We start from the raw sequence: 60,948 nt of genomic DNA on the forward strand, positions 1-60,948 counted from the left end.
CTAAAAGGTCTAGAAGGGCAGTATCTCACCCTTTGTATTCAGATGGCCTGTGATTGGCTGGTCAAGAGGTCACATATAGCAGAAGAAGCCAGTCACAGGCAGGAATTGAAATGGGAGCAATTACAAATGCTTTATGTCTCCAGTTTATCAAATTATAGCACCACGGGTAATAAAATATGTCATGACAAAGAATGATTAAGATTATGTTTTTTGTAATTGTTCTTTGAACAGCATAATCTTCACCCGACTCTCCTGATCGCACAGACATGACAAAATCTCAAAATCAGTGATCACTTAGAAGCGATCGGCTTCTAGGGAGTCGTAGTTAATGTTTCCCTCCAACACATTTCATCTACAGAAGCTTGGACGTTTAGCTTTTTATAAAGGAACCAGATATTTTGCAACACAGTTGTTAATCCCTTGGACTGATTTAAATAGGAGAGCTGCTTCAGCTCTGAGTCACCTAACATTTTCCATGGGAAAAAAGATCCTCACAGTTTACAAATCTATAGCACGAGGGATCTGAAATCACTAACTCAGTTTCTGTTTATTCTTTATCTCTAACATTCCTGCCACTCAAGAGGTGTCATATGTGATGTAGATATGTAAAACATTTCTTTTTTTCAAACACATTCCCATAACCCCATTCATTTCCTGTAATTTTTCAACACTGACTGTTCTGTCAGTTTCCAAGAAAGTGGCTATAAATCTCATTTTTGGTTACATTTACACTTTCGTTCATGAATGTGACTTGCCAGCATCTTTATTTATTTATTTATTTATTTTTTTCATTTTTATGTAAATAGAACCTGTCATAATTTTGGATGGAAAACAGAAGGCATACATTATCCTACGTTACACCTTGCTAGGTTGTCGGAGCCTCTGTTGTGTTTACAAATGCAGTAATTATTCATAGCACAGATTCAACAAGGTGCTCAGAGATTTTGTTCCACATTGACATGATAGCGTCACACAGCTTCTGTGGAATTGTCAGCTGTACATCCATTATGGGAATCTCTTGTTCGACGACATCCCAAAGGTGCTCTATTGGGAACTGTTGAGGGCACTCAAGTACAATGAACTCATTATCATGTTCAAGAAACCAGTTTGAGATCATCTCTGCTTTGTTACTAAGGGGCCCAAAGTATGCCAGGAAATTATCCCCCCGCAGCATTACAGCACCGGCAGCAGACTGAAGTGTTAATACAAGGCAGGATGGATCCATGTTTGATGTTCTTTACGCCAATTTCTGACCCTTCCATCTAAATTCTGCAGCAGAAACTGAGACCAGCCAACATTTTTTTTCAGTCAACTATTGTCCAATGTTGGTTAGCCAGTGCAAACCTAAGCTTCAGTTTCCTGTTCTTAGCTCACAGAAGTGCCACGCGGTGTGCTCTACTGCTGGTGTAGTCCATCTGCCTCAAGGTTTAAAGCGTTGTGCATTTCAGAGATGCTCTTCTGCATATCTTAGTTGCACCGAGTGGTTATTTGTCTTACTGTTGCCTTCCTATCAACTTGAAGCAGTCTGGCTATTCTCCTCTGACCTTTAGAATCAGTAAAGGTATTTTTCATCCAGAGAACTGCCGCTCACTTGATATTTTCTCTTTTTCAAACCATTCTCTATAAACCCCAGAGATGATTGTGTGTGAAAATACCAGTAGATCAGCAGTTTCTGAAATATTCAGAGCAGCCTATCTGGCACCAAACCTTTCTTCCCCATTCTGACACTCAGTTTGAACTTCAGCAGGTTGTCTTGACCATGTTTACATGCCTAAATGCACTCATTTGCTGTCATATGATTAGCTGTTTAGATAATTACATTAATCAGCAGTCGAAATTCTTTATCTGAATTTCAGGAGCGGGACATGGCTCACACATTTCCCTTCCGGTTTTCGTGACTACATATTGTCTTCCTGCACTTTTCACTGTTTGCTCTCATTTTCGTGTCCCACCTGCCCTTCCATTTTTCACAGTTCTCACACCTCTCATTAGTACTTGGGGATCTGATCAACCAAGGAGATTCCCTTCCTCAAACTGCAGACTGAGGCCTAAGTCTATCCTTTTTTTCTTTGCTTTTTCCAGGTGGCATTCTCTCTCAAGAGGAGAATGGCACCTGAATTGTCAAGTCTAACTGCTAGTGAACAAGGCAGAAAGTGTATTATATTTATCATATTTATTACAGTTAAAGTTATGAAGTGCTAACAGCCCAATGCTTTAGTCTGTTTAACAACTTTTTTTTAGATTTATTTTCATGCTGAACTTTTACACAACATGCTGCGGCAATTTCATCAGAGAAATATGCAGGAACACACTGAGCATTAGGTGTGATCATCCAATAATTCGAAACCACAGAGATCAGCACACATCTGTTTGTGATTAAAGGTACGGAACTGTTGTGTCTGTCCTCTGCTTCTAAGTGGGATTGTCTGTGAGCTGCACCGGAGCTTGGGTCACATTCACAAGTACACAAACAAACACGTGCATGCACTAAAGAGCTTACACACACTCTTGTCTGCTTCCTGCCCGGGGACTTGGGGTTCAGAGGTTGTCAGGGGTCTCTCGAGATTTGATCTGAGCTCTGTGTGTGTGTGTGTGTGTGTGTGTGTGTGTGTGTGTGTGTGTGTGTGTGTGTGTGTGTGTGTGTGTGTGTGTGTGTGTGTGTGTGTCAGGGCCATGCTTATCACATCTCACATTTCGCCCCTTAATCATCTCCAGTTAGCCTCCGGTAGCATTATGTCTGTGTCCCGTGGGACAATTAATAGACACACTCGCACAAAAACTGATTAGGGTGAAATGAAGTGTGAGAAGGTGCTGCTGAGGTTTGTTCATTTTAACACAAATACACAGACAGATGCCATCCAGACTGTGATATTACAAATGACTGGATAAAACACAGACCGGCAGATTTTGCAATATTTTTTGCTTTTCTTTCCATTTTCCCCCTTTTCGAATCCAATTTTTCTGTCATGAGCACAACTGATGGCTTTTCATGTTTATATTACAAGAGTGCATGAGACTTGTTGATGTTAATTTAATGCCTTGCTTTATGCTGGTGTACGAGAGTTTGTGCGAGAGGGTGCGCGTCAGAGATTCTTCATGTAAGTCAGATGTGCAATGTTTGTACAAGTTCTCTCGTTGTCCATCTGATTCACCCCTATAGGGATGTATCAGCAGAACAGCCAGGGAGGAGCCTCGATGTGGATACGGTGGGGATGACAGTTCCTCATGGGTTCTGGAGGGAGATTAGACTGGAAGGAAGCAGTCAGGGAGGATAGGGATATGTGTAATGTCTTCGCCCAGGAAGCCAGAGGTTTTCCCGCAACTGGGGCAGTCAACACATCCCTGGCTATCAGCAGCTCTGGATGGTTTATCCGGCGATATCGGCAGGTTATGTGGGTGTATCTCACTCAAGCCTGGAGTTTGTTCATGCAGACAAGAGCGGGCTGACATCCCCCCCACCCTGCCCTCCACCGAGTGCAGAGAAATACATATATATGAAAAAACACGCACAGCATTCATGAAGAAGTTTGGGCATGTTTTGCCTGATTGTGTGGCCTCTTCAGGGACTGCTCCTATCTCTCTTCCTGGGGTCTGATAGTACTCAGTCTCCCTTTGCACCACGAGCTCCAGCAATCGCCAGTGAATGCCACAAAAAGTGTGTCTGTGTGTGTGTGACTCAGTGGTCTGTGCAACTATGATCTAACCAGGCTGCTTAGACAGAAGAGATATGATGGTGAGATCATTTGCAAGAGTAGGAAAGAAAAGAGATTAAGTTAATTTTCAGAATAAAGACCAATAAGATAAAGATGCATCTGCATCTGCAGCATCTGCAAGGAGGTATGTTGATAATAAATAAAAGACACATAGTGAAAAGATTTTTTCCCCCTTTGTAACAACCCAGGAATTTGTTCACATTATTTAAAAATGCTACAAAAACTTCTACAGATACACACCTGTCGCTTCCCCCTGAGTAATGAGGAGGAAGGAGATCAAAGCACAAAAATCTGATCCAGCCAATAAGAGCGCACCACTGTTTATCATCCCTCTCCTTCATCACCCTTTGTGTTAACAACAGCCTGACTAATCAGGTGTGAATAATACCAGCGACGGCCCAGCTTTGCACTTAATTAGGTGTGTGTAATGATATTTCTGACATTACATCTCTTTTTATTCAGAGATCAGTGGGAGATTAGAGTGGCACGGCTCTATACAAAGAGTTTGTTTTGAATAAGCTGCACTTTTGGAACACACGAATGCCGATCATCACAAAATTCTTCTTGCTTTGTTTTAAACTTTGCAGTGCCAGACACATTTCATATAGATAAATAATAAATGATTAGTTTCATGCCTTTAAGTATTGGTATTATTGGACCAGTTGTGAATTGTTTTGTTTTTTTGCCTCACACAAATCTAGTAGAATTTCTTCTTTACTAATTAAAGAAAAATAAACATACTCTTAATTTGCTCTTATGAAGAACACAGGGAACATGAAATCATGAGGACATATATAATTAGTCGTAGAATGTAGAATGAGAAGATACACAAAAGGAACATCATAAAAAAACAAAGTGTGTAATTATACAAAACACCAACAGCAACATATAAGCATATCTAAAAACAAACAAACAAAAAAACCCACAGAAATACCAAAAGAGTGTCAAAGTGCTAATTAAAATCCAAGTATGTGTCTGCACATTGCTCTGTTCTACTAGTCTAAAAACACTGGAACTGAGCACTGGAGGCTGGAGCAAATACCGGCATAAGACTATTTGTTGTCACACTCAAGCACTCCTGAGTCTTCTTTCTGTTAGCAAAGATTTGCTTATGGTATTTGTTTGTTTAGACTTTCTTTCTGAACTCATACCTGCTCTGTATGAGCTCAAATTCTTTCAGTTTCATGACCTTCATAGCTGGCAAACCTGCTTTTCTGTTACACTGTTTGGTAATGAACACCCAGAATCTACAGTCCATGGTTGAATGAGTTTGTTTGTAAACTATCACTATGATATGATTGCTTTTTCTGATGATACTTTGCCTTATATCTTCAGTCATCTAAAAAAAAAATTCCCATTAATTATAATTATTAGTGGCTTATGAGGTAACGTACCACAACATCCTTTATATATAAAGGACATATATACAGTTATGTCTAAAAAAAGTTATGATAGTCTTGTGATAAACGAAACACTCCCTATGATTTAATATCTTGGTCATCAGCCTTTAGCTGTAATAATTTAAAGTGTATTTTTCTTTTTAATTTACCAGTCTCTCACATTGTTGTGGAAGAACTTTTGCCAATTCTTCCTTAGAACTTGCTTCAGTTGCTCAAAACTTGTTGGCATGAAATTATGGAACATTAACAAATGCCTGAATGCTCCAGACCAGCAAACTACCAAAGTTTTTGATTTTAAAACATTACTCACACATGCTGATCAGATATTGGCTCTTTTCCACAGCTTGTCTTTTATCCTGTTTTCCTTGCATCACTCCAACCAGCTGCTGGAGGGTTCTTCCCTTTTAAAGGGAGTTTTTCCTTCCCACTGTCACCAAGTTTTTGCTCACAGCAGGTCATTTGATTGTTGGGGTTTTCTCTGTACTATTGTAACGTCTTTACCTCACGATATAAAGCTCTGAGATGACTGGTGTTGTGATTTGGCACTATATAAATCAAATCAAATTAATCAATTGAATTTGATTAGCAGCAGCTGGCTGTTACGTGCCCTCTTTATTCCTATGGAAGCAGTCAAGGTGTACTTAGTCCTGTGAAAACTTTCTTTTTCTGACTGTACTTATCGACTTTACTTGTGTTATCCATATTCAAGCTGCACTATAGAATTAGGGATGAGTACCACTTTGTGGGGAAAAAAGGGTATTGGTGTTTGATCTAGTTCAAGAGTGTGGCTGCATCTTGACTTTATTTGTTTTGGCTAAACTGAACTCATCAGACCTGAAACAGCAGCAGTGAGTGGAGTCAGGCGTGAGGACAGACAGAGACGGAGGACAAATCTTGGTAAAAGAGATGAAGGAAGTAGGAAGGGGAACAAATGGCTTCTGTGGTGCATCAGGGTCTGGGATCTCTGCCCTGTTAGAAGATCAAACCACATAGCCTTTCACCCTAACTGCACACACACTCATCTAAACTGTACCACTATGTGAGACAGAAAACTGAACAGGACTTTTCTCCTTCTCTGTGTTTATAAACTGTAACCTCAATCACAGTGACAGAGACCAGACGTCTGAAGCCCAGCATGGTCCCATTCTGTAATATACTGCCCAGTGCACAGTCAGAGTGTGCATACATACACACACAGACAGACTGGGGTGCAAGTCATAGTCATAGGTTTCAGCAGAGGTTAGAAAGTGTAAGCTGTAGTAGAAAACATGCAAACACACTCGAACTGCAGCTGCATCATGTCTCACTTATTTCCGGCACGCTGCTCTCGGCACCCAGGCCAGCTGAAGTTAAAGATGTAACATTTTTATTAACTATGTGTAGATGTTTCCAGGGTAGAGACATCACTGCATTTCCAATTTCACTTACAGCCTGTGAAACAGTCCCTATGCAAATTTGTGATTTTCTTTGAACTCTGCAGCTTCTTACTGACATCTGTTTGTGCTTCTATCAAAAGTTTTTTTTGTTATCGACCTTCGTCTGTCCAACTTTAACCCGACTTGTTCTTTTATCCTTAACCTGCTGCACGCAACGCACCTTTCAAGACAGGAACACGATATTGTCCAAAATCACCAGATTGAATTACATTTTGCTTTAAATCCACAAGTTTGTTTCATGTACTTTTGTTTTTTAAACTCACCTATTTCAGCTATCTCAAGGCTGAAAGATTTTATTATTTTATATATAATATGTTAACAAATGATGCTGTACTCACACTGGATATGTCCATCATCATCAGTCACAAGATTCAGGTGCTATCCTTAACCTTTAAGCATCCAGCGGGTCTCACATGACCTCTGTCTAGGGACAGGACTACAGTTAGAGTTAGGGTTGGGTTTTAACCACATACTCAACTTTTCAGAAACTAGAAGATCTTTCCTTTTAAGTAAAGTCTCATACATTAATTTTTGCAGGTAAACAAATTTCCATTTGTATTTTCAGTGAGTTAAAATTTCCATTACAGTGAGACTCTAATCTTACCCCTAACAGCAAACAGGTAGCCAGTAACCTGATAGATGTTAAAGGGTAAATTAGAACTGCTTTTTTCAGATAACTGCAATCATACAACTAACACTAAACGATTTAAACAATTTAAATGTTGATATAGCATGTATGACTGTGCAAATGCCTTCTATATAGGCACAACATTATGTTCACATCAGGCCTGATTATTTCCAGACCTGTTGAATTAAGAAATCAGGTAAATAGAACCTGTCTGACAAAACAAAGGTAAAAGATCTCAAAAAGCAACACATCATGACACGATCTTAAGAAATTCAAAAACATCTGAGAAACAAAGTCATTTACAATGATCAGTCTGAAAAGGGGTCAAAGCCATTTCTAAGGCTTTTTGACCCCAGTGAACCACACTGAAAGCCATTATCTACAATTGGAGAAAACCAGAAAACCAAACACTTTCTAGGGTAACTAGTCCAAGAATGCACTGATGACTTTACAAGATGACACAACAGAACCCAGAACAAGATCTAAAGAACTGCAGAACTCACCCGACTCAGTTAAGGTCAGAGTTCATAACTCAACAATAAGAAAGAGACTGGGCAAAAATGGTATCCATGGGAGAATTTCAAGGTGAAGACCACTGACCAAAAAGAACTCAAAGACTCACATTTGCCAAAAACAAACAAACAAAAAAACAAAAACAAAAACAGAAAACAACAAAAACATCTTGATGATCCCCAAGACTATTTGGAGAAATATTCTGTGGATTGACAAGAAAAAAGTTGAACTTTTTGGAAGGTTTGAGTCCAGTCACATCTGCATAAAACTAACACAGGATTTCATAACAGGAACATCATACCAACAGTCAAACATGGTGGTGGTAGTGTCGTGATCTGGGGCTGCTTTGCAGCTGCAGGACCTGGATCACTTGCTGTAACTGATGGAACCATGAATTCTACTCTGTCAGAAAATGCTGTCTGACCATCAGTCTATGCCCTAAAGCTCAAGCACACTTGGGTTATGCAGCAGAACGATGGTTTAAAATGCCAGCAAATCATGTCTGAATGGTTAAAATAAGACAAAATTTGGAATGGCCTAGTCAATGCCAGACTTAAATCTTATTGAGATGCTTTGTTATGACTTTACAGCAATTCATGCTCAAAAACCCTCTAAATTAAAACAACTCTCAAAGAAGAGTGTGTCAAAATTCCTGCACAGTGATGCTAAAGACTCATTGCCAGTTATCCCAAATGCTTGATTGCAGTTCTTGCTGTCAAAGGGCGGCACAACCAGTTATTAGGTTTAGGGGAAAATCACTATTTCAAATAGGGCCAGGTAGGTTTGTACAGGTTTTTTTTTCTTAGTGAATGAAATCTTAATTTAAAAAAATGCACTCTGTATTCATTCAAGTTATCCTATATCCCATATTAAAATTTGTTTGATGATCTGAAACATTTAAGTGTGACAAATATGCAAAACAAAAAAACAAAAATACAAAGAAATCTGGATGGGGACAAATACTTTTTCACTGCACTGTAACACGGATAAAGTGGACAATGATTTATTTTTAACTTCACTGATTCCACGATTCTCCAAGATATCGTTCATTTTCTTCATATCCATTTCCATTTGTTTGTGAAACCATTTACCACAGATGCACACACTTGTACAGATAAGTGTACTTGCATACCAGAGACCATTACAGTCCAGCTCCCTCACACTATAAGGACAAGACTTCCAGGTCATTAACCTACACTGTGACAGAATATCAGTCTTATTCTAGAAAATCACTGTTTGCCTTCCCCCGGATGTTCCTGTCACTGAATATCAAAGGATTGCAGTCTTGTCTTGTTGAAATATAATATGATATTTCCACTCCCATAAGCATGTTCATAATTCTCTCTTATTGCTCAGTTTGTCCACAACATCCTTTTGCCCTGCTTTCTCCTCTCCCCGCTGTATCTTTGCACTCTCTCCAACCTCTCATTTAATTATTTTTCTTTGATTTTCTTTTTTTAGGAACGCTTGAACTGAGGTGCATATGCATGTGTGTGTGTGTGTGTGTGTGTGTGTGTGTGTGTGTGTGTGTGGTGTGTGTGTTTTGTGGGAGTATAGCTGTGATAAGGGACAGGGAACTGGAGTACTAAGACTTAGATGGATGATGTTTTTCTCGCCCTAAGCCTCACTCCAGAGTTACAGTTTCTCCCCTTACAGCTATATCAACCAGCTAGTTTCATTTTTGTTGTTGTTTCTCATTCAACCCCTTTGAGTCACAAAAACATGAGCATGGACTGTAAACACAACAGCGTTTTTGCTTTATTCCACGATTCCTTTTGATTTCATTTGTCAATTGTTTTGCAGCAACATACCGTCACTTAAGGTTTTTTGCCTTTTTAAGCAAACACACACAAGGTTTGCAACCTGAGTAAAGAAATCAAAAGAGAAACATGTTTTAGTGAAACTAAAGCCACACTTATTCATCTTTGCTCTGTAAAAAAAAACTGAAATGAGGTGAAAAAAATAATCTCTATTGTCATTGCTCACTGATAACTTCATGTCACTGCATAGACGCTAATCAAGCAATAATGACATCAGACTCTTTTTCAGTAACACGATAAATTCGTCTGATGCCATGAAATACTGATAACGTCAGGTTAATGCTATAGTTTGCAGTGCATTTTCCTCTAAACCATCTGTCTTGACTTTGTGCCAGACAAAATGACACTGAAATAAAACCCATTTCATCATGTTTGATTAACACTTGCAGCAGTGTTAGATAAACTGCTGCCTCAAGGGGGGGGGGGGGGGGGGGGGGGGCACAATGTCATGGCGCACGAACATATCTTTACATGCACACTGTGAATAAAACCTGTGCTTTCCAGAAGCAACTTCTATGACAAAAAGTCTAGACATCATAATATATGAACATGATGGCTTGTGTAGTCTCTCAATGAGGGTTCAGTTACACCTCTACATTTATATGGGTGGGGTAGCACAGTGGTGTGGAAGGCCCTGAGACTCTGAAACAGCTTCTTCTTCACTCACCTCCATGTGTTTATAAAACACTTTGAATTCAGTCATTAGCTATTATTAATCTCTGGCTCTCTTCCACAGTGTGTCTTGTCCTGTCTTTCTCCCCTCACCCCCATCTGGTGACAGCAGATGGCTGCACCTTCCTGTTAAAAAGGAGTTTTTCCTTCCCACTGTCACCAAGTGCTCAGCATATTGTGCAGTTATACTTTGCCCTGTAAAAACAAAGACAGGAATATCATGGATTTTCATTTCCACCTACATATTCTGGTAATTAAAAGCTTTGGACAAATTGCATATAATGCAATGAACACATGGAACATTTTAAAATTTAGTTTAAGTTTCACCTCATTAGTGTCCATTTGGACAACAGTATCTATCTATCTGATCCAATTCACGTTACAAGTCAAAACACTTGTCTTGGTCATTGCGTTCTCTTCTGTTTCTTTTCTATGATTTTCAAATGACAGATTTAGCATTTGCTGTTTTTTTTAACACACTGTTGTCTTAAACATGTAACAGAGGTGTTGCTGTGCATGTGTCTGTGAGAAGAGAGAGAGAGACAGATGATAATGACACACAGGATCAGATGTCCCCCTCGGTGGCCCTGTGAACAACATCTGGAACCCGTCCCTGCCTGGTGACATCACACAACCAGCCTAACCTTTGGCCCCAAACCGGCTAATTAGCAGCATGTCCCTCCATAAGTGCCAGGGTCTCCACTTCTTTTTTTCTCTCTCCATCTTTTTCACTGCCCCCTCTCCACCTGTTGCCTCATGTCACTGTGAGTATGAGTGAGGCTCTGAGAGGGCAAAATGCTCACTGAAAGACTCTCCTAAACACTTACAGGACCTTTTTTTTGTTATTATTATTGAGAAGAAGGGAATGCCCACTCGCCACATAGGGTTTCTCTGCTTTATAGGCCACATGTGAATTTAAGTAAGTGTACAAATTATATTTATGACAGTGTTACATCAGGGCCTGTGTTTTATCGACACACAGGACAGAGAAAAAAAGGTTTTCGTGAGCTATTTTTGTTCGACTCCCTTTCCCTCTCTCTTGCACTCTCTGTTTCTCTCTGGTGGATCCATGTATCTCAGAGGTGATCATCAATCTAACAGACTCTATTATTACTTTTCAACTAAGTGCTTTGATTTCCAGCCCACCCAGAAGATTAAACCCCCTTCTTCCTCTCTTCCCTCTCCCTCCTTTCCCCCCACTTATCTTTTTTTCTCTTTGCTCTACTTTCTTACTCATTTTCTTACATCTGTCCTGTATTTCTTCCCAAAGAGCTTTGTTCTTCCTCTATCCTTTTTAAGGCTTTTCCACTTGAAGAAGTGCAGCCCAGCCAAAATGGAAGGATTTCACTGTGTGTTTCTTATTGATAAATTAGATAATACCCGTTTGGATGCACTGTGACACCGGAAGCTACGGGGCTAAAGGTCAGCTCTCAGGAGACACACCTCTTTTCCTCGCACACTTCAGCTGTGTAGCCAACGGATCTACTCGCACAAACACGAACCCACAAACACAATCCCGCATCCCAGGAGGAAAGACCTGGAGCTTCATGCAAACTCGTCATATTTCAGTGTAATGACGAACAGTTTAAACAAAAAAAGCAAGTGAACAGGATGCATGGGATTATCAGTAATGTACCCCACCGGAGCTCCAGAGACCTCTGTTGTTTGGACTTGGGCCTGAGTGGGCCGGTGCATGGAGCATCAGTGTGGAATGATGTGGAAGGCCAAACAGGGGATTGTGGGTGCCAGGTATCTATTACATCAGAGGGGACTGAGGCGCCAGTTTGCCATTTGAGACGTGACACCACTCCAAAAACCCCACACCCACTGTCCTTGCACTTTATTCTGTTAACTGGCAAGATGTGCTGAAAGTTATGTGGACACTGTGAGTGGAACTGGCTAAACTGTGATCCTTTTGGAGTTGGATTGCAATTATTTTGCACAAATCTAATTTCCTAATTCATTATTCAATGAAATAAAAAAATAAAAAGACTACTTTTTCTTGTAATTAAGGGACAACATATCACTACACAGATTACATTTGTATTTTGCTAATGGTTAGTTCATTTCTAGTTTTTAAGAATGCACGTCTTCATTCATGTTGCAACTAATGCATTAAAAAAGTTTTTTTTTTATTAATCACTTTATTGTGAACCCTATTTCAGGTTGCATAGTTTAAGGAGTGCAGCTATGTGCTGTGATCACTGTAACTACTCAATCAAGGTAGTTGGAGGTCTCAATCAAGACAAAGGTTAACTTAAAATACAGTAGATGCACAGAAATGATTGGTGGGCCATGCGTGTAGTTGCCAATGTAATTTTTCAGTAATTATGACAAAAGGTTCAAGAAAGAAACAAAGAAATTCTATGTATAAATGCACCTGTCTCTCTTTTTTATGAGGAAATCACATGTTCCGGGTTGAACGGTGATTAAAATAAAACACATGTCCTACATCTTGGGTTCATCCAGGGTCCCTTGGGATCCTCGAAACTTTTGGGGAGCCAGCAAGAAAGATCAGCACCGCTGTCTCCTCCCAGCATGTGGTAACGCCCTCTCTGGTCACAAAGATAAAAAAGTCTGTTCCTTTCTGCACAGTTAGTTGTTCATGAACATCCAGCGCACATCCTGTTCGATCGTGTCCAGCCGAAGAATTCTGCTCCCATGTTTTGAGCCCGCTTCAGTGGGAATACGGTACCAATATGTCCACCGGGTCTCTCAGCGATGTCGACGACGAGCTCCTGGACGGCATCCTGAAGTTTGGTTCCTCCGGTAAAGATTCCAACGAGAGCACGGAGGAGAGCTCAAACTGCGAGGGCTCATGCGCAAACGAGGAACTGAGAGAAACGCCCGGCAAAAAACGGAAGACAACGTCCAGGAAAACGGCGCCCAAGGGTGTGGCACAACAGGAGGGCAAGCAGGTGCAGAGGAACGCGGCCAACGCCCGGGAAAGAGCCAGGATGAGAGTCCTGTCCAAAGCCTTCTCCCGGCTTAAGACCTCCTTACCCTGGGTACCACCGGATACCAAGCTCTCCAAACTGGACACACTGCGCCTGGCGTCTAGCTACATAGCGCACCTCCGACAGATACTGGCCAACGACAAATACGAAAATGGATATATCCACCCTGTTAACCTGGTGAGAATGGGCTTAAGGGGCTTATACTTTTTTGCTCCCCAAATTTCCACACTTCCAATTTGGAGTTTTAATATAATAATGTAGTGAAATATCTGAATCACTTTTAATAAAAATCCAATGTTGTTTCGTTATTTTAACGTGGCCTGCAAAGGCCAAATTATAGGCCTCAATTACTCAAGTAAAGTGACAAAGGAGGGCGATCGCTCAACTAGGCAGGTGCACGAGGGAGGTTAAAAAACAAACAAACAAACAGCCAGCCTCGTGCAAGCGTAATAAATAAGTTTACAATCACTGTAGGCTGCAGACCATGAAGTGCAATTGGAAATAATTTCATCGTTAGGCCGTCAGTGCCAGCAGTGATTTGTTGGGGAGACAGGTGAAATTAATGTTGCAGTGATGTAATTTTTAAAAAAATAACGTTTCGGAGTAATTTGGAAAAAAAATGGATTGCAATTCAAAATTATTTATCAAACGCTAGAACTGAACTTAATTAATTATGAATATTGGTACCAGAAAACGTTAAATGTTCCACGTTATAGCTTTATATTGTGGCCTTTGTGACTAAAATGTTTGTTTTAATGACACCCAAGATCACTAAGTGAGAGCGTTTGCTCCAAATGAATGATGTTTTTATTATGTTTACAAGGGGATTCCACGCATACTGGCTTTGAATTTAGGTTTGATTTAGTCTAAACTCTTTGACAGTGCACGCTCTAACTGGTTGCGTTTTCCTCCGCAGACGTGGCCTTTCATGGTTGCAGGTAAACCGGAGAACGATTTGAAGGAGATGCTGAACTCAACGAGGTTGTGCGGAACTACGGCGTCTTGATGCAGCTCAGCGGCAGCAGCTCTTTGCCTTTTTAAAGGAACAATGAAAAAAAAATCCTATAGTGACTGAAATGCAAGTCTCATCTCTGCAGACTTTGAGTGGGAATAACGGGAGGGCATCCCACTCTCCTTCGTTCCCGTAAAGAAAAAAAAATCGTTTATTTAAATGCATTGTGATCTTTTATCTTTGCTGGTTCAAAGATAAACTTTGTACTTTAAATTGCTTTTTTTCGTTTTCTTTTTTCTTTTTCTTTCTTTCTTTTCTTTTCTTTTTTTCCTTTTTTTTAAAAATTTTTTTTTTACAAACAATAATAATCTGCAGATGCGTTTTTACTGATGCAGGCCTGTGTTTTGCGATTGTCTTATGATGGATGGATGATTTGATGGATGGCTGGATAAGGCACATGAAAACTGCTCAAATTGTTGTACAGACTACATGAAGTATATGAAATATATTTGTACCACTTTTACACTCTGTGTAATTAGTCCTTATTGTTTTTTTCTTGTGTGGGCCAATAGTTTGACCTGGCAACCCGCCTTATCGCTCCATTCCTTCAGAATAGTAGACCCTGCCCACCAACAAAGCGTAAGTACAGATAGCCCGAGTCTCCCTCTGTTGTGTCTGAAAGATAACAGTGGACAAAGCTGTCGTTACATAAACAAACGTTTGCCTTGGTAGATTATGTGGGCGTTATAAAGGAGTTACTCTTCTTGTGGCGTAAACACGCCAAATCACGTTTATCTCGTTGCTAACTTTGCTGATAGGGTAAATGCAGGAAAGGTAAATAAACCGGGTACCAGTGTGAGAAGTATCATTGTTATCACTGACTTTTACTTTTTTAAAATTATTTTAACCTAACTGTCAGGGCTGGTTAATAACAGTTTATTATTTTATTTATGAAACTACACCGCTAAAATATGAGCAGCCATCGTCGTTTTTCGTTAGCTTAATTGCATTTTGCCTTATCAACTCTCGCGCATGCCGTGATTGGATTGACTAATTAGCATTCGGCCAATCAGAAGGGAGTCGCTGGAGGTCAGCGGACGCTGGAGGTTTTTTTTTTTTTTTTTTTGGTTTTTTTTTTTAGACGTAGAAAACCTGCTTTAATCCCGCCCAGACCAGTTGTTTTAATTTGCCCGGGTTATGACCGCTGTGTTTACATCACGTCGACAGTTATTTATGCGCTCTGACACAAGGCCTCTCCCCCTCTGTCTCTCTCACTTTTCTCGCTGCGGTTTATTGGGAATGAAAAAAGAGAGCGCAAAAAAAGAGAGAAAGCGGGGTCACTAGTTTTCACTTACTCCTTAAAAACAACTAACTAAACACCTAGGCTATAACCTAAATGACCTCTGGAGGTTAAGTACTCTTGAGTCATTTTCTATATCATAAGAAAAAAATAACACGTAGTTTTCATACTTTAAGAAATGTAGAGAATTTTTACACATTATTATCCAAGTGAGACAACTTGGAAAACAGGCTGATATATATGACCTCATATATATATATATATATGTATATATATATATATATATACATATACATATATATATATATGAGGTCATATATATCAGCCTGTTTTCCAAGTTGTTTGGCTATAGCTAGTATAATTATTGGCCGATTTTCCGTCCATATCTTTTGATCTATTTATGATATATTAGCTACATTGCTGTAGATTCAGCCATTCAATAGAAGAAGATGTTTTGTTTTCTTTTACTTATTTATTTATGTCTCTAGAGCGCTGTGAGAATCAGCCAGTGAGCTCATAATGTCTCATCAGAGCCTTTCATTGAAATACTCTGAGCTCTTCTGTTTTTAAATGGACATTTCCATTTAAAAACTCTCAGTTTGAGTCAGTTTGAGAGTTTTCATTTAGGATATTGTGAGTTGTTTTAAGACAAAACAAAGATCTGAGAAGGATCTGAATACTACATCAGGGAGCAAAAGAGCAAGGCAAAAAAACATGAAGTCAATCCAGTCAGTCATTTTTTTGTATTTTGCTCATCTTTTTTATGAGTGAATTTGGAAAATAATAATTTTATAAAATATTGCCAACTGAAGCTTCCATTAACCCCTGGGTGTATTCTCAGTTTCCTTGATTTTTACACTATCGTCATTAATGATTAGGACTTCCGATTTCAAACTAGCAGCAGGGATGTAGGTGAGTTTAATCACACACAGTTGTTACTTAAATAAAAGAAGAGGAAGAAGAAAAATAAGAATAGTAACAAGTATCCTTTAACAGGAACAATAAGATTAAGTGTAGCAGTAATAAAAGAGTCCCACCGACATCTCTTAAAGGACCCTCACCTAATACATCAGCAGGAGCACGGCGGGGGCCTCGCCACCACCCCAAAGGGACCACCAAGGAGAAAATAAACTTGGCTGCCTCTATCCTGGCTCCAGCTGCAAGGAGAGAGCGGGAGAGGAGGAGAGATAGAGGAGGGAGAGAGGGAGGGAACTGTATGAGAGCAGGGCTGGGATTCCCATACTTGCTAATTGTTTTGTTGGATGGCTGCCCAAAATTGTGGTGTGGAAAAGGTCCACACACTGAGGGGAGGAAACGAAAAAATCACATTTTGTTCCATCTGATCCCATCATGTTTCACATCTGCATGACCCTTGTTTTTCTTTGAAAACTTGATCTCGGCTTTGCTGTACGTCACTACTGTACGACAGCATAAGCTGATGTTGTATTTTACTTCCTAGAACCTCTCTAAGGACTGATGCACTGACCAGCCCATCTACAAACCACATACTCTCACAGAAAACAACAGCATTTAACCCAATGACTCACATAACTTTGTGCTTGCTATTCTTACTGTCCAGGCCTATCCATAATGCCGTCTCTGGATACTGCATTTGTCATGCATGAAGTATCTACAGACTGCCATCTCCTGGACAAAATTTAAGTGAGGCCAAAATCTGCAAGCTCGTTTGTTATAGTGACTTTTAAATTCACTTCAAAACATTGTACTTTTCTACAATGACATTTACTTGTTGGATAATCCACAGTTAAAATATCTGCACATATGCATAGATATGATAAATACTCAGATTATTAAGGAAACTATCAGGTTTAGAACATAGTAAACATGTGATACAAATTTTATAAATTGAAGAAAACATTTCAGGAAAACTATGATTTAAAATAAGTACGTATCTTAGTTTTGAATTAATTTTATATTTTATTGGATTTTTAAAAATTGCATTTGATTGACATGATATATTAAAAATGTAATGTTTACCACAGATTAGATGATCCTTGATGCTGAACCAAATATGACACATCCCAAACCTTTATTATTATTATTATTATTATTATTATTATTATTATTATTATTATTATTATTATTATTATTATGTTATTCATTTCTTGTTCTGCCTGACCAGATGAGGTCATGCTGGAGTCGCCATTGCACACAAGAGAGGGCTGATATGATGTAATCCCATCCCCACCTTGAACCCATCTGTGACTCCTGCAGCACACGCTTCCCCTTCAGCTCACCTAATACGTCTCTCAGCATGTTGCTTATTAAGTAGGGAGTTGTCAGGGGCTCTCTTATAAATTTCCATACAAGGTGGATTGTGGGGTTTGTGATTTGCTTATTTCTTACTGATTGTCTATTTCTGATAACTATTCTGTCGTAAGATAAGATAAGATTTAAACTGAACTACTACTACTATTACTATGTAATATATATATATATATACATGCACATGTTCATACATATATAAGGTGCATTATGCATGAAGTGGTGACCGTGGATGTCCACAGTGTCCAAGTGACTCATGACATCATGGTTGAGGAGTTATAGAGTCTACCTGCTGTCGGGATGAACGATCTGCAAGAGTGCTCCTTCCTGCAGCGAGGGTAGCTCAGTCTCTGACTAAAGGAGCTGCTCAGCGTACTCACAGACTCATGCAGAGGGCAATGTAGGTTGTTCATGATACCTGCAGCATCTTTTTTTTTATACCAGTAGATGGCAGCAGAGGAGTCTTCTTAACAAAAAGTACTATTGAGAAAGGCTCTGAGAGCACAATTAGAGGACAGCATTTACAAAAACTATAAAGATGGTAGCGTAGAGCAGTTACTAAATGGAGCACAGTAAGCCAGACGAGCTAAAGCTAAGGTAGTTATTGAGCTTTATTTATGAGGACCCTCTCATTGGGATCTAAACACATACCTCAGAAGTTAACATACAGGTCTGCTAATGTCCTGTAGGTGCCACTGATGGCCATCCATTTCCATACAACAGGCAGTAGTGACTGTGCTAGCTGTCTGTAGTAACTGCAGCAGTTACCTGAATAGTACTGTAGTAGACAGCATCTAGTAGTTCATGGCAGCGATATCGCACAATGTCTTGCATGATCTTATTATTATGATCGATAATGAATATGTGTTGTTGTTCTGTTTTCAGATAAGAAAGAAGCTCTCATTGAGCATTGAATCTAATTTGAATTTAATTATTCAAAATTGGAAATTAAGAGAAAGAAGAAGAAGGTTGGTAGGACAATCTGCTTTTCAGTTCTGTATCAATTAGATGTCAGTTTAGCACACAAGCACATTAATTTGTTAATGTTCATGACGTGTAAGGCAATATTTGAGTAAATGTTTTAGTGAAAGATTTGCTGTCTGCTTCTTCGTATTAGATCGGTTACAATAAGTGCAAACAAGCTGCTTTAAATTATGCACATAAAGCTCAATGCTCAACTTGCATTGTAAAAAAAAAAATGCCACATATCCTAACATGATTAAGGCAGGGCAACAGCTGGTAGTGGTGTCAATTTGTATCAGCTGACATCACTGCCTGAGCAGACTGGCACAGCAACCACCAGAATAGAGGAGATGCCAAAGATAGCTGGGGCCTGCCCAGATCAGACTCATGCTCATGTTTATTGGTGTGTGTGTGTGTGTGTGTGTGTGTGTGTGTGTGTGTGTGTGTGTGTGTGTGTGTGTGTGTGTGTGTGTGTGTGTGTGTGTGTCACTGTTGGCATCACTTTGTGATTATTAAAAAGGGCACAGCAGGTGCCTGCCATCAGACTTCTGTCCTTTACGTCAGTGGTGTCATCTATGGAGTCAACAGCACGTCTTCATCCCTGAAATTGTTGATATCATGGAAAACTTTTTTAGATTGACAGAACTTCTTAAATAGTAAATGCATTCAAATCAAAGCAAGTATTTATTACGTATCACCTTTGCCATTATGTGCTTCAGGTTCTATATCGTATTTGTTTCGAGATATATGTGACATTTCTGCACAGAAGAAGAAGAAACAACAGTGACTTCAATGAGACACGAAAAGTTTAAACAGCCAGTTTATTTCACAGTTAGTCAGTTGACCAAAAATTGGCAACTACACTCACAGGCCACTTCACTGATTACACTTTACTTGTACCCAGTTGGACAACTCTTCACTGTATAGATGGAAGTAACCCTCAGAAGATGGGTGCACTGTAGTCATAAAGGGGTGGATATGGCCAGCAATAAATGAATTACATTTTCAATTAAAAAAAATTGTTATAGCACCACATCACAACAATAGTTACTTAGACTGTGTTAGTTAGTTAACACCTGTCACACTATTAATACCAGCCTAAACTGTTGACACAAGGCAGGATGGATCCATACTTTCATGTTGTTTTTGCCAAATTCTGAATCTACCATTTGAATGTTACATCAGAAATTGAGACTCCTCAGACCAGGCAATATTTTTCAGTCCTCTATTGCACAGTTTTGGTGTGCTTGTGTGAATTGTAGCCACAGTTGCCTGTTCTTAGCTGTGGTCTTCTGTTGCTGCAGCCCATTTGCTAAAGATTCCATTCTATATCTCTTAACACACAACATGTTGAATATTGAAGAAGATGAGCTATATTGGAATAGGAAACTGAGGCTGTCATATGGTCTCACCAAAACTGGACTCTAGAAGATTGGAAAAACCTTGCCTTGTCTGATGAGACTCAGTTTCTCTTGCAAAATTCAGAGGGTATGGTCAGAATTCACAGATTTTTCAGTAAGAGCACAGTTTTAAAATAACAAATTTCCTGGTGAAACCAAAACATAAGCTTGAGTAGATGCTTGTGTCTTCATCCTTGAGATACTCGCTGAAGGCACGGATTTATGTAGCCTCACATTCAGCAGACTGTGAAGGAATTCGAGCTAAACATGGTGGTTGTCAGCTCGCACTTTGATGATTATGTTACAGCAATTAAAAATTGCTTTTATATATGCACCAGCCTGCAATTGGAGGCCTTAGTTTTACAGTGTAGAAGACAAATAAATGATTATTATTACTATTATTTAATTTAGCTAGGCTGCTGGGCCTGCGCGGACAAGCATTTTGATCATTTCAAACGTTGAAATGCAAAGTTTGTGAAGTGTTGCATTGTAATTGGATTTTTTAGGGCTTAGGGAGTTTTGATAGTCAAATGCATTCTGGGATCAAAGAGCAAGAAAAGGGTAAAACAGGTCACTCTAACACACACACACACATACACACAGGAACACACATCCGTGCCGTTAGAGCAGTGTTAGTGGAAGGAAGGGGCGCCTGACTAAATGATGTTTTCCCAGGTGGGCACAATTACCTGTGTGTGGAGTGTGTGCGTGTGTGTGTGCATACACGCAGTCCTCTGTATGTGGGTGTCTGTGTGTGCATAAGAGTTATCCACATGTTGTTTTTAGAGGATTCAGGTCTATTACAATTAGGAAGACATGAATCAAAGCCTGACTCGCGCAGTTCTCCGTAGCACACTTGCAGGTACGGATCAGACTTTTTAACAGCAACGCTTTTCTTATTATTAGCACTTAGAATAATATCGTGCAGACAACTGTGGTACCTAAGCAACGTCCTCAGTTTATTTAACAAGCTCCTATTCATTCTCTGTCAGAGCAGAGCACTCACAAAGCCGGAGTGAGGATAATGATGGGTCACCGCATAGGGGAGCACAACACAAGCTCTCACTGTTGAGTCACGGAGTTTATGAGAAGCTGTGGCTAATCCTCACTGAGCGTGCATGTGTATGCCAGTATGTTGGTGCGGCGGCATACGGCATGTGCAGGATATCAGTGACACAAACACCTGCTTTCGTGCTTATCAAATTGGCTGTGATTGCATACGAGAACATACTATGTGTGGCCTCGCGCGCATGTGTGAGTATGTATGTGTGTGTGTGGGTGCACATTTGAACAGGCAAACTTGTGTCTCATTAGAACCTGGAATCACTCACAGGTGACTTTGTTTATTTGATCTCATCTACATCTAGGCCTCTTCCCACATGGACGTCTGAGCAAGTCTCACAGAAAGAAGAAAATCTCCATCTCCTATTAATTCCAAACAACATTCCTAGGATTGTAGCGAAAACCCAGAAGAAGAGGAAAGAGGAAGAAAGAACAGATTTATCAAGTCTGTGATCGGCCCCGATGGCTTTAACAACGAGCCGTTTTTATCCACACTCCACCAAAAAAGGGAACACCTCGCAATGCCAAGCACACATGGGCTCAATTACCGTCCCGTGAAAAGTGAAAGTCGGCAATAAGGAAAATATTCCTCTAATCTGGGGTCTTCCTCAAGCTGGGTGTGAAGGAAATTTAGGGGGTCCCCTGTTTTAATTGGGTCCAGATTCGACCACCCTATTGAAACAGGCCCAGGACAGTTTTTTTTAGTGGGCTTATTTTGTTGGAAGGGGGCGGCCTATTTTGGTTGTACGTGAATAAATGTCTGATTTTGTCGAAGGCGTTTTTGGAAAGCCAGGTTGGACTGCCCGAGTGTTATAGGAAGCAGATGGACAGGACTAAGGAAAGAAAACAGAGAGTCCCTTAAGAGAGGCACAGTAAGGCTCACAGTAAGATATAGAAAGAGTTAGCATGACAGATGACAGCAAGCAATGTGAACATGAGAAAACGGCCTCACCGTACTCCTTAAAATATGTGCATGTATGACTTATACTAGAGTACACAGAACATTCAAATCTGATTGCTTACTGTCTTAATGAGTTTAGCACACCAGGCCAGAAGTTTGGGGAAAAAACCCAAATCCATAGACTCTCACTGATTCACACACATAGTCACGTACACACTGACAGCTTAGTGACGGAACTCACACCTGAATGTCATCGGTACTGACAGCTGAGAGACACCCCTGAGGGAAGAAAAGTAAAACAAAAGACAAAAAAAACCCCAAAAAACGACGATTGTTCACATAAGCAGAAAAGACGACATTTAATTCACTCTCATATTTATTTTTATCTTAACAAACAACATATTCTAAAGAACCCCAAAGTGATGTCATGTATGGCAGGTAGAAAGCCTTACTTTATTATCTTGGTAAAATTTAAAGATAAAATAATGACACCCTTCTGAAAACTCACAGATTCAGACTCAGAACGCATTTACACTTTTCCTGCATTTCCTTTACATTGGTCTCTTTTTATCTTGTTTAACCAAATGCTGTCACCATTTAAAATTGGGACCCTTGGCATTGAAATAAATCAGTTTCAAAGATATTGCGGTGCTGAATAAGACCTGTGCAGTAGCGATAATGTTCCACTTTCATGAGCTTGTACAGGCAAATTTGCATAAAGTAACCTACCTATTCAGCCCTGGCATTTGATTTTAAAATGAGTAAGAGATTAAAGAAGCTACATTAGCTGTACTGCACCGTCCACTTGAACATTGTCTCCTCAGTTGGACCTGCACAAAAGCAGAGCAGTTTGCACACGCTATAGTCAAACGGAGGGTTATTTGACCTCACTTTAGGCAACTTACAGTAGTTTAAAACTTTTTAGTTTGCTCTGGGGTTTCCCAACATTCAGTGCATGTTCAATTAGCCCCAATCTCACCAGGCCTCAAAGAGCCAATGAGGAGGGTTAGATACGTTTTGCTGTCATGCGTTGTGTGTTTTGGCCTTAAAACAGTGTCTCATTACAGAGACACATGCGATAAGGGGAAATAAATCAACTGTAATTTACTGTAGAGCTCTTGATTTGGTATTTGTTTTGGAATCTAGAAGAGCTTCTGTACTAGTTTAATCAAAAAAAAAAAAACACATCTGCAAAGACCTTTGCTTATTCATGATGATGGATCTGTGTTGTGTGATTATTTGTATACCTACAAGAAGAGCAAAGGACCCCAAAAGTCGTTACTTCTGCCCATTAGCAGTGAGCTGTTCAGGAGAAAAACACAATGCCCACCTACTTACCCATTCATTTCACCCTTCTCTCCCTCACTTCTCTCCCTCTCCATCCCATTCTTTCTCTCTAGATGCCATTTGTCCACCGTGGTACTCTGATGCCCTTCCGGAGAGTCGAGTATCACGTTTCTTCCCCAGTGTCCCCCAGTTCCCTCCACCATGCATTTTTAATGGACACACTCGTGCAACGGACAAATGATTTTTATTTTTGACAGGGGAGGGTGGGCTCCAGTTACATAGGGATGGAGAGAGAGCGAGCAACACACACCCACAAGAACATGGTGAAGAATGTGCGCACGCACACACATCATGGAAACAACTAGGAAAGAAAATCAGAAATGCTTTGCACTAAAGTCGAAAAAGATGAAACATTTTCACAAATTTATACAGACAAACTTAGCAGAGATTCTTTCCTTACATGTTTCCCAAAACAAAGACCACACATACAGACACACACACCCATCCTCCGCTTACCAAAAAGTGGCTGATTAATTCACCACTTGGACTGCAGTGGTCCAATGTCTAGGATGATGAAAGGGGCAAGCAGCACACTAAACCAGCATTCATTAAACCAGGATTAGAGTCCGTCTAAATCCATTAACTCTGGCTTAAAACCACTTTAATTCCAATTAAATCAGAATTAAAATTCACTTTGTGAGATTATGTACATCCTACACTCCGTGATAGCAGTCTGCTATGTGCTAAATTGTCAAATTATGTGTGTGTGTGTGTGTGTGTGTGTGTGTGTGTGTGTGTGTGTGTGTGTGTGTGTGTGTGTGTGTGTGTGTGTGTGTGTGTGTGTGTAACATTCATTGAGATAGGAGATCTATAACCGGGTATACTTAACAGAAACCACAGCACTATTATTAAAATTTTATTGTTGTGGTCAGAGGGAAAGGTCAAGAACAAGACATTTGTTAATATTTAAGTTTAAAGTAGCTAAAGATAACACAGGAGGAAATAATTTGAAGTAATATCTTATAGTTATAGGGGACCTGTTATTCTTATTTCCAGCTCCAGATCTTTATTCCTGAATACTACTACAGTTAGTTTCCATGCTTTCCAGATTAAAATAATGCTTATGTATCATTTACTGAGCACTGGTGCAGCTCCTTAGCTCAGCCTGCGCATGAAACTAGCGGCTTTAGCGTCTCTTTTAAGCCAAGTTTGTTGTGATTGGCTGTTCCTTACATGAAGGAGGTTTGAATAGGAGGTGGGTGGGGCTTCTGTGCTCACAGCAAGAGCTGTGCCTCATAGTTAACCACAATAAAGATATTCACTCTCACTGACATCCAGTGTCCCAATCTTTTAACTTTGACTATTTGAAACTTTGTTGAGGTTTAATATGAACATTCACTATTGTAACAAAATGTGTGGGTCATACAGTTATGGTCTGAAGTTTACGTAAACTCATTAAGGGCATGAGTTTTATGGTAATCTGGGGTACTTAATGTTTTTTAAAAGCTTTTTTCCTTTCCCCGGGGCACACAAGTTTGAATCGAGGGTAAAAAGTACATATATGGGCTCAAATATACACATACACCTCTACTAATATTTGTTTAAATGTTCCTAAGACAGTTGAACCTCGACCAGACATTTCTGGTAACCATCAACAAGCTTTTGGTATAGTTCTGCCTGGATATTTGACCACTTCTCTTAGACGAGTGGTGACACATTTGCATGTACTTACATACAATAGTTTTGTTGTAGTTTGTATTTCTTCTTCTTAGATCTTCTTAGATTCCTGGACTTTCCCATTGTTCTGAGTATTTCTCAGTCCAACAAGTCAATCAAGTCTCTTTTATGCTGGCCAAGAGAAACTTCCGGTTGTAGTCAGTCATGATCAATAATCAGAGGTTAATAGTCCTTTTCGAACTAAACGTCAGTGTAGAACCTTCTGTACCACATGTTAAAGGATTTAAATGAGTGTATGTATATATTTGAGCCTATATATATACTTTTGATTCTGTGTGTGGGTTAGCAAAATTAAATAAAAAAAATTCAAACTTGTGCACCCAATTATAGTTTTTTAAATTAATTAAAGATGTATGCTGTATAATCATTTCACCCTCAAAAAAGGTAGTTTGCAGAAATCATTCAAAGCCCCAAGTTATAAGCTATATGACATTTATGATGAGTGTGTGTGAACGTCTGACCACAACAGTACATAACATAACGAAGGGAACTCCCATTGATGATCAGTACTGCTCCTATATGTTTCATTTCAGTGTAAACCTCAGTGTCAGGTGATTTCCTTACAACAGAACAAAGAAAATGTTAGAAAGTCTGTCTCCAGTCCACATGCTGTGACGCAACCATCTCCTGGCTTTAATTTAATATTTACTTCATAGTTATGACAGTTTCCTCACGGAGGTTAATAATTTTCACAGAACTAAGAAATAAGAGCACGAAACAAACAAAAAAAAAACTAAGAACATTATTTGAGCAAATATTTCTATTAAACAGCACAAACTGAAAAACAACTGTCACATTTCAGTGTAGAAAATATGTGCTTTATAATATATATTATAACATGCATGATGGATGCTTTTTTAGACATGTTAGTGCATATTCATTAGGCAGAATCAGAGTGCCCATGAACTGATTTTCTCTCCACACAAACAAAAGGTTCCTTTTTTACACTTCTTCCTACATCTGAAGCTCTGCTTTAAAGTAGAAGTAAACATAAGTAAAGTCAGTTTGATTTGTTACTTTCCCCCGCAAAAGAGAGGAAATGATGGGGACAGAGAAAATGTTCGGCAGGTTAGCTGAAAGAGCATTCCCAGGTGTGACCACAGCATTCCCTCTGTACATTTTAGCAGACCAGTGTGTGTGTGTGTGTGTGTGTACGGGTTCGTACTATCCTGGTGGGGACCAAAATCTGACTTTTACTATCCTGGTGGGGACTTTCTGCACCGTGGGGACCAAAATCCAGGTCCCCTCGGGGTTGAAAGCAATTTTCACACTCAAAATGCGGTTTTACTGTCAGGGTTACAATTAGGTTATGGTTAGGTTTAGGGTAAGGGTTAGGGTTAGGCATTCATTTTTAATGGTTAGGGTTAGGGTAAGGGGCTAGGGAAAGCATTATGTCAATGGGATGTCCCCACGAAGATAGCAAACCAGACATGTGTGTGTGTGTGTGTGTGTGTGTGTGTGTGTGTGTGTGTGTGTGTGTGTGTGTGTGTGTGTATGTGTGTGTGTGTGTGTGTGTGTGTGTGTGTGTGTGTTTGAGGTTTGTAGCTTGCAGCCAAACTGGAGCTGAACTTCATTCCTCCAGCCAATAACAACAATTTTAAACTCAAACGCGCACACACTGACACAGAAACACAGACTTTGTTAAACACATTTGCACATTGTGAGGTGACAAGTGAGGGTGAAAATGATTTTCATTTGAACACGCAGCTTTCGAAAAACACGTTTAATTATGGGTAACTTGTCCTTGGAATAACTTTCTCAGAGTGCACTGGTAAAAAAAGCAAATGGGTGGTTTGTGTTGTTGTGTGAGCGAGTGTGCAGCGATGAGTGTGTACGATGCCTTAAAGCGTTCCTGACAGCGTGTTAGGACATTAGCTCACTTTTTTCTTCTCTTAATCCTCGCTCTTTTGGCTTCAGGATTGAATGAAAGAAATTTGGCTGATTATGTGCTTGAAATGTGTCTGCGTCATGACAACCAGAGCTAAAATATGGAGTATGTGCTTGTATAAATGCATGAGCTTGTGTGGTTAATTGTGTGTGTGTGTGTGTGTGTGTGTGTGTGTGTGTGTGTGTGTGTGTGTGTGTGTGTGTGTGTGTGTGTGTGTGTGTAATGCGAGCCTCTTTGTGACACAGCAGTTGGCAGATAGAGGGGACTGAGTTACCCATGCTCCTTTGGGGCATCCACATTGTAGAGTGCTGCCTGGGGCACTGTAGCGGTGTGTATAGGTGTGTGTATGGGTGTGGATGTGCATACCCATCTCCTGGTAAGGAAACATGGTGGTTCATGCATGGGGAAAGAAAAATGGCAGCCTGTGGTAGAAAAAGAGGTAAACATGTGAGTCTATCATATGAAAGACAGTAACCCACAGTGAGAGCAAACAAAGAAAAATTCACTGAAATAAAAACACCAAAAAAAATAGTGCAGAAACAAAGGGAATAATACTACATATTATTTCTTTTTGGAAGTAAATTTGCTTTCATTCTGTATGCTTAAAATCCTTATTTGTAAGATCTGCTGTTATAAACAGAGCGGCAATAATACTAAACCCTGACTGGCCTGTGCACGACTTTCACTAATGCCATCTTAATCCTCCTGTTTTATTATAGTTTCATTATATGGAAATCCAAGTAAAACAGTTGACAACATTGCAGAAAGAGAAACTTGTTACTGAATTGTGGAAAAGCATCAGTAAAGTTAATTCTGACAGCAATTTTAAAGCTGCGCAAATTATTATGTTTACATTGGCAGTACATCAGATGACTAATGTTTAACGTGGAATGCATTTGCTAATTGCTAATTTGGCTTCATAGCCTGTAACATTACTGTTTTGTAATCATTCTCATCGCATTCATCCAGCATCTAGGATGGTGGGGGGTTAAAGGTATCGTATGCCATTGGTGTACCACAAGAAATGATGCACAGTTAGAGATCTAAACAGCTGCTGCTCAGGAAGTAAAGCTGAGAGTTCATTAATAGCAAGGTTGGTGTTTGGTCTCTGCACACCGAAGTGATCTTAGGCAGGACTCATTTTTCTTTCAGATACAGTGAAAATGCTTTTAACAAGAATCCTGCTTTATTGTTAAAGCAAGTCATGCATTACTTGTTTACGCTCTGCTTCGATCAGTCGGTTGTTTAGTTCACGGTATTCCAAACAGATCTATTGCCAACAGGGAAGTTGGGAAGTTTACCTCTGATGAGCAAGGTGTTTCTTATCTCTCTCATCCACCATTTTAAATACTGATACTTATATATTGACAAATAGCTAATATTGACCGATATATTGGTATAGCTCTAAATATATCCATCTGTTTGAGTGTGAAAAGAGATGTGTGAATGGCTAAGTGTGGCTTGAAATGTGAAGCACTAGATATTAGTACTCTAATAAAAAATTGTACTTACTACATGAAATAAGTACATTTTGTTACAGTGTAAGTGTAAATAAAGATAAGGTAGATTTTAATGGAATACTTCTTTGGGAAAATACTAGGCTTGCCTCGTTAGACTGAAAACAGCAGCAGCTGCTGGATGGGATCTAACAGATGGTACAGGTACATTGCTAAGACACACACACTCTGCTTGCATGATGCAATGCATCACATTGCACACTCTATGCACACCCTACCTGTAGCATAAGCTGCGAATGAACACAAATGAGATATAATGGCAGTTTTACATACCCGTCATCTAACTTTCTCCCCATTCTCTCTTTGAGTCTTGTTCTCTCACTGTCCCTCCTCTGTTCCCCAACTCCATTCAGCCTGACCTTGTTATTTGAATGAGAGGAGTGGACCACCCTGGGGAGGAATAGGGGAGATCACATTACCCCCAAAAATGTAGAGGGCCTACAAAAGAGCCATGAGACATCAGGGTGAGGGAAAGAGGGCAGCAGTGAGAGAGAGAGAAATAGGAGAGCACATGAAAGAGTGCATTAGTGAGAGGGAGAGAGAGAGAGAGATTGATTGGGATGAAGAGATGAGGGGACGGATAAAGAGAGGTGGAGGTGAGATCAGAGAATGGCTGAATGTGGAAAAACACTTCTTTTTATTATAACAGTCAAAGCTTGTATATGTACAGGACTTCCACCTGCATTCTGAATATGATTGAAAGTCTATATTCAGTCTTTTTCATTCAACCTGCCATTATTTTTTCTGTTTTGGCCATTATTTGCAACCAATTTCCTGAAATCTAGAAAAAAATCAGACCATTACAGAGGTTTTGATCAATCTCCAACGACCCAATTTAATTCTATTTTTTATCCAAGTTGTCCATTTCTGTCAGTTCTTCTAAACATTTGGCTTCACATTTGACTTTACAGTGATCTCTCTTAAAAGAACCAAAGCATTTTTATTGCTTTATGTCTACTTCCTGAACTGGAAATACTGTTAAAGTAATCTTTGTAGTAGGTAAAAAAGATGCAACCTTTAGGACACAGGATTACTAACTTACCAAGCTTACTGCTCTGTGGCTTTCCACTGCAATGTAAAATTATTCCTGATATGTAAGAATGCATATTGTGCTTTCTCTGCCCGTTAGATAGATCGATCCTTTATTAATCATTTGCAGGAAATTACATTGCCACAGCAACTACAACACGGACATAACACCACATATCCCAAACAGCAAAACAATATTAATTCCCAATAAAGTTTGTAACATATAAATGAATAAAACAGTCAATCACTAACATTTGCCAACATGCAAATATGCAGATAAAAATATATAATTATTTTTCTATAAACAGTCTTATCACAGTGGGTATGAAGGACCTCCTGGGATGCTCAGAGTTGCAGTCTTTGACTGAAAATGCTACTGTTGACAACCTGCAGGGTATGAAGTGGGTGTGCAGGGTAGGTCAAAACTGATTTCAGCTTCTAGAGCATTCATCTCGCCATAAACTGCTGGAATCTTCTCTTCAGACCTGACCACATAGCCAGGCTTCTTGATAAGTTTGTCTATTTGGTTCCTGTCTGATGTGCAGACACCTAATCAAACAGAGCATCCTTTTATTTAAAATCCTGCAAACCACACTATATTGGGTATTGGAGGTAATGTATACCTGTTGATTCAGGACATATATTGCTACAGTATTCTTCTGTATGACCCTGTAATTTATAGGTATGAATGTAGGCTAATTATGGAAGAGATAAAGGTATTCTCAAATATAAGTCAACCTGAATTTCTCATAAGTTAACAGAGCTTCTTTCCTCTCACGGAAGTAAATCAATCTTTCAGGGAAGCTGCAGCTTCCAATACTTGTCCTTAGGGGGCGCTGTGGGTCAGGACTTTGGGAATTTTTTGGAGAGTCTAACTCTTCCTTTCACTTTCATTGACATCTAATGATAATTATAACTTGGGTCACATCAGGGGCACACACACACTCACACACACACACACACACACACACATAGGTTCACTAACCACACGCACACACTGCCTGGTTAAAAACATGAAGACATTAGCAGTAACTTGACGCTGAGTGAGTATTGATCTAGTCTCAGGGGGCTTAGAGAGTGAGAGAACACCAGACAGCACTTTATCAGAGCACTTGAATATCGCAACTCAACGAGCGTTAAGTGTGTGTATTAGTGTGCGCCTTTATGTTACAGATAGGAAGAAGCAACATTTGCAAAACAGTTTGTTAATCATTTATTACAGGGTGAAAGTCCAGTCTCTTAAAGTCTAGCATCGTTTTAGTCAGAGAAAGATTTTATTTGGCACTAACTTTCTTTCATTGCTACATTTTACTCAGATTTTCTAATAAATTATTACTTTCCTCTCTTGCATCACTTTTCCTCCCAGTGTCCTCCTGTGAGGTCCTGACTGGCATGTTCAATCTGCATCTATAACATTATACAGACCAGACTGAGGAGCAATCAGGCCTGTGTGTGTGTGTGTGTGTGTGTGTGTGTGTGTGTGTGTGTGTGTGTGTGTGTGTGTGTGTGTGTGTGTGTCAGACCAGTAGGGAGTTCATGATTATGATTGCTGAGGACACGTACTGCTCAGATTCTTCTCGGTGATTGCCTCCAAACGAAACATAATGCAAGAGAGAGAGAGAGATGACAACATCCTATACTCGGAGTCTTGTTTCTTGAAGATATCCAGACCACAATAACAAGAGTAAAAAGTGACCAAGAAGGACCTGAAAACAAGGAGCAGATGGAAAAACAACCGCATAAGAGTGCACACGTGTGTTTCCATGCTCATGCTCATTTATCTATATATTACTTTATGTACACTGACTGCTGTGGTGTTTTCAGTAACTGTAGCGTGTGCATACAGATTGTTGTGCGTATAGCTGGTTTTCTTATTCCACCACTTATTTTAACTGATTTGTATGTCCATCATCTATCCATTTGTGCACACTGTGCAAAGGTTTGCAAGCTCTTAATGAAAAAAAATGTCAGGTTTTAAAAATACTGTGAAAAAATTAGAAAAACAGATATTTGCTCCCGTTTATAGTGCATATAATTAAGTTGTTCTGTGGATTCCGGCTTTCTAGATGTCTTAGTTCTCTTTGTGTAGTTTGAGCCTGACTGAGTCTGGGACTACACACGGCTCTGTCGAGACCATACTGTCTGTTGCTGAACTTCTTCTTGTCGCTCAAGCTACACTACATGGGCAAAAGTAGTGGACCACTTACATTTCACTTATAGGAACTGCCTAGCCATGGAAACCCATTCCATGAAGCTCCCAGTGCATAGTTTTTATGCTGATGACAATACCCGCTCTGTAACTTTGTGGCTGATTTGCTGTGTTCCCTAAACACTTCCACTCTGCACTAATACAACTTACACTTGATAATGGATTATCTACGGGAGAAGAAATTTCATTGTAGTGTGATAGAAACACGGCGGCTCCAGAGAGTGTTAGTCAAAGCCATCTTTTTTTCACGCGGCTGCCAGCAGCACATGCATCACACCACAATACCCAACAACGTCAGCTTCCCCGTGTTTTTAACACGGAGGGCGTAATTGCGGATGCCGTGCAGGTGCATCTGCATGGCACCGCCGACCACGTCTCACCACATTCATAAACAGACTTTTTGCAATGTTAGCGTTATATCACAGTATCACTCTTGTATTTGCTGAACTCTTTAGAATGACCCATTCTTTTGCAAATATTTGTAAAGGCACAGTGTATGGTTAGGTACTTGATGTTGTGGTATTGGGACCAGGATTCAAAGATGAAGAGGTGTGGCCTAGTGCTTTTCAATACTTTTATAAGGCATTTTATTCATATAGTGTATTCAGGACCGACCTGCATGTTTGGGGTCATTTCTATGTTGCAGACTGAATCTGAAGTCACTCGAATGATACCTGATGGTATTACATGATAAATAATCTAAATCTCCACAAGGGCTCTTTAGAAAATTGGCACAGTATTGCACATTTGCAACTCTTTCATCACCAACTGAGCACATACACTGAGACACACTGTCATCTCCTCAGAAGCCAAGCCAAGTCTGACTACAGAGGCGCTGGTCCGAAGTACTATAGATCTTATGTCTCCAACCTCAGGGCAGTTGGCACATCTCTTCCCTCCCTTTGCTCGTCTCATTTGTTTTCTTTCTATTTGTATCTAAACTTGTGACCTGCTTACTGTTACCACTCCTGCTCGGAGCTGTGTTGTCAATCTCATAAACATCATCGCTCAACTTTTGATATCTTTGTCCTGCTTCATTAGTTCAGTGCTTCTTTACTTCTGACCTGTGCGCAATGATTTATGAACAGCACACTCACATAAAGTACCTACATGTTTGAATCCCATGTACAATATACACACAAAGATTATATTTATGTCCCTCCTAATTTATTTAAGGAAATTAACCGGTGCTAAAAAAAGTTCTTGATTTTCTCTGTAATGTTTTGGGACAACACTAATGTCCACACACTTACAAAAACAACGGCCTGAGCTTTGAAAATTCTCAGATTTGATTTAAAGAGAAATTCCTTTAAAATAACATTTGACATATCCTGCTCAGTGGCTTCGGGTGTTCTCTGTTCAAATACCAAATGAATGATTATTTAAAGGGGATTTTGAGAGAGAAAAACAGTTGCTACACGTTTAAAGAAATTGACTGTGTAAGGAAAACAGTGTGAGTAAACAACAACAACAACAACAACAAACCATAGAGGAAACACATTTTTATTCCAGAATTTGAAATTTGTCACAATTGAGTTTGCAGTAAAGTTTGTACATTTACAAATCAATTTTAACTCAGTAAATATGAACAATATACTGATGATTAAAACAACTGCAACTTTTAAAATAGCAAAAGCAAAATTCCCTTCATATAAATCTGAAAAATACACGTTTCTCAAATTAAAGTAATTCAAACATAATTCCCTCACAACCACAGTTAAGCAGGCTTGTCAGTCATTCTCCATCTCGAACCTTCATTAGCTCTGACAAAAGCAGACTCAGACTCGTGTAAAACATGCAGAGGAGTCCAGACTAAATGAAGCCCGTATGCCCCGTTCTTCCATTCTTTCCTTTTTCTCCCTCAGTGTTTTCTTCTCTCGATCCCTTTTCTCTTTTAATTTGGCCCCTCTGTTTGTTTTTCTTCATTCTTTCATTAGTTGAAAAAACATAGCAGGCATTCCAGCTGTAATACCACCGAGATTCAGTATCAGTGCACGGCTGTGGATTCATACATGTGAGTGTTTTAGTGGTGAAAAGACCGAAAAAGAGAGCGAGATGGTCGTACACTATTGTCATGTGGTATTCCCTCTTAACCATTCATTCATATACTATGCATACATGTAGACCGATATTAGCCACAATATGGGGCATTGTGGAAATACTGTATATCTATTACATTCAATCACTGAAAATTTTGGTTACATTGTAAATTTCCTCAACATTACAAAAAATAGAGTTTCAAATGAGTCCTTATTTTATGAGGACTTTGTAGTTTTGCAGAATGTCTATTTTATTTGTTTTATCCCTACTGACAATTCAGGTGGAAGAATTTTTGTCTCACCACAAAAGTATGGAAAGAGTTTTTTGGTAAAAGTGTATCTGATGGTACGTACGGGCACTTTCCGGCCAAGGTCAAAAAATGATAGTATTCCTTTGTCATAATCTAAGTTCACTCTGACCTTCTGAGGAAATGAATCTTCCATTACCTCTTTGAGATAGTCTTCTGGTGTAAGTTCACGCAGGATCTTAGTACAAACACACACATAGATGCCCCAGATCTTTTTATCATAAGAAACACTGGTATGAGCAGCCACACCAACAGCCCAATAACCATCTACCTCTACATCCCAGCTGTGCTTTCCAGAACTAAAGCCTTCATATCCAAGAATATCTGAACCACGCAGCCTTTCAGGGTTTTGAGGAAATAATGTAGAATCGCATGATGTTAAACAAGTCAAACGTTCTGATACAGTCATTCCCTCGGAGCAAGTGTTGGGATCCATAACTACAGGAGCTATTGGGTAAAGAAATAGAAATAAAAGGTTTTAGTACAACACCCTGTTCTTTTACTTAATGAAAACATTCAACAGGTACTTGCAAAAATCCCAGGTACTTCAGATATAAGGTCAAAAAGGGGAGTCAGAAACAACAATATTTTGCTTACTGTATTGGATTAGAGTCTTCATTTTTATCCAGACTGAGAAGAGCAGTTTCCCAAGGTGTTTGGCCTCATCGATCAGAGCTCCTGATGGAGTGACTGGATCTGAGAGTGTGCACTGAGATCTGAAAGAATGGCCAAACAAAACTAAACAAAACAAATCAAATGCACTGCCATTGATTTTTATTTGATTTATTTATTTATTTTGCCTTTTTGTTCACATGTAGTCACTCAAAGAGAAGTGAGTGGTTATGATGGACGGATTTTCATACTTGAATACATCATTAACCAGCAGTTTCTTGTACTTACCGCTCCATAGTGGAGTCGACGTTCTATCAAATAAAGAGGAAAGAAATTATTTTTAAAAATCTGTACTTCAGATTTTGTTAGATGGCAAAATGTAAATCAAAAGTATTGATTACACACATACCATCATAAATGCCATGTCTCCAGCTTTCATCTCCCCCTCTAAGGTTTTGATTTTGTCTTTAAGTGAGGTGATCTCAGCAGTCAGATTTACGATCTTCAGGTTCATTGTCTGACTCTTGAGTGCTGCCTCCTCCCTCACTGCATCTATCCTCCCAGCTTCCTCTGCTCTCAGGAACAGGTAAAGCTTCTGAAACTCTCCTTTGATGGTCTTCTCTGTATCCTGGGCCTGGAGCTGAGGAGAAACACAATTTTGATGGAAGACAAGATACAATGTTTGTTTTAGCTTCAATAGCATTTTATGTCTGTAACTTACCTTAATGTGGTTAGCCATTTTATCATATCCAAGTTTTTCCGCTTCAAATGTCCCCAGTTTGCTCTTTAAGTGCATCACTTCAATCTTGATTTTAGTCTACAAATAAAGTGAATAATTATTACATAGTATACGAGAGATCACTTAGTTACAGAACCTCTGCCTCATATGGGCATGTTGATTTTTTACAAAACATTTGTTAACTTTTGTTAACTACCAAATTAAAAACAAATATCCATGCACTGCTTACTCTGTGCTCTTCTGCTGCTTCGTTGATGGGGACACAGTTGTGTTTCTTGTGTTGTTTTGCATCCCTGCAAACCACACAGATGAGCTGCTGGTCATCCTGACAGAAGAGTCTGAGTTTCTCGTCGTGCAGACTGCAGAGCTCCTTAGATGCTGATGCAGCCTGACTCCTCTCTCTTCTCAGGTTGTCAGAGAGGTTTCTCAGTGCCAGGTTACATGTTGCCCGAGACATTGGAAATATTTCTTTGCAGACCGGGCAAGCCTGAAGGCTACTCTGCCTCCACCACTCCTCAAGACAGTACTTACAGAAGCTGTGACCACACAGCAAGACAACAGGATCCTTAAATATATCACAACAAACAGGGCAGGTGCAGTCCAGTTCAGACTGTGATACATTAGAAGCCATTGTGCTGTTTTGTCCTCTGGTTGTCTTTTTCTGTTTCCCTTAAGCAGCCTTACTTTCACTTTCGAAGAGTCACATCTGTTTCCTCAAATGTAGTACTCACAGTTCAAGTAGCTTCAAAACCTCTCATAAATTGACCTTAATAAATGTTCTATTTACTGTATATTCTTTTACCGATATTCATTTGAAAATCCACATACGTAGGACAGCTGTGGGTGCGGACCTCCTCCCTGTCCACTAAGGAAAAAAATTAGGGGAGGAGCTTTGTTTGACCCTGTAAAACACAATCACATGGTCTGCTCTGGCCAAAGAAGGAGGAAATACTACTTTTTTCCGGTTGGTTTCTGTTAAGCAAAAAAAAGAAAAAAGAAAAAAGAAAAGAAAAAAAAACAGAAAAAAGACCAGATTTAAGAAATATTGCATTACTATAAGGTACGCCTCAGTTTCTTAAAAAAAAAATCTTAAGGAAAAACCTATTTGGTGATGATAATCATTCTTACATTTATTTTTATAATAATGTCACACTATTTTGTACTAGAAAGATATCGGTAAATGATTAATTCATCATTTATAAAGTATTGGTCATACTTAGTTTGTAATTTATAAATACAGATATAAATGTTTTTGCTTAATTCAAAAGTTCATATAGTTCATAAGTAGGGCTGGGCCATATTATACCGTTCACGGTAATACCGGTACAATGTTAGGTAACGATAAGAAAATGAAATATCGCGATAGAATATGGGTAAAATGACGGTAACGGAGAATGAGAAGGGAGAAAGCGGATTGTTGAGTGAAACGGATGAACCAGAATTGGTTTGTAAAAATGGTGCCACTTCAGTGATGTGGAATTGGTTTGGTGTTCGTCCGCCAGATACCCACCAAAGCACATTTTTTTGTAGAACATGCAAGCGGGCTGTCGTTATTGCCGTATTTGTCGGACTAAGGTGCTCGTAAATCTGGGAGTAATCTGGGTCCTAAACTCCGTCCCTTCAGGTCCCAAAGTCAAACGAACACTGCAGCATCACTGAGAGTTAAAAACTGTCTAAATTCGTTCATCTTTAATAAAATGATCAGCATTGCTGCTTCACCAGGTGTAACTATGAAGTTTAACATCCAGGCATCCATGAAAACAGAATTTATTACATTTAACGGAGTTAGAAGTTAGCAGGAAGTTAGTGGAAGTTAGGTAACTAGCGAAACTAGCGAGCTAAGCATGATATAGCATGTTCTGAGTGAGAGATTTATGAAAAAATTCAAACATACAGCTCTGCTATCACTTCCAACATAAATGAAGACAGGAAACTAAACAGCAGTGACGTTTGTAAGGTTACTGAAGTTGGGCTAGGTGGTATATAATGATGTGCTACGTGATCGCTAGCGACACAGCTATGTTAGCATAACATAAACAGTGAAGCTGGAGGATGAACGCTAACACTTTTCCACTCAATAAAAGTTAACGTGAAGGTTCCTGATGGTTAGAGACAAATGCAATCGCATGGCAGGATGCTGTAAACGGACCAAACTTCAGTCAGGAGAACAACTGACATAATCCATCCACAATAGAAGGTTAGTCATTAATATACTGCAACAACATGGGAATAGAGCAGCTGTGATAGAATACAGCATTAATGAATCAATGGTACAGAAGTGGAGGAAGCAAGAAGAATGAGTTGAATAAAGTTTGATTTATCTGACTGCTTTATTTTGCTTAATGTGTCTTATAATCCCGTGCACCTTATGGTCCGAAAAATATGTATTTGACTTTTTTTATTTGGCACACTGCAGTTTAATGTTGCAAAGCACCTCTTTTTAACTTCAGTGGATATTATACATGGTTATGCTCAGGATATGTCAGCCCATTTCTACTGGAAATGCCTTTTGGTTAAACTTTCAGCAAGGAATTTGCATTTGCACTGTTAAATTTTTATAAAGCTTTAATGCACTTAAAGAACAGCTGCTTGTTTAAGTGAAAATAAATGGATGGGGGGGTTTTTTTGCGCTAGTAAAGTTGTGGAGTTGTATTTTGTCTCGCATCAGTTATATCGTCAGTTATATCGTCAGTTATATCGTTATCGCAAATTTTCAAATATATATCGTGATAAATATTTTTGGCCATATCGCCCTGCTCTATTCATAAGTTCATGTTATTATTTAGAAAGTCTAAGTAAGTAAGAGACCTCAGCTAACAATGTTAGCTTGATGGCGATTAGCCTTCAGTACACAGCACACAGCAATACATAGTACATTGAAGATACTGAAGTGGCACATAACACAGGTAGCTACCACAACTAACACAAGGTAGTTGCAGTAGGCTAACATTAGTTTTTAAAAAGAACTTGCTTCGAGATGTTTCTTTAGGTTGGAAGTGGAGTTATTTGATGCTGAGAGCAGCCTGGTTGCTGGCAAACAAACCTTGCATTGAATGGTCAGATTTTGCTCATCCCTTTTTCTTCTTTAAATGTGAAGTGGTGCCAGAATTTCCAAGTAAGAAATGCATTCCTGCCCGTGCACTGCTGGCTCTGGGTCCATTGTGTAACTGACGCCACTAAAATTAACAGGATGCTTACATTAGAACTAGGGGTGCAATGATACACAAAATTCACGATTCGGTTCGATACTTTGGTGTCACGGTTCGATATTTTTTCGATACAAAAAAATGTTCATGCCTTTTTAATTTGTCATTTATTAAAATTATAAATATATATTTTAACTCAAAAGTACAGTTTTTAAATTTAATGTTGCTGAAACAACAAAATAATAAAAAAAATAAATCTATCTGATCGAGAAATCACTCATCTTTGGAAAAGAGAGTTTATTACAGAGAAATGGCTCTTTCCAAAATAAAAGCTAAACTATACCCTTATTCTGGGGTATACTCTCAGCAGCATATTAAACATATCAGGTCCCCATAAGGAGAATCATGTGCTAACGGCTGTCTAAATGACACGGGTAAAGTTTGTAGTATGCGTGCTTGTTGTTTCTGTCTGCTTCCACTTGTCTTTGCACTAGGATGATATTGGCGTAAATGTGCAGTCATATTCGTTGTGTTCCCACTAGTGCTGTCAGCGTTAATCTCGTTAAAATGACGTTAACACCATAACGCGGCAAATCTCCGTTAACGAGTTACCGCAGAACGCTCCGTGCATGGGGCTGGACGGCGTCAACACGTTAACGAGCTAACTGTGCTAACGCACTAGATCCCATCAATGTAATTGAGCATTGCGTGGCACATCCGACATACTGTTTTACTTTTCTCCATCAGGGTCATACTTAACATGAAAACCATAATAGTTCAAAACACCAGATCTGAATGAGGGTGGGGGAGGTTCAATTTCTGGTAGCGTTGAGGCAGTTGCCATGTTGCAGCGAGCTTAACTTCTGTCTCGCTAGCCTGCGCTGCGCTCAGTGGATCTGCACTCGACAGTGCAGCCTAGGTGGAGTAGTCGAATGCAGATGCACTGAGCTCTCAACACAGACAGCATTGTCAAAAGAAAAGTTGATAAAATAAAATTAAAAATTTTGTATTGTTCGATACATATGCATACCGAACCGAAAGCACTGTATCGAACGGTTCAATACCGATACATGTATTGTTGCACCCCTAATTAGAACCTCTTATTTCGTGTTTAGTTTTGGTTTTCTGCAATGCGTGGAATTATCAAAATTAGAGAGGGGATAGCTTAACATATGAAACAGGAAAAGACCACCGTGTAATCTGTTTATTTCAACAAAGTAACTGTATTCTAATTATCACCTTTTTAAACAGTAACTGTAACGGAATAAAGTTACTCATATTTTGTATTTTACATAACACCGGTACATGTATTCCCCCAACAAACACTTGCTACATAGCTATGCTAAAAGTGATTAAGGAAAAAAATTAAGATAATTTTCCTTGAAAATGGGACTGAATTTGGCAAATTACTGGAGTTGGAGTTACTGTCTTCTATGACACAATAGCCTTTTCAATAAAGCTCATAATTAGGACTGCATCAGAGGACACTGAACCATCCCTTAGTTATGCTACATTAGATGTAGGGAGTCAGGTGATCATTGGGGTTTTACCTTACAATGTAAAGTGCCTTGAGGTGAGTGTTCCAGTTTGGTGGTACATATATAAAAACGTAATTGATTGAACATAAGAAATTCTGAAGCAGATACATACTGGGTAAAAGTTGTATATGGGTACCTAGAATTTGAGATCACATTTTTTCCAAATTGCTGACTAACTTACAAGTCAAGTCACTGTTACAAGCAAAAGCACATCACCAATCATTTTCTTCCATTCTCTTCCCCCCACCAATCGTTCTTCTCATCAGAATCAGAATCAGAATACTTTATTGATCCCTGGGGGAAATTATTTTTTTGTTAATCCATGGCCATGGATTTGCGTGAAGGCACACACATAAGCTACATCCATCAGATTCTAGACAGTGAAAATTTCTAATAATTTGGCCCCTGACCACTGCAGCAGCTATCAAAGGCTAACTGTTTTAACATGACAGCACTCACCACCATGTGGCTAGTACAGTTCCCACTCTCCCCGCTCTACTTTAAAAAAAATGTGGAGTCTGTCTGTCCCCTCCCGCTTAATGTAACTAACTCGAGACATGGCATTGATTTGATTCAACTGTTGGGTTATCTACATCTCTCACACTACACAGTGTGAGGTCAGTTACACAGCTTTTCCCACTTACCTACAGGCTGGCGTAATTATTAGAGCAGGGTGCTGTGGTGCGACTGTTTCTATACTTAAATATTATGTCCATAACCATAAAACATTCAATCCACATAAAGCCTAGTGTTCTGGATCTGGCCACAGTAGCATCCCAAGGGTGGTGCTGTAAAGCCGTCCAGAGCCACAATTAGATGGAGAGAGTTGGAAGAAATACTGGATGGTGGCCGGGACTGAACGAGAGCACAGCTGATGGTAAACTAATTTTGTTGGCCTGATACCCCTACCCAATACACACACATACACACACAAACCACATGCTTCTAAGTGAAACACAGACACTGCACTGTGCTTTCACACATGAGAGTAGCCTCTTGAGCCTCTGAATGTAGGACGAAATCACACACTTTCCTGCTCTTTCCATCTTGCTTCTCAGCTGCTCTAACACACACTTGATCTCCATCTCAGCGAGTAAGGCATATGCTCCATCATCTGCCTCCAGGGACAAAAGACTAAATACTGGGAAGGAGTTCAGTGAGACACCAAGTGTTGGAGAAAAGTGTATGATATTTGAAATGTGTTTGGAGACTTTGGAGAACATTTTTGATACAGTATACATATATATATTAAAAAATCTCATAGCATTTTTTTAGACCTCTAAAGCTCATCTCAGCTCATTAAAATGACATAATTAGACGTTAGACCTTCATGCATGCAAAAAGGTGTAACTGTAAACTGGCCTCATTTAGAATCCGCAAATCTATAAACATGCAAATCACTCCTCGCCTCTGTAAACCCTACTCACAAGTTCTCTTGTGACAAAGGGGTGGGCTACACTGCTGAAGTGTGTGTTTTGTTAAGCGGGAGAGGGCCTTATTAGTAAGGCCTTAACAGTGCCTTATTAGTAAATCAGGAAGTCTGTAACCCAGCTAGGGCACCATTCTGGTGGGTCAGAGGAGAGAAAAGACCTCATGTCCATCCCCTCCTGCCTGTCCATGCAAATCACACACTACATTTCTTTCAAGTGCAACTGTTCTCCCTGGATATGTCTTCTTCTTCTGTTCAGTGCACGATAAAAGTCACCTCAAGGTGCTTTATTACTGCAGGGTAGAGACTCAACAAAAATAAAGAGAAAACTTTTTAGATGACCAAAAATGAATAAACACTTGGTGACAGTGGGAAAGAAAAACTCCCTTTTAAGAGGAAGAAACATCAGATAAAACAAGACCAGGGAGGAACAACATGCGCAATGACCAGTTGGGGAGGAGGGGGAAAAAAGAGCAGAGAAAGATGGGAGAAAAGACTTGACTCACATTAAGAAGGTGAATTTAATAACCCTAAATATTCTTAAGATAAATGTGTCAGATAAATGTTTCTCATACAAGTCTTCTTAACAAATGATCAAAATTACTAAAATATGACCAGTAATACATTTCAAGCATTTGTGGTAGATGGCTGCCATTCCCTAAGCCTGGTTTCTTCCTGTTTAAAGGAGGTTTTTCCTTCCCACTGTCGCCAATTGCTTGCTCATAGGAGCTGGTCTACTTCTTGGGGTTTCTCTGTACTATGGTAGGCTCTTTACCTTTACCTTACAATATAAAGTGCCTTTACATGACTGTTTTTGTGATGTGGCTAAATAAATAAAACTGAATTGAATTGAATAGTTTACCTTCTGCATTTGAGTATAAATTGTGACTGCACAGTTTATGATGTACATAAAGGCTAGTGGGTAAGATGAAACACAATTTTATTTCTACATTGTGGCTCATTCTGGATAACATCTTTCAAAAACTAAAGGACTACACCAATGGTTGCAGCAACCAAACATCACCAAGTAGAGCAATGTTATCCTTACTACACCTGTCCCCCTCCTCTTCCTCTCTGCTCAATGTGTGTTTTTGTCACTGTGACACACAAATTGGGGCGGAGGATGAACAGAGGACAGGCAGGTACACATGCATCAGCTCTGAAACAGAGCAGGAAAAAAAAAGCTGCTCAGCCTCAGCTTGCAATGTGGCTCCTTAGGCCTGCTACATATGAAACTTTCACTATCTGAATGCAAACTGTTATTTTTTTTAATGATTAACTAAGTTAAAACAAAACAAAAAGAAATTTTGAGGAGCAGTGTAACCAGAGGAGCAGCTCTGCAGCAGGGCATTACATGAATTTACGACGTGTGAAATGTTTCCTTTGTTCCTCCCTGTGGCAGCTTGCTCCGGGCAATTACAGAAGGCAGTGACCTGAAGTGAGATCATTACCCCCACAACCTATCATCAGCCCGCATCATTTTTGTCGAGTACGATATGATTGACACAGGAAAACTTTTCATATGCTCTTTTTCAGCTCTTGCAGTAACACTGGGTTAGTGGTAACATAAAAGTAGCTTTTGCCGTCTGCATTTCCAGCTTAAATAGCTGTTAGAAGTGTAATTTATCATCATGTTTTCTCAGTATTGTGGTAAAATCTTACACCGAGCAGTGGCACCTTGCCAAAGTCTAAATTGCTCCACACTTCTTCTGTTTTTTTCTGGGCACTCGGCCCCTGAAATAAACTCCATTTGCCATTCCATTTTGCAAACCAATTTGAGATGTAGGGTGGGGGCAGGAAAGGGAGAGGTATAGGTTAGCTGTAGTAATAACCATAAATCACCTCTGAAATGCTGCCATGTCACATGCCACACTGCACCACTAATGACCGGACCCATCTTTCACCGGGTATTTTTATCTGTGTGCCCTGACACTCGACTTCTGGAATCGTCCTCTCGTTTTACGTCGTCAGCACCTCGGCCAGGACTGAGCACAAGTTCCTCACATATCTATAAATACCAGCCAGCTAAATGGCATTTTCTCTCAACCCACCCCCTGCTTGGCAAGAACCGGGAGCTCTGTGACTTGGCACACAGACTCACAGTCCTACGCCACGAAACATCTTGGGGCTTAGCCCCCCCGCACCCCACCCCAGCGTCACCCTCCAGAGAACAGCTGGCCAAAAAAATAGATCCATCTGCCACTGCCTTCAAATTCCAAAGTGGTCTCAGTTTAATTGAAAAAGCGTCAATCGGGCTTCACAAAATCGTGTAAAACATGACAAATATTGGCACACAGGCTCTGCTTTAGGCCGCCTGTTGGATTAACTCTTTAGACTGCTGATGTAGCTGAAGCATTAACATACCGTACGTCAGCGCATGTCGGCTCATACGCACAGGCAGTCTCACACACACCGAGAGGAACACACAAACACCTGTACATGCTTCCTTTGTGCAGAATGTTCTGCCAAGTTTTTTAAGCTTGCTGACATGCGGCACTAGAGACTGCAGTTCAGCAACAGCTTCTTGCTATTCTGGGATGTGTCACAGCACGAGGTTTTAATTCATTCTGCCAGAATGTGTCAATCACTTAGCGGCGGGGTCCAGGCCCGGGTTCTGCTGCTGGACTGAGAAGCAGGAAGGCACAACAGGCTAGGCCTTATTAAAGGAGTCAAACAAGGATTCAGCTAAACTGTGCTATTCATAGACTTTCTTCAGAGGTGGGGTGTTAGAGGGGGCGAGGGGGTAGCACAGGTAAAACAGACTGACACATGCACAACAACAAGTTGGCTGTTTACATAGTTTAAACTAGGTGACAAATAAGAAAATGAGACTGATATTTCCAAGTGTTTATATTAAAAGAGAGTGGGGGTACTAGTCACAGAGCACTGTGCTTCACCTCCTTTCAAGATAACACTCCAAGTCTATTTTATAAAGCCTTTTTTTTTCTAATTGCTGTGGATCTGAGAGTAAATGCAACTACAGCTTTCTCTTTCTTCTACCATCAGGGTACCATTTGCCATGCAAGTTCCTGTACACAAGCCATGCCAAGGGTTTGAATTTGACCCGCCCAATGCGGTGCCAAAACACACATATCAGTCATCATGCGATGTCATGCCAGCTACAAATGGCATCAAATGACTTTGCACTACTTATCCTGTCCAATTCCATGTGATAAATGATGAAAAAGTTAAATTGTGCAGCAGTGTGACTTTGGAAGATGACAGACCTCATTTCTGTGCCCTGTCATTTGGTGATCACTGTAAAAAATGAACATCGTGAAAACGGCTATGAAACTTAACGTGAGATACCTTCTGAGGGTGATTAATGTCTTTCTGTTTTTACCCACAAACACAAAGAAATTTACTTCCATTCGAAGGTATAGTTTTGGTAAAGGGCTGCTCCCACTTTCCTGCCTTTTCTTTAGGGCGACTTTGACTTTTTGTCTCTGGGATTGCCAGTTAAACTGCCAGCCAGTCCAACGAGGAACATTTTTTTGTTTTTTAGTGTTTGTGCAAAGCATTTGAAACCACGGAAACTTTGGCTCTTTCATCTTACATAATATTACCAAGAAAACTTCGCACATAAACAAAGATTGTGTGTTTGTGAGAGTGTGTACGCGAGGGATAGTAAAAGAAAGTGGTGCAAAGCATTTTTCACTTTCTTGTATCTGTGTGTGTGTGTGTGTGTGTGTGGGAGTCTGTGTGGGCATGCGTGTGTGAACATTAACAGGATCTCTAAAGCAACAATCAGCGATCAGTCAGAGTGGTCGCTGACATCACGATCTTAAATAAATGACAGCATGGTAAAAGAGCGCTGATCCGAAGCCAGCGGGGCCCAACAGTCGGAGAATCCATAAGCCATAACAAACAATATTTCAAATAAACAGATCCCATGGCCAAGCCTGTCATCTTTCTGGGGCGTCTCCAAAACAGTCCTGTCTGACTTTACTCTCATGCTGTTTTCTGTTTGTTTTTTCGTTACATCTCCAGCGTGTTTTCTGGCATCGTTGTCCTCTGTCTGATCCCCTGCCTGTAACTGTATACAGATTAACCACCACATTTTCCTTCGACGTGTTTGCATAAGTTTGCATTTTTGCCTTTCATGTTTACATATGTACTGTGTATTTTTAAAAAGCTTTCTTTCTAGGGATGTTGTTTTTTTGCTATGAAAATACAGTAAAAAGTGTATATATACTTTTGCTATACAAATTTTTTTCTGAATCCTTTATAATACTGGATTAATGGACTAATTGGAAACCAGATAGATAGATTGATAGTTAGATGTTTTTGCTCCAGTGGGATATATAAAACTGTGAGCACATCATTTGGGCCAAACTATTAATAAGAAATCATTTTGGTCCCCTCCACCCCACCCCACTCTGAACCCCATTACTTCTTTGGACTCTTGCCCGGTAGTATCCGCATGGCAGCTGGACGCATGCGCAGGAGCAATCTTCAATAATGTCCCATGCCTCTGAACTGCCTGGTGCTCAAACTTGGACGCGGACTGAAAATAATGTTGTTTCCCGCGGGGGCGAGCGTTCCGGTCACCGAAAGCGAGCCTCGGGACTCGTGTTTGAGTTTGTAAAATTGTTTTAAGGACTCTGAATAACTCATCGGCTTGTTTTTGGACTCTTGCTGATAATGGCAAGCAGTAGCTGAGTGTTTTGATCCCGGTCAGTGACAGCCTGCAGACGGCAGGGAGAGCTGTGTGGCGATCACGCTGTACTTGATTATGAGCGCTCGCAAGAAGTGAAGAGAATCTGGGAGCTGATTTCTCGCTGGGACGACAATAGGTTTAACACAGGTATGTTTAAACTAGTTTGTATTTTTCCCAGACGGCTGTGGCTTTATTAGTAGACACTTAAATTGTAGGTAGGTCAGGTGGCAGAAGCGAGAAAACTGTCATGGTTTTGTCGAGTTTGATCAATTCCGATTTAAAAACATTTATATGAAAAAACAACAACAACAACAATTCAGTAAAATGTATCAGTAACATTAAAATGAATTATCCTCCATCAAAGAGTGATAGACTCTGTCCAGTTTTCTATAGTATTATTATTAATATAAGTCTTTACTTTACGTTATTGTTGTTGTAAGGCCAGTGCATGCCCGTTAATAACACTGATGTGTTAAGTGTGTGTTCATTTTTCTCCGACTTCATCCCAGTCCCGGAATCTCGGCACACCGATAGATTACCTGATATTATACAAGTGGACAAATAATAATAATAAAGATTTAGTGGTTGCTGTAATTTTTTGCTGAAACATGGCAATGAATGAACAGAAACTGACGTCAGATCCTTCCCTGTAAAACTGAATAGTTGTGCAAAAGGTTTTTCTTATTAAAAAGAAAAGAATAATAAAATTACAGTGATTATTTTTTGGTGGTTATTGATCATACATCAGTCTTTAACTGCAGGTCAGTGCGGCGCATCCTTTTTTTCCCTCTCAGTTTGTGGACACATGAAGGAGTTTAGTCCCCTTGGTGTCCCCTCAGTTCTCAGTCTCCATCCCTCCGCGTGTCCACGGCTTTTTCTCTCCATCTCGCCTCTCATCCCACGTGGAGTTTGTGTTTATATTTGATATGTAGGAAATGGGAATCTTATACCACTGCCGGGCTCTCAGGGCTTGAATGGCCCCTGGCTATTGGCCTGCCTCTAACAACATGACAAGTTACACGCCGACTCAAAATCTGATAGGGGCCTACTGCGCCGTAATCCATACAGATTAGATTTCACATTAAGGGCTCATACTTAAACAACGCGCATTAATGCGCAAGATTTAGAGTGTGGAGAATTTCTGGAAAATTGTAAACTCCTGCACTGGCCTTCTCTCTCATTTTACATTACGGCTCGGTTATTCTAAGGATGATAATCTCACCAGAAATGTAAAATATTTAGGATTAAATATTTTTAATGTAGCCAAAGGGGATTTTTAGTGGGTGGTGGCGTTTGCTAGTATATTTAAATTTTTTGTTTAAATGTTTTTGGTTTTTTTTGTTTTTTTTTTAGTTCTTTGTAATATCGGTTAATTAGAGGCCATAATAAGGCATTAAATAATCCCGTATATATACTGTATTTAACACGTCACATTTGTTTCTATTTATTCATTTTATTTTTCCTCTAGTGGGAGAACTCTAAGAGTATCCGTTTCATTATCTGGAAACTGTTTTATGAGTAGAACCCTGTCCCGAAACGGGGAGGGCTGCAAAACACACTGTTTTATCCTTTTTAAAATGACCAGAATAAAGAACAGCATCGCACTCTTACGTTTTCTAAATCTTTTTTTGTACTTAAAAAAAATTAACTCTTATGTATATCGTATTGTTTATAGAAATGTTGCGTTAGGCCTAAACCTGCCTAGCATAAAATATTTTATTCTGATATGAAGATTTGAGTCTTCATATCAGGTAATGTGCGCTTCATTTTTATTGTATTTTTATTTATTTGTTTATTTTAACTTTTTTAGGTTAAAAGCAAATGTAAATATTGACCATTTAAACGTCAGAGGCTTTAGGGATTTTTTTTTGTAAACAGTTTAAATTTTGCACAGACTAATCCTTAACTGGTAATCTTGGAAACTGCTCGTGTCATTTAAAGATCGATAGCTGCATATAAGCGATTGCTAAGACAGCGAGGTTAAACTCGAATTTAACATATGATTTTTCCCTGCAGCCACTCCGACCAGCAGCAGTCTGCGGTTTGTTCAACATTCTCCTTCCTTCGGCTTTTATAGCGTGAAATTACCGCAGTGTAGCTATTTGGTCCACTTTCTAACCCTCCGCCGTCCCATATGTGTTTCTTATGTCGCTGTCAATAGCCATAGTGAGAAATATAATTCTCTCTTCTGGGACGCCGAAGGAAATGGCAGGCACTATTGATTCCCTGTTTAGTGTCAGGTAACTGCTGGGAGGGTTTTAGGGCCGTGCAGGGCAGCTGGGGCAGATAGACAGCATCATTTAATAAGAATTAGTTCTGACATTTAAAAAAAAAAAAAAAGCAACATCCCCTTTTAATCAGCAAAACTCCCTGTGGCTTATTTGTGCTATAGTTTTTTGTTGTTGTTGTTGTTGTTTTTTTTTTTTTTAAAAAAAGGAAAACTAAGACAAATGCTCCATTACAAGCATGAAGTAAACTTTGCTCTTTGTGGGTTTACTGCCCATCACGTTTCCGCTAAAGAAGAATAAATCATGAAGGAAAGGGTGAAACCCAGCCAGATCGAATAGAAGGCTGATTATGTCCTCCACAAAGGTGAGAGAGAGAGGGAGAGGGCGGGAGGAAGGGAGAGGGTGGGGGTTGAGGGAAGCAGGGAGGCTTGGGCACAAATCAATTCACCTGAGAGACGCATTATTGTCTTCGGTTTCAGGCTAGGAGGAGCTGAGCGCTATGAAAAATTAAAAGGATGCCAGTTAGTTTAAAGGATCGAGCCAGAAAACTCCACAGTACACACACATGCAAACACACTCGGCAACAAAACGCTGCTCAGACTGAAGAACAACTTGGAGTGCCCCAATTTTGTGCTCATACCTGTCCAAAAACATTTTAGACCCTGATCAGTCTTTGTGGTAAAAGTAAACAAATCTCTTATATCTGTCTTTTAGAAAGAGCAACACACTTGTATGCATATTGTAGTATTCACTATTACAGTAAAAAAGTGTTACAGTAAAATAAAAAGTGTATTTTGATGGAGAACTTGAGATAGGTACAGTTAGTGGCACTCTTTACCACATTGCTGGGAACAACAGATCTAATGACGGGGAGGACCTTTGTGTTTGCAGGTTGTGTGTGCGTGTGTGTGTGTGTGTGTTCTTTTTTCTGACGCCTTTTGCGCAACATACCAGAAAGGAGCCATTCAGTGTCACCCTGTTGGGATAATGGCACCATTTTCCATTGTTTTGTTTTGTTTTTTGCAGTCCTTTGTTGCTGCGTTACTCCGTGCGTGACAGTAGCAACAACAAGACGAGGACGCATTGTAGCTTCTGTCCTCATCTGGCTGATCGCAACGCCTCATCTTCGCTTAACTTGTAGACAATCACCTCAGGCTTCTCCGAACTCCTCCGCCAACCTGTCTCCTGTCTAGTATTAATAGGGTCACTCACTATCTTCATGCGCTAGCCAGCCACTGTGTCTGTGGTCCAGAGGCAGCCAAGCGGCCCTATCACTTACACTTCTCCATTTTCATTGTTGATATTTACTTCTGCAATTATCTCTCCACTTCACCCTCGGCTGAAGATGATATGCTGAAGTTAACGCTGTCGCTTCCCTCCTTCGCTCTCCTGTTGCTCACACATAAACGCAGTGACTAAAGGGCTAACCGACAGATGCACACACACGTACAAAGTAACTTAAATGCTGAACCGTGTGCGATTTCATTCACGATATAAGCCATGAAACTCCCAAAAGAGGGGTTTGTTTTTGCTGGGATTTTGGTGGAAAACATCTCAATCTATCAGATGATCTTGTTTACTTTTAAGTAAACAAAGCGTCATTTTTAGGCTTCTGACATCTATTTTATTTTCCTATTTTCTTTTTTGGCTTTCAAGTGTGTGGCAGATCAAAGCCAGAGGAGCCATGGAGGCCTCACAGGACCTCAGCGAACAGATGGTGAGTTAAAGGCTACTGTATGTAAGTGTGTGTGGCTGAGCGAGTAAGTATACCTTGTATCGGCCACACAAGTGTGAGGAATGGGTGCATTAGAGACATACATTGTGTGTGTGTGTCCAGGCTAATACACAGCAGCTGTGTTTCAGTGAGCGTACAGTAACCATATGGCACCAGTCAGAGTGAATGAGACTTCAGGAGAAACAATGTTGGGCATAGACGTCAATTTAACAATCATGTGTGTGAATTTTGTGAGCCGAAGTGTGTAATGCAATTCAAATCACTCATTAAATTGAAAAAGGAGGTAATTTTTTTTAAAAAATGTCTGGTTTATCTTTTACATTTCAGTCACACACTGACACAGACACACAAACGCACACACACACACACCACACTTGAGCCCGAGGGCTTGTGAGCGTCCCAGGACAGCGGGCCATCTCTGCGTCACGTCAGCGCAGCGTCCCAGTTCTGCTTGTTTAAAGATCAGGCCGTATTGTTGGGAAAATGATTTTGGCGGCGAGCGAGGGCCACTCGCATTTCAAAGTCGTTAGTCAGCCACCAGAACAGGTGTAATTTCATCTTCTTCTCCTCCTCCTCCTCCATGAAGCAGCGTTCTCTCTCCCTCCCTCTCTCTGACCTGCCAGCCTCGACAGTAATAATAGCGCAAAGTGGGACAGAGCCCACGAAGTATGTTGTTTTTTTTTCCCCCCTGACTTTTTGTGCTGCTCTGTTAGCCTCACTTCAGGTTGGATTACAGGCGGACCCCAGCGGAGTACATGTCACTCATACATAAAATGCACCCGCACACACACACACACAGATACCCACACTAAAGAACACAAAAACACAGAAATAAAGAGAGAACAGAGAAAAACATCCATCTTGTCTTGCCGCTATCGCGACATCAAATATTGATGTGCATATTCCACAGTTACTTCACCTACTTTAAATAGGGCAGTGATATCATCTATAAGTGAATTTGAGCTGCGGCTCAAAGACATTGATTAATTGTTCGTGTTGGAAATGAGATATCGGAGCAAGGACAGAGATTTTTATTAGTTCGATGGTTTTATAGGCTCAGATTTGTGACTTCTAAAATGTTCAGGCTCGGCATTTTCTGTAAAGGGGCCAAAGCTTACTTTGTAACTTGGACAATGGGAGAATTCAGGTGTGTTGGTATTTAGGAACCTTGGTATATGGTTTTCACATGTGGACATAGCTAAAATCAATACAGGTCAATATAATAGCCCTGCACTAATACTACTTTCAGTTATTGGATAAATTGAGTGATATTTGGGGTCATTTTGGGAAGTTCCAGTTCTAACACCCGACAGTATGCTGTAACTGTACTTAAGGACTGAGACTGAATTACTATAAGGGGGCCACTGTTTTCAGATATATGGCTAAACTTTGAACTGCAGTCTAATTTCAAAGGTTTATCAAAAGATAAAGAAAACTGCAGTTTCATCTGAAACTGTTAAACCAGCTGACATATGCCATTTTGTTCCTTTTAAAAACGGTACAAAATATGTCAACCTCAAATACATTCAACCTCTTTTTCAAAGCTTTAAATGGAAATTTAATTTGCAGCTTTGCTCGTATTGTTTCAGCCTGATTACAGCTGAACCTTTAAACCTTTGATTCTAAGTATGAATGACAGCTTTAACGTCTGACTGAATGTTTTAAATTATAAACTTATCCTATACTTGTAAAAATTTTTTCCTTGGAAAGCTTTCCTTTTGGTTTTAGTCTTTAAACTGAAATTGGCTAATTCTTTCCCCGCACTCCTTCATTGAAATAGGCGTGTCTCGGGTGACTAAGAAAACAACGCAGACCTCACACACAAGGTTTCGGGGAGTTGTCTGTTGATATTTAATACCCCCACTCCTCCTCTTTACCCTTTAAAGTACCCTTACTTCCTCCACCCCGCCCTTTTCCCACCACATCCATCGCACGTCATCTGGGTTATGGTCAGGCGTCCTCTCTGGCCGCCTGCCTGTCGAGAGCCAGCCTGCCGTCTGGGGTCCTCTGGGAGCACTGGAAAGGAGCCTGAGACGGCGCTCGCAACGGTTCGCTCCGAAGCGCTGCTTACAGCTTCTTGAGGTGTTTCGCTCCACCTGTTGTCGCATATTTTGTTTCGCTTTGGAGAAAAGCTGTTGTTTTTAGGTGATGCTCTGTGAGATGATGTCGACGAATACAACGAGTTGTATTTGAATTCAGCTGTGAACATTAAGGAGATTGGAATGACAGATCAGCGTCAGTCATTCAGTGCACACACAGAAAACAGAAAACGCATACAAACTCCACACACAGTCTCAAGAACTCCTGATCCAACAGAGCTCCGATTGAAGTCTCCAGTCTTTGGCTTGGTGGAGGTGGAAGCAGTGAGAGATGGGGGAGCAGGAGCATTTGTTGACCCCAGGGAGCTTTGCAGGATTTAAAATGTTGAGCCACCTGAAGGGAAAAAAAGTAAGAGAGATGGAGGAGAAGGAAAAAGCGTCTGAAACAGGAGGGGAAAGGGTTCTTTTAGCTTTAGCCTTTTCCTCTGGTGCACTGGGAGAGGCCCCTAGTATGGCAGCTGTCCTAGTGTGTGTGCATGTGCGTGAGACACAGAGCGAGAGACCAAGTAGGAGAAGGAAAGGGGTCAGGTTGCACCCCTCTTTCACCCCTACAACCCCATACAGACACATTCACACAAACTTACATGCAGCAGCAGTAGCTTAATATGACTACAGCCCAACCCTGATTGCTAAGATTGCACTGGCGTCATAGATGGCCGTTTCAAAATCTGCCCGGCAACGGGACAGATCACAGAAGTGTGGAGTGTAACAGCTACCCCACTGGCATCCCTCTGGTAGGCTGGCATCCTAGCTGGGGCACCGAGGGGCACTTCAATTTCAGCTTGGTGTACAGTGCTTCTCGTAAGATTTATGTGTAGCTGACAGCTGAGTGTTGCTGAGTGAGTCTTCTCTCTCTGTGCAAGAAACGCTGCAGATTATTTTGAGTAAAATCAGCACAGGAGAAGGCAGAGGAGTAGGGAGGGCAGGATACAAAATATGGCATGCACAATGTAGACAATAAATGCTAAATGATATTAAACTGCACTGCATGCAGTTGCAGAGAAACCGTGACAAGAAAACCAAGCAAATGAGAGCAGATTTAGAAAATCATAGCATAATAGCAGGAGCTATGATAGTTTTAAGATTGCATGCAGAAGAATGCTCAGAATTTCAATATGTACATATATTTAATTGAAGGAATGCCTTTCAAGGACCGACAAACTCTGAGCCTCCATCCCAAAGTTTATATTAATGTAGTATTCAGGTTGACTAAACATTATATTGTTAAAGCATATCTACAAACTTTAGCACGAGCCCAATATGGTAAGTGCTTACAATTTTAGCGGGAAATGCTAGTTTTTGGCCAATGAGTTAAATCGGGCTTACCATGGCAACACCGTTTGATCTAAATGGTGCATGTGGGAGGAAAAAAAATCACATTAAACTGGAGAAGTTCACTGAAAAGTGTGTTAAACAGTTGGACACATATTTCATCTCTAAAGGACTTCTTTCCCCAGTCACTAAATCACCCATCAGCACCTGAACCACTAAATAAGCCAAACCTGTTGTTGCACTGATGCAACAATGGATAAGACTCACAACAGATTCCCAACAGCTCCACCCATGTGGCATTGCATAGTTGCGCGTTACTGTAATAAAGATGTACGGAAGTGCACAGCACAGTGTTTTTCCTTGGCTTAGTGCATCCATAACATGAATCGTCCTGGTGCTGTGAAGGGTGGGTTGTTCATTATGTTAGCCTTCATGTAACCTGCAGAGGGAAAAAAACACCCCATAAACCTTATTTTATGACCAAACTTTAAACTGTTATAATGTGTTATTGCATATCAAACAATGAATAATTGATTATTTTACTGTGTGTTGTTTCCTCCCCTCTTTGAATTTAAGTAATTGAATCAGTCTTTTTTTTGTTCTTTGACCAATTGTTGAAAAACGGGCAAAATCAGCACAGGTGATCGTTGATACAGGATCCTACTTTTCTGCGAAAAGTGGAAAAAGAACTTCTACCGAGCTTTGTGCGTTCACATTGTTTTTATTTAAGACGCGTGAAACAACCAAAACATCTGTCTTTCGCCAAAAGCCCTGCAGTCCATGCTTTGGTTCAGATAATTTATAACTCATATATGAGAATAGAGTGAGAGTCTGTCTGGCCAGAGAAAGGCAGCTAGGTGTGAGGTCAGCGGGTCACAGACAGCCCCTGAGCCAGTCAAAGCCTGACAGAGTCAAAGCCCCCAAAACAGACTGGAGAATCCATCTAGAAGCCAGAGCAAGTGGCGTGGGCTTTCTAGAAGAACACACCAGACAGGAAACCACATGATATGTGTGCTTTAGTGTCTGGTGTGTGAGAGTACGAGTGTGTAGGTGTTTCTTTCTCTGTTATACGCATATACTCTCTGTGGTGTGGGATGGCTGAGGTCATCTGAGTGGAGACTGTCTAATACTGTGGCCATGCTTGTTTAATGGAAGTCAATCAGGGCTATGTATTTCTTGCCAAGATTCATCACTTTATTGATTTTTACTCTGAGACTTCTCAAGAAAATCCCTATATTGCCAGATGTGACATTTTAACATAGTTGGTTATTATTTCTTTCTTTTCTTTTTTTGTAACTGACGTGCTGAACTGATGCTTTGAATTTGCTCCGTAAAGACAAAACACGTTTAAAATGTAAAAGCATAACCCCAAGAAGAAGTCATTATTAAAATAGTAAAACATTTTCTTCTTTGTTTGCAGTAACTTCCATAAATAGAGCCGTCGATATAGCCCACCTTTTGTTCGGCCCCAACTTCTGGCTAATGCTCATCTGCCATTGGTTCCAAAAAGAGGAGCATATTTCCTCATTTTGCTGGGAAGGAAATGAAATTGCAACAATTGTGCTTTGGTTACGGAGGAACCTTCTGCCTCGCCTGCCGCGAGAACTTCCTCTGTTGCTCTGCTGGGAGATTGGATTTCTTTCTCTGCAGCAGCGCAGAATCAGAGAGGTGGGAGAGAGGGGTCGGCGAGGCTGTGACCTGTGTCTCTGTGCTGACTTGACTATTGCTACAACTAATGACTGTTTTCATTATCTGCCACTTTGTTTCTTGTTTTAAGCAGAGATTAATGTCTTATATTATTAGTGTTCATAGTCATGAGCATGGCCAAGTCACATATTTTAAAAAATCCATTTAAAACCAAAAGATCTTCAGTTTTTCATCGAATCGGACAGTTTGGAATTGGAATTTTGCATTTGTGTGCAATTCATGCTTTCCTGTCTCTTAAGAGTATTCCTTCCTGAATACATTAAAATAATATTAATATTAATTTCTTACATGTTTGTGCTTTGTATTTGGTGTTAGCCTAAAGTTCTGCATGGAGTAGAACAATGACTGGATACATTGAAAGTAAAAAATGTATTTATTAATCTTAATATTGATGAAAGACTTTTTGGTTTTGGTTTTGGTTTTTGCGACCACATCTGAACTGCATCATTGCAGAAGTGATATCCAAAGAGAAAAAAATGAAGTCCTTTTTTTTTTTTTTTTTTTGGTTTTGTTGTGTTTTTCTTCTTCTTCTTCTTTTTTTTTGTTGCTCCATGTCCTTGATTTTTTTTTTTTTTTTCGATCTGTCTGACTGACTGTCTGTCCCACCTTCTCTTTCCCCGCCGGCCTGCCCGCCTCTTCGTCTCTCTCTGTGTCTCTCTGGCTACAGAGTGATGATTCAGGCCCTATTGTGAAGTCAGCAATCCGATACAGAGCAAGCCCAAGAGCGAGGGTGGAGAGGGAGGAGGGGGTGGATGGAAGGATAGAGAGAGGGAGAGAGCAGGAGGGATGAGAAACAGGATTATGGGTGTTCTCGTAGCGGCGTCCGTGCTATTGCGAGCCCTAGGCGGTTTGGCACCCTTACCTGTCCTCTGCTTTACCTGTTGCTCTCATTCTCCAAGTTCACTCTGTAGTCTACGTGTCTCTCCTTCTTTGTTTTCCTTTATCTTTATCCTCCTCACACCCACCGAACTCCTCACTGACCTTTTTTTTCTTTTTTCTTTTTTTTAAGCTCCTTGACCATCTCTCTCTCTCTTTTTTTTTTACAATTACATTCTCTCTCTCTCCCCTCAATCTGTCTTCCTTTTTTGTAGACATCTGGTATTGTGAGTGATTTTATTAGCAAGTTGATATGAAGTGTTTCAAGGCCTGGTATGATGGAACAGCTTGCCACTTCTGAGACATTTAACTCCTGTTCGCTCTCCGTGGTGCATAGGCCAGCCGTAACTTCTAATAATCAGCCGCATAAAGAATCCATGAGCAGATGGTGTTTGCATGTGTGGGTGTGTGCGAGAGAGACCATACCTTTCTCTGCACTGAAAGTCTCTCCTTGTGTCCCTTTTTTTTTTTTTTAAGGATATCTACCTTATGTTGTACCTCTCGCATGCATGCACACTGTGATGTCATGAGCAGCATTATTTAACAGGCAGCTGGGAGGCCATTCATCATTTAATTAAAAGCGTCTGAAAGGGATCTGAGGCCTAATGAGATTAGCTTTAATTATTGATGCCGCTGCTGCTGCTGCCCCACACACACACCACCTCCAGTGATGACCACCATGGATATTTAGACCGTCTAGTCTTTCAGTCTTAACACAAGTAGTTGCATGCACATTTTTTTGCTTTTCAGTTCTTTTCTTCCCTACCTGATGTCTTCCCAGACGCACGCACATCCCATTGATTTTTGTTTCCCTTTGGGATGTCAAGGTGCTTTAGGGGGGGTATATTTGAGGGGGGAGGGGGCTACGGTATGAAGACCAAGCAGGGGGTGCGGTAGCTGTGGTCAGGTTGGCGATGGGGGTGTTGCTTGAGGCTGGTGTTGAGTTTCTTTAGGTCTCTCACACCAGCAGAGAACTTGCTGCTTTATTTTTTTCCCCTTAGTTTCATCGCATTCATACATATCAGTGGATTTATTTTGGATCCATTCTGTTAAGTCCTTGGTTTTCATACTGTAGCCTGGGCAGAAGGTAATATTTTGCATGTCTTGTGATAACAACTTACTACATGTCACACTATGAAACATTAGTACAGAACCAGACCCAGACAGCATTTTCTTCCACTCTGGCTGTAGCTATCATAGCAGGCCACACCTTTTTAATGTTAACAAGGATCTGGTGTCGCCTTTATTAATCGTTGAAGAACACTATTAGGTACACCTTGCTGTGTCAGGTTGGACCCCCAAATGTCTTCAGGATGGCCATAATTCCTCATGATATAGATTCAAAAAGGTGTTGGAAACATTCCTCAGAGATTTACGTCATGTTGATATGAGAACATCAAACAATTGCTGCAGATTTATCAACCTCACGTCCATGATGTGATTCTCCCGTTCTTCCACATCCCAAAGGCGCTCTATTGAATTGCGATCCGGTGACTGTGGAGGCCATTTGAGTGCAGTGAATTGGAAGTTAACTCATGTTCAAGAAATCAATTTGAAATTCTTTGAACTTTGTGACGTGGTGTGTTATCCTGCTGCAAGTAGCCATGAGAAGATGGGTACACTGTAGTTATAAAGAGAGCAAAAATAACAGTCAGCTAAAATATCAGCTAGGCTGTGATCATGCTCAGTTGGTACTAGAAGGCTCAAAGTGTGCTAAGAAAATATCTCCCACACTATTACACCAGCACCACCCTGAACTTCTGGTACAAGACAGGACGGATCCATGCTTTCGCATTGTGTACCCCAAATTCTGAGCCTAACATCCGAACGTTGCAGCAGAAAATGAGATTCATCAGACCGGGCAAAGTTTTTCTAATCTTCAGTTGTCCAATTTTCATGAGCCAGTGTGAAAAGTAGGCTCCGTTTCCTGTTCTTTGCTGTCAGGAGTGGGGTCTTTTATTACTGTAGCCTATCTGCTTTATCATGTTGTCCATTCACAGATGTTTTTATGCATGGTTGTAATGACTAGTTAAGTTCCAAGGCATTCTCCTCTGACCTCTGGCATCAACAAGACATTTTCACCCGAACATCTGTAGCTCACTGGATATTTTCTCTTTATTGGGCCATTCTCAGTAAAGCCTTGGGATGGTTGTCCCAGTTCGACCAAGTCTAGATGACTTGGGCCGCAATCACATGTTGTTCAGATAATAAAAACTCTGAAGACCTCTGCCCTTTAAAAACCTCTTTTTATTTTCTGTTTAAAATGTAAATCATAATTAAAAATCAATCCATCTGTCCAAGGTCATGACGCGAGAGACAGGGTCACCAGTATGTCTAATTAGAACACCATTTAAAAAATGAAAAAGTGGAGTATTGGACAGGTAAAATGGTTCCAAGTTAGGCAGATTGCTTGATCAAGGCTTAGAGACTTTTACAACAGCTTATAACACCACAGTCCAGAAAAGTCATCTCACTTACTTTTAAGCTTAATCTTTGAAAACTCATATACCTTCTCTTTCACCTCAAGGCTTTTACATTCATATCACACTTCCCAGGAGTTTCATATATTCTAGTCATAATTTTTACAGTTCCATCATGGGGTCTAAACCAGCGATTTATGGGGATAAAGCTAATGCAGGTGGGGAAAAGATGACAAAAGGAAAACTATTGCATGAAAATTACGTATATTACCTTACATACAGGGAAATTTGCAAATTAGTTTGCCATTGTGCTGAATTTTCTTTTAATAAAATTTAACATTGGTCCTTTAAACAGCATACTTAATCGCAATGCAGCGCAGATATGGGAGTCACTTAATGACACATACTTTATATTGTCATTTAGATCAATTAAGGGTCACTGATTAATCATTGTGTCTGAAAAAGGTTAACCAACAGTCGATTAAATAGCATTTTAAATTATACCGATCCTTCCAGTTCATTGTCCACTTATCTGACCTACTGTCAGACTTTCAAGAACTTCATATTAAGGTGTTTGTTCTGGAGTGTGGTTCTATACCACTAAGTAGTTGAGTGATGTGCTCAGTATGTGTGTGTGTGTCCGTGCACGCAGTCAGCCATGGAGTGGTTTAAGTTTCTCCCAGTTGTTTTTTTAATCACTCTCATCAGATTAGCTGAGCAGGGCCAGTTGAGGCCAAACGCACAATTAACAACCCAGAACCAGTGTACACACACACACACACACACACACACACACACACACACACACACACACATCCATCACTGACTTTTCATTTGTCTCCACTGAGTAAAGCTGCATTAAATCGTGTCTGTGATCCGTCACTCCCTGAGACAATGAGGAGCCAATTTAAATAGGCGATATGAAGACCACCAGCACGGTGAGCAGCATGGAGATTGGTCTGTTCCCCTCTGTAGCTCTTCCTCCCCCAAACACATGGATTTACTACTGCAGTTCGACTGAATAAAAACAAACGCTTGGGACTTCAAGATTAGTAAGATGCACTAATGATATCTGCGGTTTTGCTTAAACATAAACGCCCAGAATTTATACTGTGATAAGACATAAATGGAAAAAGAAAAACAGTTTTACTGTAAAAGTGCGACTTTATCAGCGAGCCGCATGGAACAAAAACTAGATCCACGAGGCGGGCGATAGTCATTGATTCCTTGTAGGCAGCCCTCTTAGCCTTTAGTGGCTCATTCTGACCTTTGTCAGCAAGCTTGTTAGAAAGGAGAAATAATTAAAAAAGACAAACTTGTTTTTTTTATGTATTTTTATATTTAAAAAAGTCTCAGTTTACCTTTGGAGAAGCTGATAACAGAACAGCTTAGAACACAGTATTGTGCAACATTTTGCTGGCTTCATTTTTATTTGTATTTAACTGTTTATACTTTTAAATGTCTTTAATTGAATAGCATAATGTAGCTACTGCTTGTTGTAACAATAACTATTTATTTGGTGAAATCTTTCACTGCGGTTAGTTATGCTGTCCAACTTCATCATATTAGTACAAATATATTCCCCTGGCATGGTTTGCTGAAGACGTCGTAAGTCACTCGGTGTTGTGAGTTAGGCTCTCTTTCTATGTAGTCAAAGTTGTGAACAACACCAGGCTGGCAAATTTATGTAAGCATGGCCAGGTGAAGCGAAGTATACCTGGCTAGAAAGACATGGAGGGAGAGAGAGTGAGAGAGGTTTTCGGAGAGTACCTATTTCACCCAAACACCTCCTCCTTCTCCCTGCTCCACAAACTGTTCTCTCCTTTCACTCCCTCACTTTTTTTCCCTCCTTTATAGCTTCCTACTACACCTGAAAAAGGGGCATTTTTGGAGGCATAAAGAGAGGGATAGATTTACACCTCCCCAGGCTTGGGGAACTGTGGGGTGTAGGAGGAGGGAGGGCTGGAGGGTGGAGGCTCGGCACAATGTATTTTACATGAAAGGAAGGGGATAGAGTTACCATCCCGATAACCACTCATACAAACGTGGAGAGCAGAGAGCTTTGAGCAGGGGACAGGTAAACGGGTGACTCTGTGTGTGTGCATATGCATGCACGAGGGGAAAATGCAGAGTATAGATCGAGATGGAGCTTGTGTTTGTGTGGTGAGTAACATCCTTCATGAATGTTTTGTGGTCGACACACCAGCCGATGGCGCAGGCAGGGATGGTTGGGTGATCGTGTTGCACAGGTGTATGCGTGCATGCCCGTGTTTGTGTGCGTGTGCAACGACTGTCCCTCTGTGTCCCATTAACTACACAACTAAAGACTACACAGCTACATTCTTTGTCTGATCCTGATGTTTTTTTAGCCTTTTTAAATGTAATTTAATTAAAACTATAGGATTTATTTAATACAGAAAAACATTTAGTGTCCATTTACAGTTTTCAAGTTTTAGGATTATCATCAGTA

General features: G+C 40.2%; 2 protein-coding genes across 2 annotated transcripts; one reads left to right on the plus strand and one right to left on the minus strand.

The window, feature by feature from the left end:
- The first annotated feature begins 12,550 nt into the window (after positions 1 to 12,550).
- Positions 12,551 to 14,602, plus strand: tcf21 (transcription factor 21). Its single transcript, XM_063495745.1, has 2 exons — positions 12,551 to 13,316; positions 14,056 to 14,602. The coding sequence occupies exons 1-2, from the start codon at positions 12,882 to 12,884 to the stop codon at positions 14,143 to 14,145; spliced, it is 525 nt and encodes a 174-aa protein (XP_063351815.1). The 5' UTR covers positions 12,551 to 12,881; the 3' UTR covers positions 14,146 to 14,602.
- Positions 14,603 to 33,272: 18,670 nt separating this feature from the next.
- LOC134643484 (E3 ubiquitin-protein ligase TRIM35-like) lies at positions 33,273 to 36,019 on the minus strand. Its single transcript, XM_063495862.1, has 6 exons — positions 35,598 to 36,019; positions 35,351 to 35,446; positions 35,039 to 35,269; positions 34,918 to 34,940; positions 34,615 to 34,733; positions 33,273 to 34,464 (listed from the first exon to the last, which is right to left on the minus strand). The coding sequence occupies exons 1-6, from the start codon at positions 35,997 to 35,999 to the stop codon at positions 33,956 to 33,958; spliced, it is 1,380 nt and encodes a 459-aa protein (XP_063351932.1). The 5' UTR covers positions 36,000 to 36,019; the 3' UTR covers positions 33,273 to 33,955.
- Between the last annotated feature and the right edge of the window lie 24,929 nt (positions 36,020 to 60,948).

The sequence above is a fragment of the Pelmatolapia mariae genome, linkage group LG15 (assembly GCF_036321145.2).
Source record: "Pelmatolapia mariae isolate MD_Pm_ZW linkage group LG15, Pm_UMD_F_2, whole genome shotgun sequence".
Taxonomy (NCBI): Eukaryota; Metazoa; Chordata; class Actinopteri; order Cichliformes; family Cichlidae; genus Pelmatolapia; species Pelmatolapia mariae.

Coding starts and splice junctions, on each gene's coding strand:
- LOC134643484 (XM_063495862.1), bottom strand. CDS start 35,999: ATGGCTTCTAATGTATCACAGTCTGAACTGGACTGCACCTGCCCTGTT. Junction 35,270..35,350: donor AAATGGCTAACCACATTAAG/GTAAGTTACAGA, acceptor GTTTCTCCTCAG/CTCCAGGCCCAGGATACAGA. Junction 34,465..34,614: donor GAAGACTCTAATCCAATACA/GTAAGCAAAATA, acceptor TTTACCCAATAG/CTCCTGTAGTTATGGATCCC.
- tcf21 (XM_063495745.1), top strand. CDS start 12,882: ATGTCCACCGGGTCTCTCAGCGATGTCGACGACGAGCTCCTGGACGGC. Junction 13,317..14,055: donor ATATCCACCCTGTTAACCTG/GTGAGAATGGGC, acceptor TTTCCTCCGCAG/ACGTGGCCTTTCATGGTTGC.